Source organism: Planococcus citri, chromosome 4 (genome assembly GCF_950023065.1).
Source record: "Planococcus citri chromosome 4, ihPlaCitr1.1, whole genome shotgun sequence".
NCBI lineage: Eukaryota > Metazoa > Arthropoda > Insecta > Hemiptera > Pseudococcidae > Planococcus > Planococcus citri.
Window position 1 is genome coordinate 11503015 of NC_088680.1, and position 72089 is coordinate 11575103.

A 72089-nucleotide genomic window follows, 5' to 3' on the forward strand; every position below is an offset into this window, starting at 1 on the left:
CAAAGCACTCTATCTTTATCTATCTTCCAAACTGGAAACCAGCGAACCTAATTCTTTCAAGATCATAGACGAGATCGTGATTTCGTATACTTCTAGCGTGATCTGTGGCACAATGAGAGAGAATACAAAGAAATAATATGCTGTCCTACCACGAACTCTACTCCGTCCCTGAACTGGAAAGAATCGAGGCGAAGTTCGTTATCGATGCTGTAGGATGCGGTATAGTAGCAGCTGGATTGCTGGAATCTTTTCGAAACTGGAAGTAGTGGATTTTTTCAAAATACTCATTGGGTATTTTGATTACCTATTTAGTAAAATTGTTTATGTAGTTGCTTTAGCCATCTGATAATTGTGATGTTGCGTTCATTTTGATTTTAGGGTCATTCCATGTCAATTCGACCAAAAAAGTGCGATTTTGAAAGTCATGTTTTTCGATTTCGCGGAAATTTTTTTTTGCAACATCTACTCACCCAGTAAGTAAGATACCCGCAATCAGTTTTGTCCCAGCCCCCTCAGGGGGTGGGTGGAGGAGCTTCCATTATTTTCACATTGTCTCGAGGTACTCAACTTCAGCAGCGCATTCCTCCAAAACTATGATACTATGATCAAAACTGATTTCACAGTTCAATAGGGTATTAAATTTTGAACTTTTTAAGCATTTTGAAATTTTCAAAATTTGAAAGTTGAACTTTCAAATTGAAAGTTCAAAATTTAAAATCGTGCTGTAAGTGGGAGCTACCATTTAAAATTCTGAAAAATTTCCATAGATGAACCTTCTGATACTTTTTTGAAATATTCAATTTTCGAGATGAGATCTTCTAATGGAAGGGAAGCACCCCCCACCCCCAATTTTGGGGAAAACTTTCAAAAAAAAATCTGGGGCATGTGATATATCAAATTGTATGTTTTTGGTAACGGTGAACACGAATATGACGTTAGATTTTTGATTGAGCCCCATCCACGGCTCCCAGCACCTCCCCAAACGGGGTAAAAGTTCAAAATAGGGGTTTTTTCGTGCGACACATCAAATAATATGTTCTTGGTGACGCTGAACACGAATATGACGTAAGATTTTTGATTGGATCCATCCACGGCCCCCAGAACCTCCCCAAGAGGGGGTGACTTGAAAAAAATGGGTTTTCAATCGTGTGACACATGAAATAGTATGTTTTCGATATGGCTGAACACGAATATAGCCTTAGTTTTTTAAATTGACCTCACCCATGGCTCCGAGAACCTCCCCCAATTGGTAAAAGTCCAAAAAATTTGTTGGAGGCTGTGGATGGGGTCCAACCAAAAATCTGACGTCATATTCATGTTCAGCGTCACCAAAAACATAATATTATTTAATGTGTCGCACGAAAAAACTCTTATGTTAAACTTTTACCCCATTTGGGGAGGTGCTGGGAGCCATGGATGGGGCCCAATCAAAAATCTAACGTCATATTCGTGTTCACTGTTACCAAAAACATACAATTTGATATATCACATGCCCCAGATTTTTTTTTGAAAGTTTTGCCCAAAATTGGGGGTGGGGGTGCTTCCCTTCCATTAAAAGATCCCATCTCGAAAATTGAATATTTCAAAAAAGTATCAGACGGTTCATCTATGGAAATTTTTTCAGAATTTTAAATGGTAGCTCCCACTTACAGCACCATTTTAAATTTTGAACTTTCAATTTGAAAGTTCAACTTTCAAGTTTTGAAAATTTCAAAATGCTTAAAAAGTTCAAAATTCAATACCCTATTGAACTGTGAAATCAGTTTTGATCAAAGTATCATAGTTTTGGAGGAATGCGCTGCTGAAGTTGAGTACCTCGAGACAATGTGAAAATAATGGAAGCTCCTCCACCCAGCCCCCTCCACCCCCTGAGGGGGCTGGGACAAAACTGATTGCGGGTATCTCACTTACTGGGTGGGTAAATATTGTAAAAAAAAATTGAGCAAAATCGAAAGACATGACTCAAGAACGTTGGTCGAATTGACATGGAATGACCCTTAATAAGTCCAATCGGATTTCTATCAGTGTCCTCAAAATGTCAAAATTTTGGGTCCCATTCCCTTTCTGAGGCTCAGGATAGTTCAATTTTGATTTTGGCGTTGAACTAATTTCAGAATATGAAAATAACCCTTCTCAAAAACCAACATTTTGAGCCTCATATTTTTTTAAAATTTTATATGCGTCAATTCGAGGTCTTAAATTTGAATCTGAGATCATTCGAGTTTCAGATTGGGAATCAGCGTCCTCGAAAATTGTTGCCCCAGCCTCCTTTGGTCTCTGAGAGAGGCTCAATTTTGGTTTTGAGGATCAAACTAATTTCAGAATCAGAACCAGTGCTCTGAAAAACTTTAGGATTCCAAAATTGCATGGAATTAACGTCTACGAAAAGCTGGATTTTGATACCCACATATTTCATTTTTTTTTTTTTACCTCCAGCCATTTTCTGGTGCTTAGCGAATTATTGGAAAGAAGTGCTATTCATTTGTTATTATTTATCATTAAATTTTAAAACAGATATTCTTTTTTCTGTTCGCAGGTTTCGAAATATGTATGTGCATGTCTGAAGACTCGATTTGCCAGCTTGGGTAAGTGTATTTTTGAAAATTTCATTTTGCTATCTGAATTCATTTTATGAATGGAAAAAGTTCGCAATCTTATTCCAAAGAAGTATTTATATCGTTGAATTGAATCTCAACGTTTGAAAAATGCTACGATTAATAGAAAATCTCGTAAAATGCACCAGAACATTGTTTTCTTTTTTCCTCCCTCAAAGCATTGATCAGAACTGAGAGAAGGCATGGAGATAGGGGGGGAAGGGAGGGTTATATCTGTCAGATCTAAAAAAAAAAAAATGTCTAATTGGTAATCAGCACTTTTGAAAATATAGTATTCGATAAAGTACATCGCATGATTTCAACATTTTCCCCATCATTACTCCAGAGGCCCAAAATCAGGGAAGGGGTGACTGCTTATCCCTCTTCATTGAGAATGTCCATCTTGGAAGTAGAGCATTTTGAACCATCCTAAGAACAAAAAGTGACAGTTCTGGATCAAAATCATATTCGGTGAATACAGCAGCGTAGTATCGTTTCGCCTTCAAATCTCAATTATGCAACCAAATTGTGATATTTCGAAAGTGTTAATAGAATTGCATAACCAGTTCGCCGTAAAAACGCGAATTCGCATGATTTTGAGTATTCTAATCAACTTGAACTGAACTAAAAATTATTATCGAGTGTAGTATTTTGATTTCGATTGATTTGAAAAATAATAATTTCTCTTTGATTGGAGAGGGGGGGGGGTATTTTTACGCATTTGTGATTTTTTTTGATTCAAGGTTACCGAACTTTGATGGCTCATTTGTATTTCAAGACAGATTGAACCTGGAAAAAATTTGTTTGCAGCGATTCAAAAAGAATGAGTTATACTCGTAGTCAGTAGATTCAAATTCCATGATAATTAAAATTCAAAAAGTTGATAACTGAACTTTCACCGAAAAAGTTCAGCTGATTATTGTAATTTGAAAATTGAAAGCGATTTGAAAAAAATACGACGAAGATTTTTCAGCTCTCTTTTAATGATTTTATTTTCAAGACGCCATTTCCCTTTCGCGCCGACTTTTCATTTTACAGCAGAATTCTGATTTTTTTTGATAAATGTGTTCCTTGTACCTCCTAATACAACATCCCTTTGTCCCATTTTTTTTCTCCACCCCCAACATTGAAATTTGGGGCTGGGACAGCATATGTCCCAGCAGGCGTGATGAACTCATCTTGTTGGGACAGCGTATGTCCCACGCAGTGTTACCAGGTACATGGGACACATGGGACTCCCCTTCAAAGTGTTGCGTATTTTTACGCAAAAAGAACTAGTTTTCAATGAATAAAAACATCTTTATAGAAAACAAGACTAATTTTTTACTTTTGGCAGTTTCGGCACAGAAATTACCCAATTTGATTTGATAAAAAAATAAAAAAATTTAGGAATAAAAAATTAGTCTTATTTATTACTTTTGGCACAACTTTTTAGCACAAAAATTACCCAATCTGATCGGATAAAAAAAACAAAATCATTTCTTATGGTATTTTGCAGAATATACAACACGTAACCCTGTGTCACACTTCGTGCAGATATGCTACACTCTCTCCTCAAATTTACTTCTGATTCTCATCATCCAACTTTTTTTGTTTTGTAATTGTTTCTCAATTTGTTGATCAGTCATAGTATGGTGGTTCGTCTCTAATAATGAAGAAAAATCGTCAATGTTGAAAAAACAATCACGAAAACAATCAAAAATTCATGAAAATTTGAACCAAAATTTACTCACTTTTTTCAGGTCTCATTTGCAGCACGAATTTTTACCCAATCTCAAACATTTTTATACCAAAATGTTCCTCAACTCATCTATTTTCACCAAAAAAATTCGCGCCTTGAACGAACACTACGAACTATCAAAAAATTTTTTTTGAAAATCGCCTGATTTTTAGAGATTTCAAAAATGTACTGAAAAACACACTGTTTCGTGAAAATATGAAATCAGTGTTGCTTTTTAGCCGGACCAAAAGTTGTAATGGGTGGTATACGATCCCTAGTACCGCTGGGACACATTGCTGCATTTGTAGCATCACTCTATGTCCCACTACAACGAAATTCGTGTCCCGGGACATATGCTGTCCCAGCCGGCGCGAAAGGGTCAATACCCCGGGGGGGGCACAAACACCCCAAATTCTGAAAATGTTAAAAAAAATTGAAAAGAGAAGTAGCATATTGATGTTTGCTAATTCAAATGCGCCATGTTTAAATATTGGTTTTATTTTTCGGTTTAACCACCCTGGTTCCCCCCCTCTTTCTCTCCTCTAAAGTGTTCTAAACGTGGTCAAAGTACTAAAAAAATTGAAAATTACGTCGACGGTGCATCATCTGTTAGGTTTTGGAAGACTTTGACCATCATATTGAGTTAAAAATATCCATCAATGGTCATTTTTAGATTTTTGGAGAATTTTTGGAAATCCAAAGGTCTATTTCTCATTAGAAAAAAAAAAAAAAAAAACATCAAAAGTTGATCAAATTGACATACCTAAATGTAGAATGCTGAAATTTAGTTTGTACTTGTAGTCTATTTTCGAACTCCTGAGTCGATTAGTAATGGTTTTGAACCGTTCTGGAGCCTCCAGCTCACATTTTTCGAATTCTCCAGGTATCGAAAAAATGCTGCAAATTGTGTTAAAATGAAATTTGGTACCTGTAAATACACAATCGGATTATATTATCATTTTTGTGGCCTTTTCGATCGATGTGGGCTTCTAATTTAAAATTTGTTTTGTGCCTGTTCGAATCCAAAAAAATTTTTAGCGATTATTTTTGATAAATTTGTTGTTCGTGAACGATAAAAGTTGAAATTTGATTTGTAGCCTAATTTAGACCTCTGAAGTATATTGATGATGTTTTCGAATCGTTCTGGAGCATTCTGCAAATTTTGATGCATACTTTTAATTTTGTTTTTTTTTTAAATAATCGCTGGAGAAAATTGTGGACTTGAGCGTTTTTTTGTTGAAAACTGGAGTACTTGAGCATTCAAAAATCCGTTGGAGGGTCCAAAACGGTTCGAAACTATCACTAATCAACTTGGAAGATCAAAAATAAGGCACAAACCAAGCAAGCTTTAGAATTCTAATGTCAATTCAATCTTTTGATTTTTTTCACAAGAAAGCGCCCGAATTTGAATTATTAAACATTCGCCAAAAATGGAAAAATGAATTTCAATTTGATGTCGACGTAGACCTTGGAATTCTTCTTTCAAAAAAGACAGTGTAGATAAACGAAAGATGAAGAATGAATAAAAGTTAAGAATTGATTCGAAGCGAATCGAATCACGTAATCTTATAATACTCTGCTTATTCCTATCCTCATTTCCCTCTGTTCCCATCCTTCTCCTTCTCCCAATTCGATACATTGATTGATGTATTTTTGATTTTATTTAAATTAACATTATAATATCATAATTGATGAGCAAATTTATCAATTTTACAAACATTTATCTAAAATTTAATATAATTTCATAGCCTTCCTCGAGAGATAGACATGCATGAAAGTAACTTGGGTTAATTACTCGTAATTCGATCTTATTAGAAAAAAAGTTAATTTCACGAGAATTTTTCAATTTAGACTGATATCTGAGTACATTTTTAAATAATCAAGTTTCTACTTCCGAATGATGAAATCGAATTGATTTATAGAAAATCATTATTCAAATCAAATCTAATAAATTTTCTCTTCGAAGATGATTCGTTGATCATTTCAATTCAGTTCGTTGGTGTGTGGTGTGGTTCGTTTTGTGGTTTACCTTATTCTTCGCAGGTACATATCTATAAATTGCTTTTCTTATATAATTTATGAAAATGAGAAAAGTGCATACGTAATCGACTGATCCATTCATTTTAAAATTATTTAAATTTTACTCAATCATTGGGTTATAGGTTTAGAAAATTTTAATGCAAGGTTCTTGAATTTTTCACACTTTATGATTCAAAAGTTCAAAGTTCTGTGTTTTTAGCCTCTTTTTGAAAAAAAAAAAAAAGTTTATGTAAGACGTTTTTTGCTTGAAAATTGATTACAAAAATATGCACTTTGCATGATTTTTTCTTAGTTTCCGAAAATTCGACTCAATTTCTAACACAATTTCAGGAACTTGATTACATTTTTTCCAGATCTTCGATAGTCTGAAAAAAATTTAAAAAGTTATTAATTGGTTATTTCTCAAAGTTTTCAAAAATGTAACAAGATATCAGAAGATCATTTTTGAAAGTACATCAAAGGTTCATAACTTTAGCAATTTATTAATTTTTTTTTTCAAAGTTCTCAAAAAATTAGACTTCGATTTGATTCGATTTGTGAGAAATTGATCCTAGAATTTTTTTTCAAAGGTTTCAAAAAGTCTGATAAAATGTCTGACAATATTTCAAGAGCTCAATATAGGTCTTTTCAAAAAATAATTTTTTAAAGTTTCACATAATTTTATCAATTTATCGACTTTCTTCGAAGTTCTCAAAATCCACATTCAGCACTATCTGTAAATTTAATCAGCGTGACTAGATTGTCAAAAATTAATTGTTATTTTTTTCAAAGTTATTAAAAGTCGAATGAAATATTCTAAAATATAGGATTTTATGCCTATGCTTATACCCTTCAATCCTTCATTTTCCTCATCACCATTCATCAACTTTACTATTTTGTTCTCTTTTTATAGAAATGATTTTCGAAGCACGAATCTAATTCTAATATCCGATGATGTGGACGTAGGACGAAAACGAGCTAAAAAAATCAACTAAAGTACCTCCTATATGGTTGTCGTTTACAGAAAGAAAGCTCAAAAATACTTACTTTGAATGATCAAACCCAGCAATAGTTGAGTTATCTAACATTGTTTGGCAACGCCGAATCGAAAGTCGCAAAATTATCGATGATAAAACATTACAAAAATACCATCTACAGTCGTACAACTATCCATGAGGTTGTCAACGTGTGAAGTCGTTCATGGAATCAATCTTGCGATTCCTGTCAGCAGAAATACTCTAAACTCGTATTTTTCAACATTTACAGCGAAAGAGTATATCGAATGTTGTAGCACTGATCGGCTGGAATCTACTTTTGGTGTGTTATTGGCCATTCTGGTAGAATGTAAAAACACAAACAGAGAAATTGGATGAATTTTTAATGAATTTTGCTACATCTATAATTAATAATCAAAATACGCATACTCGTCATTTTTCGGTACCTATAGAGAAGAATATGAAATGCAAGATTTCTAAACACTAACAAAGAACGGTGTTACTCGTACGAAAGCAGATCAGAAATATTTAACCAACTATAAAAATGCAGCTTTGCCTACCCGACAATCCAGCAGAAAAAGATAGATACCTAGGAAATGTGCAAGCAAGGGTTATTCTTATTCTTCAGTTTTTTCCAATCTCTCATCATTTTCACCACTATTGTTCAGCTTCTCTCTAAAAAGATGAATGTTTCGAACGAATCGTCGACAACAATAATGAAAACCTACAGTCTATACTCGATGGGGCGCGAATAACGTGATTTGACATCGATAGTCCAAGCCGAGTTATTTCGCTTTTCCTTCTTTTGTCACCTTCAAATAATTCAATTTTTGCGAATCATGTTCAAATTCATACAGCAGTAAGTTGCAGATCAAGACGTGATAAATCGTACAAAAATGCTGGAAGAATTAAAAAAGGAGAAGACATGGAGGAGATATTTAGGAGGCATGTCAAAGGCATTACTAAGAATCACAGATATAATCTAAATTTTCGCCGGGATAATATATCTTACGGATGAATTCTTTAACCGCTGAATATGCTAAAGAAAATATTCAACTACTCAACGAATCAATCGTCTTTTCCTTTCGTCGATCCATTAAAATGAACTCGTATATAAGTTAGCTAATCAATTTTCGCTGGATCAATGACATCATTGTAGGAACAAAGAATCCAGGACCAACTGTTTAATGCAACGATCTATAGGTATATTATAGTATTCTGTGATGCACATCGAATTTATTCTCCAAGTTCTCCCTGTGGTAAGTTGATTATTTTTTTAACTTCGTCACTTATAGGTATGTTCTTATTTAAAACTCTCGTCATTTTTTAAACTACTTCCCTAAAATTTTTCTCCAAGTACTTAAAAAAAACAGGTTGCATCTTTCAAAAACCGTAAAAAAAGTTTTCCAATTTTGCAAAATGAAAATTTTTACAACAGTGTTGCTCCTCTTGTAGATCATATTTTTCAAAAACACCCTGAAAGCCATTTTTTTTTTCAATTTCTTAATATTTAGAGTGTTGACTGGTTTAAAATAATTGAGAAAATTTTGCACTTTTTTAAAAGTGAGATTCGATTATTTGTTTTGAAAAATATCCCTCAAAAATCTATAAAAATTAAGGATTTTTTGAAAATATGTATCACTATTTTTAAGACGTTGTCTTTCTTTTTGATTTAAGCTCATTTGAGTTTTCTATTATTTTGACATTTTTACAGTTTGGGTGAGTTTTTTAGAGCTTGAAAGATGGTGAAAAATATGAGGTTTTTTTGACGGCGAAGAAGGGGGCTGAAAGTACATTGAGATTTCCGAGAGGGGGCTTAGAATTGCGAAAAAATTCATGTTTTTGTAATTCTGACTCTCTCACTCTTCTAAAAGAAACAACAAAAATCAGGAATCTTTTCACCCGAGAAATTCGAAAAAATATATTTTTTTTTTTAATTCACGAAAATTTGCATTTTTTTGAAAAACTGCATGCTCTGCTCCCTTTGCTTCGGTCTACTCGTACATTATGACGAAAAATGTTGAATTTTTCTGAATGATAGAATTTTATTATGAAAAATGGATAGATTTTCAAAAAAAAAAAAAAGAACACGAAAATTTCACTTCTCAGATTTGTTTTTTTGTAAGTGATCGTATTTTTTTTTTTCTGTTTGAGAGGAAAGGGAGGTGGGTGGGAAGAAGAAGTAGTGTTTTTGATCAGGAAAATTAATTTCAGTTGGGTCGACAACCTGATAGGAGTGAAAATTTCACGACCCCTGGTCAATATTCTTTTCTTCACTCGCTTGAATTTCCTTTTGAAAAATGTTTAATAGAAAAATGGTGCCCATGAATAATGAATTTTCTGTGTTAGATGCTCTTCAGGGGAAGGAGGCTACAGTTCGTAATAAAAAGCAATAATTTACAAAAGAGAAAGTCAAAAATTTCGTTTTTTGAGATTCGATCTGAGAAGATATAACAATTTTTGAAGGGGGGGGGGGTTAAAAACAGGATTTGTAATGATTAAGTACATATTTTGTTTGGTTGATGGCGTGACTGAAAACAATGAAAATTTGAAGTTCTTTGGTACAAGATTTCTCTTTCCACAGCCATTTGAGTTTTCTATTTTTCTCAACTTCTTTTTTTCGGGGGGGGGGGAGGGAGAGGTGGAGGGTCGGGGAAAATACACTTGACGATTTTAGAGAGAGAAATTATTCGATAAAAAATAAAAACAAGGAGGTTGAAATTTAGTGTTAGGTTTGAGGTTTTCGAAAATAGAAAGTTGAGGAAAATTGAAAAAGTTTAGAATTATGTTCAAAAATCAGCAAAAATCGAGATTTTTTCATCATAAAAAATTGATTAAAAAATCACGTTCTAATTTCTTACAAATTTATCACTTTTTTCAAAAGCTATGTTTTGCCTTCTGCTTGAATCGTACTCATTTTTTTAAAAAAAATTTACTGAGAAATATTGATTTGTTCAAAGTGACAAATAAACACGTAAATATTTAATTTTTCGATCTATAATATTTTCTTCAGACATTTTCTCGTGAGAGGAGGAGGAGGTGTGATTTTTTTTAAGAGTAAATTTTTAAAAAAGAAGAAAAAAGCACTAATTTTTATTTTAAGGGTTTGGGGTGTGGCTTGGGTACGAAATTACGAATATATCGTAGACAATTTGAGTACCCCTGCTACCTTTTTCGATAAAATTTTTTCAATTTCTGGATCAGTTGAAGATTCAAGGATGTAGTAGGTAAATATTGCATCAGTGATTTTCTTGGGCACAAACTGTAGGATTTTGAAATACGAGCTTGATGGAAAATTTAGGCAGGTACTTAATTTTTTGAATGGGGAGGATGGTTTTTGAATGGAAATATTTCAAAACTTGTTGTTTCAAAATTTGTTATTCTTTTTAATTCTGAAAAGGTCCAGGAAAAAATAAACTTCTCGCGAGGAAGATATTTAAATTGACAGAAGAATGTTTAAACCAAACAGAGCTAAATCGAAAAAGCACGTGAAAATACATTTTCAGCCATAATTTCAGACAATCGAGTGCATTTTTCAATTTTTGGCGAATTTTTGAAAACGAAAATTTGGGTCAAAAATGTGAAATAATAGATTTTTAAAATTGACTTGGAATTTTGAAATTTGGCGTGTACTTTCTCTATTTTTAATCCATCCGGAATCAATTGGAAACGCTTTCGAAACATTTTGAGGAGTTCTGGAGCCTCCAGCGGATTTTTGAAAGTTGAAATTTCCACAAAATGTTACCTAATGAAGTTGCAGCGTGCTGAAATTCCCTCAACACTCCAGATTTCAACTTTTTGAGTCGACTGCATTATGATTTTAAGCTATGTTGGAGCCTCCAGCCGTATTTTGGAAATACTATATTTTCAAAGAATCTCCAAGATATAGCCGAAGACTCCAAAAACGACTTGAAAACTCATTAAATCGACTCAGCGTGTCGAAATATCAGAGTATTATGGTAATTTTCAACTTTTCACCTCCATTTTGATAAAATGTGGTGATAATTTCAACTTTCAAAAATCTGTTGGAGGCTCCAGAATTGATCAAAAATGGTTTGAAACCATTGCCAATCAATTCGAGTGGTTGAAAATAGAGCACGTACCAAATGTCAGCCTTTCTTAGATAAATTTGATGAAATGTTGATTTTTTTCCCACGTTTTTGGCTTGAATTTGGTTTCTAAAGTCACCAAAAGTTGAAAAACAAACTTCAATTAGAGAAATTTTGGTCGATGAGGCTCCTTCGATTAATCTTTATCCTGGGGGAAAAAAATTCGAAAAAATGACAAATTGATTTTTTTTCAAAATTGAACAAATGGGGTACCTAAGTTTGAATTATTCGATGAAAATATCAATTTCGGCGTTAGGAAACACGAGGGAGAAAGTATATTTTCTCGATTAAGGTAATTTAGAAATACTTGTAGCTAGCTATACATATATTTTCATTCGAAAACGGTCAAACCATTTTCTATTCAAATAATTAGACAATTCATTCTTCGTAAAATTCTTACCAAAGTTATGTTCTTATTTATTCCCAGAATATCAATCGTGTACGAAAGGAGACATGGAAGCGATAACTACAGAAGCAAAAAAAGAAGACATCCCAAATTTTCAAAAAAATTGACGTAATTCTACAGCCAAGAAGCTATCGTTCACTTTGTAACCTGACTCAGAAACCCCCTAAAATTGAGCGCCAATTACCCGTTGGAAAATGAAAATCTAAAGTACCCGCAAGAGTTTGGATTTGGGGTCATCTTTCAATTACAATTCCTAACATCAAAACCTATGTATTTCAGGATTCTCTTTGGATGAAATAAAAGCTATAGAATATCTAAAATCGACATTTTGTCGTCTAGTATTGCCGTCGAGTTATGAAGCAAAGCCAACAGAATTTTATATACCTAGAATCTCATCAAGCTGGTCCGGAAACGACTACAAATTTAATGATGCTCGAGATCTACCGTGATGATGATGAAAAGATTACTCAACCAGAACAACGAAGAATGAAAAATTCACGACCAAATAACTACCTATAGCCTTTGATGTGAGAACATTGGCTCGAACAATTCAGGTCTCCGAGTTCTGGACAGTTCGTATTGAACGAGAAAATTTCTTTTTGCTGTCATCTACAGCCAAACGTTTGGAATTAATGATTGGAGTTTCGAATGCCTTGATGACTCCCTGATTAAATAAATCCATATCTTGGAGCAATTTGCTTTTCCTTCTTTTGTCACGTTCGAATAGTTCAATTTTTATGAATCATGTTCAAATTCATTGAGAAGTTAATGCTGATCAAGATGTGATAAATCGTACAAAAATGCTCGAAGAATTAAAAAATGAGATATTTAAAAGACATGTCGAAGGCATTACTAAAACCCAGAGACATAATTTAAATCTGAACGAATGGAATAATATCTACAGATGAATCTTTCAATCGTCTATATATATGACCGAATCACCGTCTTTTCCTTTCGTCGATCCCTTAAAATGAAAAATTTAATGTATGAATAAATATTCCATTCCGGTTAGATTTATTAGCCATTCGTATAGTGTGAAAGCAACTTTAAAAGATACCAAGACTTTAATAAGAATTCTGATGCTTGGAATAAATTTCGATCATGGCATTTTCCATATCCTTCTGATCATCAACAGTCGATAGAATCCTGAAGCATATCGAATCTACAAATACTTCTGTAATTTCACCTTTGGTAAGTTGATTATTTTTGCAACTTCGTCGCTTTTAAGCTTTCATTTCAAAATCTCGTCATTTTTTAAACTACCTACCTAAAAAAATGTACAAGTACTTGAAAAAAAACACAAATTGTGTGCAGGCTGTGAAAGTGATAAGAAAAATTGCCATTTTTTCAGAAATTTCATCCAAAAAGTAGGCATTATATCTATTTTGGAAAAATAATAGAAGTTTTTTTATGGTCAGGGAGGAGGACTGAAAGTACATTGAGATTTCATACAGTGGGGGGGGGGGGATTGGAATTTTTAGAATTTCGAAAAGTTTTATATTTTTGAAATTTTGGCTGTCACTTTTCTATGAATAAGCAACATTAATAACCTTTTGAATTCGTGAAAATTTGCATTTTTTTTTGAAAAACTGCCTGTCTCGCTCTCTTTGCTTGGGCATATTTGAATTTTGGCGAGAAAATATTGAATTTTTCTAAAAATTGTATTATAAAAAATGGTTGGATTTTCAGGGAAAAAAACACGAAAATTTTGATTTTTCAGATTTGATAAGTTGTTATCGCGTTTCTCTTTTTTTTCTGTTTGAGGAGAAAGGGGAAGAGGTGGAAAGAAGATGTATGTTTTTGATTAAAAATATGTTCAGTTTGATTCCATTCGCTTGAATTTCCAAAATTTTCCTGCTTTGAAAAAATGTCCAATAAAAATCAAAGTGGTATAAATGATGGATTTTCTGAGTAGGATGCTCGTGTGGAGGGGAAGGAGTATACAGTTAAAAAAATAACGAATTTTCAAAAGAGAATTGAAAAATTAGTTTTTTGAGATTCGATATGTGGAGATCTCGTTTTTTTTTTTAGGAGGAGGTGGAGAGTAACAGCAGGATTTGTAATGAGTAATGAGCAAGGTTTATTTTGTTTGGTGGATGGTGTGGCTCAAAAAATGAAAAATTAAAGTTCCCTTGTTCAAGATTTCTCATTCTGGAGTCATTTTTTTCAACTTTTTTTTTGGGAGGGATGAGGGAGAGATATAGTTAACAATTCAGAGACAGAAATTATTTGATGAAAAAATTTTAAAAATAGAGATTGAAATTTAGTGTCGGATTTGAGGTTTTGGAAAATAGAAAGTTGAAATAAATTAAAGAAGTTTAGAATTGATTGAAATTTAGTGTCAGGTTTGAGGTTTTTGAACATAAAAAGGTGAAGAAAATTAAAGAAGTTTAGAATTTTGTTTTAAAAAAATATCAGCAAAAAATGGAGATTTTTCCATCGTAATTTATAAAAAATTGATCAAAAAATCACGTTCCAATTTCAATAGATAACTATTTGCCTTCTGCTTGACTCGTACTCATTTTTCAAAAAAAAATTTCAATTTGGAATTTTGATTTTTTTAAAGTGTAAAATAAACACGCAGGTATTTAATTTTCCTTCGGTAATCTTGTTCAGAAATTTTCTCGTGAGAGGAGGAGGAGGAGGAGGAGGAGGAAGAAAAGTGACATCTGGTTTTTTCGTTGGGAGCGGGGGGGGGGGTGTGTCAGTGTTAGTAAGAGTAAAAGAGAGAGACTTTTGAAGGGAATAAAATTTTAAAAAAAAATCAATTCTATATTAAGTATTTTTTGAGGATTATAAAAGAATTTAATTTTCTAGGAAATGGGGTGGGGGGGGAATTGGCCTTTTTCATGAAATATGGCTTTTATAATAATTATGTATTGCTTTTTTTATTTTTGATAAAATGTTTTAAATTTCTGGAACAGTTGGAAGTTCAAGGGTGGAGTAAGTGAATATTGCATCAGTGATATTTTTTGGGCCCAAAACTGTAGAATTTGGAATTACGAAGCGCTATGATTTTTTTTTTAAATTTAGGCGGGTACCTAACTTCATTTTTTGAATGGAGAAGGTGGTTTTTAAATACTTAAAACTATTTCAAGACTTCCTGTTTGAAAAGTTGTGACTTTTTTTCATTCTGAAAAGGTCCAGAAAAATTAAATTTCTTACAAGGAAGGTATATTTCTCAACTGGCAGAAGAATGTTTAAATAAGTAAAAAAGCTAAATCGAAAGAGCATGCAAAAAAAAATACATTACCAGTCATAATTTCAGGCAATCGAGTGCATATTTCGAGTTTTGCCGAATTTTTTTGAAAACAAAATTTGGGCCAAAAATGTGAAACAATAAATTTTTACAAAATTGACTTGGAATGTTGAAATTTGGCTTGTGCTTTATTTTCAATCCGTTCCGAATTGATTGGAAACGCTTTAAAACCATCTTGAGAAGTTCTGGAGCTTCCAGCGGATTTTTGAAAAATGAAATTTCCGCAAAATTTTACCTAATGAACTTGACGAGCTGAAATTCCCTCAATATAGTCTGATTTCAACTTGCTGAGTCGACTGCATTGTGATTTTAAGCTGTTTTAAGAGCCTAGAGCCATATTCTGCGAATTCTAGATTTTCAAAAAGTATATAAGTGGGTTACAAACGAACGTCCATCGCGTTTATGAATCCTAAAGTTGAATTTGATGGTTTCTATGGAACTTTTAGAAAATCTGTAATCTCCAAAATATAGCTGAAGACTCCAAAAACGACTTGAAAACTCATTAAATCGACTCAGGATGTTGAAAGTAGTGTATAATAGTAAATTTTAGCGTTTCAACTTCTGTTTGGAAAAATTTTATGAAAATTTCAAGTTTCAAAAATCTGCTGGAGGCTCCAGAATTGATCAAAAATGGTTTGAAACCATTGCCAATCAATTCGAGTGGTTGAAAATATATAGAGCACGTACCAAATATCAGCTTTTTTTAGATAAATTAGGTGGAATTTTGATTTTTTTCCCCCACATTTTTGGTTTTAATTCGGTTTTCAAAGCAACTAAAAACTGAAAAATGCACTTCATCTAGAGAAATTTTGGTTGATGAGGCTCGTTCGATTTAACTTTGTCTGAGTTGATTTTTTTTTTTCTAAACTAAACGAATTGAGTACTTACCTACCTATTAAGTTTGAATTATTCGATGAAAATATCAATTTCGGCGTTAGGAAACACGAGGGAGAAAGTATAGTATATTTTCTCGATTAAGGAAAAAATATCTACTCATGCTTACTTTTTCGTTTAGAAATACTTGTAGCTAGCTATATACATATATTTTCATTCGAAAACGTTCAAACCGTTTTCTTTTCAAATAATTGGAAAATTCATTCTTCATAAATACTTACCAAAGTTATGTTCTTATTTATTCCCAGAATATCAATCGTGTACAAACGGAGACATTGAAGCCATAACTACAGAAGCAAAAAAATAAGACATTCGTTACAGTAAATTCAGGATGGAGGAAGGAAAATGAACAACCATTCCCAAATTTTCAAAAAAATTAACGTCCCTCAGGGCCTCAATCACCTAAATTAATTCTAAAGCCAAGAAGTTATCGTTCACTTTGTAACCTGACTCAGAAACCCCCTAAAATTGAGCGCCAATTACCGGTTGAAACATGAAAATCTAAAGTACGCGCAAGATTTTGGTTTTTGGGTCATCTGGTTTTGTTTACCATCTACATTATTCGCATCGCTTCCAAGCAGTCAAAGAAAATTCCTGTTAGTATTGTTGCTACGATGTTTCCATATCTGCGAATAAGATCGAGATGGTCACGATCAACGGAGACCAAGTCATTTACGTGAAAGTTGTGTTGCTCAATCTTCAGCTTCTGATAAGTAAACCTGCAGCAGTGAAGAGAAGTACTGTACGGAAAGGCGAAAATAGTGTCAAAGAAAACAATGAAAACAATAACTTATTTATGAAGTGCTGTAATGGACGATTTTGAAACTACAATTATCGCACCTAAGGACGAATTATGTAGTTTTAATTGCATTGCCTTTTCTTCAACTACAGAATACAAAAATACGAACGTACAATAATTTCATAACTTTTGGTAATTTGAACGAATCCACAACTTTGCCCAAGTCCAAGATCATCCTTGACTGCCAACCTGAACAATGCCAAGGAACCCATTCAAATTACAATTCCTAACATCAAAGCCTATGTATTTCACAGCATGCATCTGTGATTCTGGCGAGTCAATTCGTTACAGTTAACATTGGAATAATTCACCAAACAGGCTCAGCAGTTCGAACGAGCATTTTATTCAATTATTTATCGCGCAATCTGCAGACGATGAAATAAAACCTACAGAATATCAGAACTTGAAATTTTATCGTCTAGTATCATGTACAACGCAGTGAACTATAAATGAGATATTCGTAATGCATGACGTTAAAAAATCACAGAATACGAAATCTCTGTGTATGGATTAACTTTAATAAATAGTCTGCTTCGAATCAAACAGTATACCAGAAACGGAGTTGATCCCCTTGGCAATTGCAGAGATATGTATCTCAACAGTACACATTGAATTGAGAAATGAAACAGTCTTCTATGATGATTTCTTCATTTTTTCGCAGTCGTTTTCTTTTTTTCATTTTGATCGAATCATGAAGCAACCAACGAAATTTTAGATCATCATCTAACTGGTCCAGAAAGGATTTATTTAGTTTGATTGCATCCAAAAATGATACTCCAGCTCTATCGCGATGATGCAAAAGATTTACTAAACTATTCAGAACAACGAAGAATGAAAAGTCCACGACTAAATAACTATAGCCTTTGATGTGTGAATATTGGCTCGAACAATTCAGGTCTCCAAGTTCTGGGCAGTTCGTATTAGAACGAGAAAATTTCGTTTCTATCATCTACAGCCAGAAGAATGGGATCAATAATTGGAGTTTCGAATGCCTTGATGACTCCCTGATTAAATAAAACGATGTCTTGGAGCAATTCTGGCGATAAAGAAAGCTGTTTTGATTAAATACAAATCTGATGAAACCGTAATATTGTTGTGGATCGAATTATTGAATATCTAAAGTCAACTGGTGACATGACTATTAATCAAAAGAAACCATATCTCATATCATATCTTCAATATTACTTATTGTTGTTCGACAAATATGCAACATTAGGTTACCTTTTGCCAAATATGTGGGATCCGCCCAGATGAAGAGATACTTATTAAATGAAGGGCTAATTGTGAAAGTCGCCTTAGTCAGCAGTGATTTTTGTACAAATCAATGAAAACGTTGTTGTCCTGCTTCAGTGATAATGTAAAAACTTCATGGTCAAGTATTAAAAAAACATCTTCAACTATTCCAGAATGCATTACAATACTCATTTTTCCCTTTAAAATTGATGAAATGTGAAAAAAAAAAATGTTTAAAGTTGTGTGAACAAAAAAATGACTAAGGCGACTTTCACAATTAGCCCTTCAAATGTTACCTACATATGGAAAAGAACGACAATCAACTAGGACGAAGGACAAATTCCGAAAATGATATGTTTTGTCCTCAACAACTACAGAGATTATTTAAAGCAACTTAATAGGTATGGAAAAAAATTTCAGAACAAACTAGTAGACAATAATTGAATACCCTTGTTACCCTTGTACATACTTTTTATTCAGCTCAATCATACTAAATTGAAAAGTTATTGGAAGAGTGTTTTTTTGTCTTAGTTACGTTTTAGACTCGATTAATTCAAACGATTTTCAAATGAGCTAAAGTACATATTATGTAGCTCATTTAAATTAGCGATTATAATCTCAGCAAGGCAATATCTACATAATATATGTATTATATTGACCTGCTGAGATTATAATACGTAGTTAGCTAATTTTAGTTTATTTTTTTTTTCAAATCTGTTGTTACCTATTGCCCTGTTTTCTCGTAAGCTAACTTTCTCGATGTATAATGATAAATTTTGAGATATTGGATTAACATTTTTGTTTTTATTTTTCTCAATGCTTAGTCTGGTAAACCAGGTTAAAAATTTATACCTATAAATGCACCTATTGCTATTCCAGAAACTTTGTTATTTGCAATTGCATGTGATCTAGAGTACTATGAAAGTATTGTGATAAAATGAACTTTCAAATTTTTTCATAAGTTGTCTACATTTTGTGTGTATTTTTTTTTCATAAATAAAATAAGACTGAAATTTTACCAGATATCGATTCATTTCTTCATTTCTTCATTTTTTTTTTTTTTTTTTTTTACAAAAGGTCAATTTATTAGATGATTTATCGTTGATACATTTTACGATTACTTAGGATGATTGCAAATGTGGTGTCGTACTTATGTCGGAGGAAATCCTGCAGATGAATTGAACGCTAGACTTTGAAAATGATAAGGGGTCATTCCATGTCAATTCAACCAAGAATTGGTAAGGAGGGGGGGGGGGGTGGATCGGAGATTTTGTTGAAATTTTTTTCTGTGGAAAGATCTCCCAAAGGGATGACCAATGACGCAAATCGCAGCCCTCGAGCCCTTTTTTAAAGGCTGCTATGGGGTGTCAAAGTTTTCAGTGAACTTAAAATATCATCAATTTCAGCAGTGGATTAGTTACTTGATAACCGCGATATCTACCAAATTGGATTTTTTTTCCAATATCATCATCATCATCGTCATAGTCGCAAGTGACTAGTGTGCCCCCAACAACAACCGCCACTCATCTCTGTCTTGAGCTAGTGTGGCCGCATTTGCAACTGAGCCAACTATTTTCCGGACTGTATCAGCCACCTTGTTGGAGATTTTTCTCTCCCTCGTGCCCGTGTATGTCCATCAAAAACAAAATCGTCTTTTTGCATCACTGATAAGACTCTGGGAAGCCCTGAATTGAAAAATTTGCATCCAAGTACGGTTGAAATGCACCACTGAAGATGCACGAAGCTGACCGATGTTCAATCAGAACTCAACGAACCCTTCCGAGCATATCCGAACCTTATCAGTGATGCGTAAAATCGTACTTTTTTGTATGGACATACTCGGATTTGGCATTAAGGTAAGAAAACTGGAGAAACTGGTGTCCTGATTAGTCTCTTCCTTGTTTTTTTGGCGATTTTTAAGTTAGTGGTGACTTTTCTCAACCGAGACACTGCTGCTTTTCCAAGAGCTATTCTTCTAATTTCCTTGGCTGATCCTTCATCAGCATCCACAAGCAAATCCAAATAAATAAATGAGTTCACTTTTTCAAATTCATTCAAGGCTTTGGATTCTGGTAAGTATCCAGCTCTATCAACTACCATGACCTTGGTTTTCCCCACATTTATGAGGAGTCCCATGTCCTCACTGACCATCATGACCCGCTTGATCAGTTCTGCCAGTTACTCTTCATGTGCGGCTATCAAGGTGGTATCATTAGCATAATGGAGATTGGAAATTCCTCTTCCTCCTATCTTGATGCCACCTTCCCAGTTCTCCAAGGCTTTTTGCATGATGTACTCACCATAGATGTTGAACAGCAGAGGTGAGAGTATGCAGCCCTGCCTTACTCCCAGTTCTGACTGAAACAGGTATGTCTCTTCTCTGCCTACTCTCACCATCATTTTGTTCTTGTCACACAGCGATTTGATCAGCTTATAGACACTGGACCTGCGGAATAAGACATCCAACTGCAGGCCAAGGGGAACTGAAACAGTAAAGAAAAATGGAGTAACGCCAATTTATCCCACTGGGTGCTTTTGGCTGCGCTGTACTTCAATCTGCAGGTAATGGGGAAAAGGGATGGTAGTGCTATTTTGTGTAGTGTCAATATCTCCCGCTGTATGCTCTTGGCTGTACTGTATTTTGCATGTATTTTGTTCAAGAATTCGACAACAGCGCAGCCAAGAGCACCCAGCGAGATGAATTGGCGTTACTCAGGATGTTTTGCCAAGATGGCTGCCAGTTGGTTGTCTTATATGCAGGTCTAGTGTCTATAGATCAGCTCAATTAGGTGCTCTGGAACTCCCATCTCGCATAATATCTCATATAGCTTTGTCCAATTGACACAGTCAAAGGCCTTTGCATGCATAGTAAACGAAACGTATAGTACCACAGGGATGTTGAATTCACCGAATTTTTTGATTATTTGTCTGATGTTCAAAATCTGCTCTCTTGTACCTCTTCCAGGCGGCATAGAACCTGCCTGTTCAGGTGGAATCTGCCTATGCAGTATGCCTTGATCCTGTTGTTGATTATTTGGAGCATCACTTTATTACTGGCATGTGGAATTAGGGCTATTGTGCAATGTTTAGCACATTTTTCATATCACCTTTCTTGTGTAACAGAATTAAGACTGATTTGCACCAATCTTCTGGCCATTCTCTTTTTGTGCCATATGTTGTTGCATATCTATCTCTGCTTTCTTACCCATGGACTGTAGTAATTCAGTCTCGATACTGTCACATCCAGGCGCTTTGCATTTTCTCAACGCCTTGATGGCATCTCTTACTTCGTCAAGTAACATTTCTGGCTCTTCTACACTGTCCACATCAATTTCTGGTACTTCATTGTTGTTTGGGTTCTGCGTTCTGCGGTTCACTCCAATATACCTTGCTACAATACAATCTCCAGGGGTTTTAAAAGGCTTTTTGGGATATCATAAAAATCAGTGTTGCCACTTTTTTTTACGAAAAATTAGCTCAAAAAGTTTCAAAATGTAATTTTTATAGCCTATTGTTCCCGACTCCCAAAAAATCTGAAAAAAATATATCTACTATAGACAACTTTTTATGCTAAACAACATACCAAAAAATTGGGATGGCATTATGTCGTAAAGTCGATTTAAAAAAAATGAAAGTTTGCGGAAAAAAATGTGATTTTTTTAATTTGAAATATGAAAAAAAGTTTTGACTGGTGAAGTTGACCCATTTGATCCCTACTTTTTACGCATCTGTTGAAAAGGTTGAAAAAACCCTTTCTCTCAATGAAATGAACTTATCACAAAAAAATCAAAATTTGAAAAAATTCAGTTTTCAATTCCAAGCATCAAAAAAAGTTTAAATTGATTCTTTTGTCTTATTTTGACCTCTTTCTGACGTATTTCATGAAAAATTTAATAAAAATCACACTCGTCATAGCAAAAAAACTAAAATTTGTTTATGTTTTGAATTTTTTAGGATTTTGATTTTTTGTGATTTGGTCGAATTGACGTGGAATGACACCGTTAGTGAATTACCATTAAGTGATTTCTTTAAAATGATTATCCAAGTTAATTTCCAAAGTCAAGTTTAAGAACGCAGACCAAAAAAAAAATGCCAAATTGCTTTGAAATTTTTCTAATCATCCGGATCTCTTATTTTTTTAGGATCCAAAAAAAAACTTAAACTGCACTAGGTACTTAATTCATAATTTTGAAGGGAAAATTTTCACATCAGCACGGATAAATTGGGATGAAATGAGGTCGGATGTCTCGGATGGAACGAAAAAACTTGTTAGAAAACTGAAATTTCTGAAAAATTTTCAAATTATCATAGCATAATTTTTATGAGCAAATTTATCATTTTATCTGAAACTTAATATAATTTTTTAGCCTTACTCGAGAGATAGACATGAGAGCAGTTGGGTTAATTAATTCGATCTTATTAAAAAAAAAGTTAATTTCATGAGGATTTTTCAATTTAGACTGATATCTGAGTAGATACACTTAGAAATAATCAAGTACGTACTTCCGAATGATGAAATCGAATTGATTAGAAAATCATTATTCAAATCAAATCTAATAAATTTCCTCTTCGAAGATGATTCGTTGATCATTTCAATTCACTTCGTTGGTGTGTGGTGTGGTTCGTTTTGGAGCTTTACTTTATTCTTCGCAGGTATCTATAAATTGGTCTTCTTATGTACCTATCGCAATTTATGAAAATGAGAAAGGTGTACACGTACCTAATCGATTGATCCATTCATTTTAAAATTATTAAAATTTTATTGGGTTATAAATTTATAAAATGTCAGTACAAAATTCTGAATTATTTAAATTTTCAAAGTTCTGTGTTTTTGGCCTTATATTTGCAAAAAAAAAGGGTTTAAAGTGGATACTTTTTTTGCTTGAAAATTGATTACAAAAATATGTCACTGATAGAAACTCTGCAGTTTTTTTTTCTAGTTTACAAAAGTCAAAAGTCTGACTGAATTTCTGACACGATTTCACGGACTGGATTGAATTTTTTCCATATCTCTGATAGTCTGAATAAAATTAAGAAAATGATTTCTCAAAGTGTCCAAAATTGCATGGTTATTTTTCGAAGTTTTCAAAAGTGTGACAAAAATAAAATATCAGAAGATCATTTTTGAAAGTAGAAGGTTCATAATTTTAGCAATTTATTAATTTTTTTTCAAAGTTCTCAAAAAGTTAGACTTTGACTTGATTCGATTTGTCAGAAATTGATCCTCGAATTTTATTCAAAGGTTTCCAAAGATCTGATGAAATGTCTGGCATGATTTCCTCAGCTCAACAAGACTTTTCAGTTTTCAGAAACCTGAGAAAACGTTAAAAAGGTTATATTTTTCATGGCTTGAAATTATTTTGACCATTTTTATTTATCAAGTTTATTACAAGTTCTCAAAAGCAACACTTGACGAGTAAAAGTTGACGCGATTCGATGTGTCTGAAATTGATCTTCGAATTTTTTTTCCAAAGGTTTCAAAAAGTCTGATAAAATGTCTGACAATATTTCAAGAGCTCGACAGGCATTTTCAAAAAAATCATTTTTGAATGTTTTACATAATTTTATCAATTTATCGACTTTTTTCGAAGTTCTCAAAAGCCACATTTAGCACTATCTGGAAATTTAATCTGGTGTTATTTTTTTCAAAGTTTTTGAAAGTCGGATGAAATATTCTAAAATATAGGATTTTATGTCTATGCTTATACCCTTCAATCCTTCATTTTCTTTATCATCAACTATCAACCTATTTTGTTCTCTTTTTATAGAAATGATTTTCGAAGCACGATGAATCTAATATCCGATGACGTAGGATGAAGATGAGGTAAAAAAAAAAACAACTAAAGTACCTCCTATATGGTTGTCGTTTACATCAATGGAAGCAGCAATATTATGTAGTTACTTCGATGATGACGATGGTCAAACCCAGCTATAGCTAAATTATCTAACATTTATTGGCGACGCAAAATCGAAACTTTCAAATTTATCGATGATAAAACATTACAAATATACCATCTACAGTCGCACAACTATAATGCATGAGGTTAGAAACATGTCAAGCCATTCAAGGAATTAAAATGATAACTTGGATTCCTGCCTGCAAAAATACTCTCAACTCGTATTTTTCAACATCTACAGCGAAGGAGTACAATGGATGTTCTATCATTGAGTAAAAAAAATCTTTACTGTGTCCATCGGTAGCCATCACAATAGCGAATAGGTACCCAAAATGCCAAAATCTTTAAATTGGAGACTCATTGACCTATACGGATTTTGCTACATCGATGTTCATCAAAATACGCAAATTCATCATTTTTCGATACATGGCGAAGATGAAGCACTAGATTTCTAAACACTAACGAGGACAATAATCTTAAGAAAGCAGCCGTCCTGAAATGTTTTACATCTATAAAAACGCAGCTTTACCTATACAATCCGCAGAAAAAGATGGATTCCTAGGAATGTGGAAGCCAATGATTATTCTTGTTTTCGAATTTGTTCCAATCCCTCATCATTTTCACCGTCATTTTCGAGCTTCTCGCAAAAGAAAAGAATGTTTCGAACGAATCGTCGATAGCAATGAACACCTACAGCCTATACTTGAATGCGGCGCGAATAACGTGATCTCCCATGAATAGTCCAGGCCGAGTTATTTTGCTTTTCCTTCTTTTGTCACGTTCGCGTTCAAATAATTCAATTTTTATGAATCATGTTCAAATTCATAGAGAAGTTAACGCTGATCAAGACGTGATAAATCGTACAAAAATGCCCGACGAATTAAAAAAGGAATTACCAAGAACTACAGATATGTACTATAATCTAAATTTTGATCGGTATAATACATACATGAACATATTAGGAATCCTGTGACCACCTATCTTAATGACGAAAATCTCCTACTCAATGAATCAATCGTCTGTTGCTTTCGTCGATCCATTAAAATGTACTCGTATATAATTTACTACGCTAATCAATTTCGGGTCGAACTCTGCAGCATCTGTATAGCAAGAAAGCAACATTTAATGAATCCCAAGAAGGTGCAGCCACTGTTTAAGCAACGATCTACAGATATATTATGGGTGAATTTGATAAGATTTCGATCCATTTCGAATATATATTTTCCGGTTCTCCTTGGTAAGTTGATCATTTTTTTTTTAAATTTGGTCGCTTTTACCTACATTGTTTTAATTTCAAAGTCTCGCTATTTTTTTAACTACCTACCTAAAAAATGTTTTTCAAGAGTTTGAAAAAAAAAACAGGTAGTGTCTTTCAAAAACCGAAAAAAAAGTTTTCCAATTTTGCAAAGTAAAAATTTTTTACAACATTGCTCCTCTTGTAACTAGATCGGATTTTTCAAAAACACCCTTGAAGCCATATTTTTAAATTTCTTGATATTTAGAGTGTTGACTAGGTTAAAGCAATCGAGAAAATATGTTGAAGATTTTAAAAATGAGATTCGATAATTTGTTTTGAAAAATGTCGCTCAAAAATCTATAAGAATTAAGGATTTTTTAAAAATATCTATTCTTAAGACGTTGTCTTTATTTTTGATTCGAGCTTATTTTGAGTTTCTTATTATTTTGAAATTTTTACAATTTGGGTAAGTTTTTGGAAGTTGAAAGATGTTAAAATATTTGAGAATTTTTTTTAACGGCGTGGGAGGGGGCTGAAAGTACATTGAGATTTCCAAAAGGGGGCTTACAATTGCGAAAAAATTCATGTTTCTGAAATTCTGGCTCTCTCGTTCTTCTAAAAAAAAAAACAACAACAACAAAAATCAGGAATGTTTTCATTCGAACAATTTTCGAAAAAATGGTCTTTTCAATTTATGAAAATTTGCATTTTTCTGAAAAACTGCATGCTCTGCTCTCTTTGCTTGGGTCTACTCGTACATTATGACCAAAAATGTTGAATTTTTCTGAATTATGAAATTTTATTATGATAAATGGACGGATTTTCAAAAAAAAAATAAAATAAAATAAAACGAAAATTTCACTTTTTATATTTGATTTTTTGAAGCATTCTTATTTCTTCTTTTTTCTGTTTGAGAAAAAAGGTGGAGGTTGGGAAGAAGAAGTATTGTTTTTGATCAGCAACATTTTCAGTTGGGTCGACATTCTGACAGGAAACGAAAATTTCAGAACGCCTGGTCAATATTCTTTTCTCCACTTGCTTGAATTTTCAACATTTTTCTGCTTTTAAAAAATGTTTACTAAAAAACAAAATGGTACGAATAATGAATTTTCTGAGTTAAATGCTGGAGGGGAAGGGGGAGGCTTCAGTTCGAAAAATAGAAAATTTCCAAAAGAGAAAGTCAAAAATTTCGTTTTTTGAGATTCGATCTGAGAAGATGCTTCGTTTTTTCAGGGAGAGAGGAGGGGGAGGATTTGTAATGAGTGAGTATTTTGTTTGGTAGATGGCGTGACTGAAAACAATGAAAATTTGAAGTTCTTTGGTACAAGATTTCTCTTTCCACAGTCATTTGAGTTTTCTATTTTTCTCAACTTCTTTTATTTGTGGTGGGGGGGGGGGTGGGGGTGAAGGGTTGAGGAAATGCACTTGGAAATTTGAGAGAAAGAGAAATTATTCGATAAAACATAAAAACATGGAGATTGAAATTCAGTGTCAGGTTTGAGGTTTTCGAAAATAGAAAGCTAAAGAAAATTCAAGAAGTTTAGAATTGATTGAAACTTTGTCAGGTTTGAGATTTTGGAAAATAAAAAATTGAGGAAAATTGAGAAAGTTTAGAATTTATGTTCAAAAATCAGCAAAAATCTAGATTTTTTCATCATAAAAAATTGATCAAAAAATCTCGTTCTAATTTCTTACAAATTTATCATTTTTTCAAAAACTATTTTCCTTCTGCTCGACTCGTACTCTTTTTTTAAAATTTTTTATTGGGAAACTTTGATTTTTTTCCAAGTGTCAAATGAACACGCAAATATTTAATTTTTTGTTCAAAAATCTTCTCATGAGAGGAGGTGGAATGAAGTTTGGAGGGGATCAAGGTTAGTAAAAGTGAAAGAGTTACCTTTTTTGAAGGATAAATTTCAAAAAAAAAAAAAAGGAAAAAACCAAGAATCGTTATACGAGTAGACAATTCAATTTGAGTACCCCTGCCACAATATTTCGTGTTCGCCTGTCACTAGGAGATGCAAATAATTATTTAAAAATTTAAAATGAAACCGACTTCTACTTTAAACATTTTTCATGTACGTACCAAACCGATCTCGATTGAAGTGTTTTTACCCAAAATGAAATGTTTTCAAGATTTCACTTTATTCGAGGAATTCAGAAAAATATCATTTTTTTAGGAAATGGGGAAGGGAAGAGGGGATTGGCCTTTTTGATAAAATATGACTTTTATAATATTGATTTTTTCACTTTTTGATAAATTTTTTTCTATTTGTGGATTAGGTAATTGAAAATTCAAGGATCTGTAAGATTTTGAATTACGAACGTGATGAAAGTTTTCCAAAAATTTAGGCAGGTACTTCATTGATTTTTTTTATTCTGAAAAGGTCAAGAACAAAAATCAACTTCTCACGAGGAAGATACCTCAATTGACAGAAAAATGTTTAAACCAGCCAACGCTAAATCAAAAGAGCACGCAAAAATATATTTTCAGCCATAATTTCAGACAACCTCGAGTGTATTTTTCGAGAATTTTTGAAAAGAAAATTTGGGCTAAAAATGATGAAATAATAAAATTCTACAAAATTGACTTGGAAAGCTGAAATTTGGCGTAACCCCCATTTTCAATCTCCCGAATCGAATGGAAAAGCTTTCGAAACGTTTTGAGAAGTTCTAGAGCTTTCAGTAGATTTTTGAAAGTTGAAATTTTTACCTTAAAATATTATTTAGGTAATGATTTTGCGGCGAGCTAAAATTCTTTCAATACTCTGATTTCAACTGGTTGAGTCGACTGCATTGTGATTTTAAGCTATTTTAGAGCCTCGAGCCATATTCTGAAAATTCCAGATTTTCAAAAAGGGTTCTGCAGTCGAATTTGATGATTTCCATGGAACTTTTAGTAAATTTGTAATCTCCAAAATGAATGCAGCTGAAGATTCCAAAAACGACTTGTTGAAAACTCATTAAATCGACTCAGCGTGCTGAAATTAGAGTACTCGTATAAGTAATGGTAAATTTCAACTTTTCACCTCCACTTTGGTAAAATCTTATGAAAATTTCAACTTTCAAAAATCTGCTGGAGGCTCCAGAATCGCTCAAAATGGGTTAAAACCGTTCCCAATCAATTTGGGTGGTTGAAAATAGAGCACGTACTTACCAAATTTCAGCCTTTTAGATGAATTTGATAAAATTTTGATTTTTTCCTCACACTATTGGCTCGAATTTGATTTTGAAAGTCACCAAAGACTGAAAAACGCACTTCATCTCGAGAAATTTTGGTCGATGATGCTCCTTCGATTAATCTTTATCCGGGAGGGGGGAGGAGAATTCGAAAAAAAATGAAAAATCGAGTTTTTTTTCTAAATTGAACGAATAAGTAGTATACACCTAAGTTTGAATTATTCAATGAGAATATCAATTTCGGAATTAGGAAATATAAGGTTGGAGATATATTTTCGATCTCGGTGAAGTAAAAAATGGCTACCCACGTTTATTTTTTCATTTGCTTACAAATAGCAGAGCTACGACTAGCTATATATATTTTTTCATTCGAAAATGGTCAAACCGTTTCCACTTTTAAATAATTAGAAAATTCATTCTTCATAAATGCTTACAAAAGTTAATGTGCTTATATGTATTTATTCGCAGAATATCAATCGTGTATAAAAGGAGACATGGATGAAGCGATAACTACAGAAACAAAAAAAAAAGCTACTCGTAACAGTAAATTCAAGATGGAGGAAAGGAAATGAATAATGTTTTCCAAAATTCCAAAAAAATTAACGTCCCTCAACCACCTAAATTAATTCTACAGTTAGGGCGAGATTTCACCTTAATCGCGTGTACACAAGCCGAAAAAAATGCAATCACTACAGAATAAAATAGAAGCTTTTTGTAATTGTTATTTCGGGAACACGAAGAGAAACTGTACAACCGTGGCCAAAAAACACATCGAAACCTAACGTACCCATCAACTAAATGAAGCTTTTTGTAATTGTTATTTCGAGAAAAGCCAAGAAAAACTGTACAGCCGTGACCATCAATGGCGATCAATCAATTAATAGGCTGTTATAACGAACATCGAGGACCATTCATGGAGAAACTAGGAAACCCTGAAGAAATGAATTTCCTCGGACTGCATTACCAAATAGACCATTGTATGGAGGTGAAACTACGCGATTGGGTTTATCTACCATATTTCAATGGACAATTTTGAACAGAAGATCTGATAGGTAGAATAAGTAATTGTTGATATTTGTTCATTACCTACCATCCTAAATGGATTTACAGCTAGGAAGTCATCGTTCATTTTTCAATATGGTTGAGAAAACCTTCAAATGAAGCACCGATTACCGTTGAAAAATTTAAAGTACTGCATCGAAGATTTTTCAAAGAATGTCTTCACTGATTTCCATCTACATTATTCGCATCGCTCTGCAGAGTCGAAGAAAATTTCTATTATTGATACGAGTATTGTTGTTGTTGTTACGATCTTTCCATATCTGCGCCTACTATCGAGATGATCACGGTAGCCACTGGATATCTAACAAGTTTCATGAGCACGATCGTTTTACTCTATCTCCAGCTTCCAATAAGTAAACCTACAGAATTAGCAGGTTGACAGAGACACTACGCTTCCAAATTTTTGAATGAAATATCCAAGAACTATAATATATTTAATTTACGAAATGCAGGGAAGACAATTTTTAAACCATTATTGCCAGAAAGGGACGAAATGGTTTTAATTTTATTGCTTTTTCTTCAACTAGAGACAAGATTCACGACCATACGAGTACAATAATCTCATCACGTAATTTGAACGAGTCCGCAACTTCGCCCAAGTGCAATGTCATCTTCGTCTGCCAGCCTGAACAATGCCAAGGAATCCAATCTCGTTCTCAATCCTAACATTGTAGCCTATATATTTCGGGATTCACACTGGACGAAATAACATCTACAGAAAAGCATAATTCGAAATTTTATCGCAAAGAATTAATTAAATGGTGTGCTTCGAATCGACAATTAAGTACCAGAAACTGAGTTGGCAACTACAGAAACATGTATCTGAAGATTACACAATGCATTTAGAAATGCAACAGTCTTCTATGATGAATCCTTCATTTTCTTGTACCCAGTCGTTTTCTTTTTTTCATTTTGATCGAATCATGAAGCAAAGCCAACTAAATTTTACATAGAACATCATCTGAACGATTTATGTATCAAGTTTGATTGCATCCAAATTTAATGATGCTCGAAAGAAGAATCGCAACGGAAGACGATTCAGCTATAGCCTTTGATATGCCTGTACTGGAATGAACGATTCATTATTTCATAGTATAGGTACGCCAAATTCTGCCAAGTTCGTAATGACTGAGAAAATTTCGCTTCGATGTCATCTACAGCCAAACGTATGGAATTAGTACTCGTGGTTGGAGTTTCAATTATCACTTGATGACTCCCTGATTAAATAAATCGATGTCTTGGAGCAATTCTGACGAAGAAGAATGCAGCTCTGATTACTAACCCAATGAGCCAGTAATGATTGTGGATCGAATTATTGAATATCTAAAGTCAATTGGTGGTTCGGATAATGATCAAAACAATCATATCTCATCATCAGCTTTCCACTCCCCCAATACAAAAATGTATATTCTTGTCTTGTAATCTTGTCTATCACTGAGCTGCGGTGAGCCAAGCCAAGATGTTGTAGTTATATTCTTCCGAAGGACTGCTGGGAATCCCAGATGAAGATGCGAAATTTAAATGTGACGCGAAGGAAAAAAGATCTTTTGCCCTCATCAACTACAGAGATTACGCAACGTACAATTCATGATAGGAAGTAACAGAAACATTTATAGATACGAATTCCCTTGTTACGTTCCTTATACTTTTTTGTTTTTATGCGGCTCACGGTGAATTGAAAAGCTACTGGAAGCGTGCTTTTTATTTCTCCGATGTGTTAGATTCAATTAATTCGAACGATTTCCAAATGAGTCACATATATAGTTACCTACATGCTGAGATTATAATCAATAATTTTTAGTTGATTTTTTCTTTTTTCTCCTTCAAATTTGTTGTTACCAAATACCTATTGTCCTGTTCTCTCGTAAGCTAGCTTTCTCTAGTATACCACCTATAGTGATACATTTTGAGAAGATATACCTATAGATTAAAATTTTTCATTTTTCTTGATGCCCAGTTTTGTAAACCAGGATAAAAATTGAGTAGGTATATCTATAAATACTGGATAATCAAGAAATTGCATGGTATTGTTGTTACAATGATCAACTAGAGTGTTATAAAAGTATTGTGATGCAATCAACTTTTAAATTTTTTTAATAATTTATTTTCATTTTCTACTGTTTTTCACAAATAAATAAGACTGAAATTTTACCAGTTATCAATTCATTTTTTTTTTTTACAAAAGGTCTATTATTAGAATCCTGCAGATGAATTTAAACGCTATCTTTATTTTGGAGACGTGTGAGAACTGGGAATTAATTATCTCTTCCTCTATTTTTTTTTTTGCATCCAAAAAAGGAAAAATTTTTACATCACGTACGAATGGGACTGAAACAAGGTCAGATGTCTCGGATGGGTCGATTTTGTTAAAAAAATTAATTCTAGATGAGATTCAGACAAAAAAAAAATCTTGATAGAAAAGTGAAATTTCTAAAAAATTTTGGTCATTGATGAAATTTTATTGTTTTTGAATCTGAAAATTTTTCCATTTTAGAAAAAAACTTAGAAATTTATGTGAGGAGCTAAAACTTAAAAATTTTGAAAATTTGTCGAAGTTTTATTTTGGGACTTGGAGGAGAAAGTCAAATGTGAGAATTTCATTTCAAATCAAAATTTGAGGAATTAATATCTAAATTTTCGAAATCATAAACTCCATAAAAATAAATTATGAAAGCAATTAAAAACTTTTTTGTTTATTTTTCATACAAGTCCGGTAGTGTTTATTGGTGTTTCATAATAAGGAAATCTTATTCAATGGAGAATTTTTAGCTGTACGTAGATTGTGCAGGTAAGTATATTTTTACACTTCAACTGAAATAATTCATAGAAGTTCCAAAATTAAGTTCTTGGAAATCGAGAGCTGCCCCCCCCCCCCGATTTTGAGCCTCTTTCTATCCAATTTTGTTGCGACGAGAAAATCAAAGTGTCGAACTTGTAAAAAAAAGTGTATAAAATTTTGTATCCAGGGGATAAAAATTTTCCTTTCAAAGTGTTGAAGTCGTCCTAAAAAAAGGGATATGATTTTGTATCGAGGTGATAAGAATCTAAGAAATTTCCAAGTAAGTAATGAAATTTTATACTAGCAAGTTTTCAGCAGTTGGACGTTTCGTTTTTTATCTGAATCTTTGAAAACTTCGAAAATCCACGTATTCGTTTTGAGGAATTCTCGACTTCCCAAATGAGTTACTTACTTATTTGCTCAAATCTCGTTTTTTTTTAAATCTGATTTTTCAGGCTTACTTCTCTCATGGAAATTGAAGTTTATTCGTCGAACTTCTTTCATGTGTTGAAAAGTTAATCACGCGATGAAAGTAATCAACTGTGGTTTAATGGCATACTTATATAATTACTCATATAGATAAGTAGGTACTGTATCATTTATTTTTTTTCGAGATAAAAACGTAGTTTTTTCGACCTTTTTTTAAATCACGAGGTGGAATTGAAATATGTAAAATGAGGCCAGTTTATCAATAAAGATAAGATTTTTAGAATTTTGACTAATAAGTGAAATAAATATTATGTATCAGTCGATAAGTTATCAAATTAAAAAGTAACCGTGTTATCAAAACAAGAATAAACCGAGCAAAAATACGAGGAAAAAAATCCCAAAATTAAAATGGACTATTGGAATGTCCCCCAAACCTCCCCTCCCCTCCCCTTCCCTTCCCTCCCAACAAAACAAGTTAGATAAGTATAAGTAAGCATGCTTTACTCGTATAGAATTTGAAACCAGACTTTGAGAATTAGGTACCTACCTGTGAAAAATTGTAATTCTGCTCAAAATTTTCTTTATGTAAAAACTCTAGAATCTCAAGTAAAACGATTTTTTTTTGAGAATTCTAAAAAAATCATTTTGTAAAATATTGTGGAGGTGGAGGGGGGTTGAAATATTATGTCACAATATAGAAAAAATTACGATTTGAAAGCATCGAAATATTGCGTTTTGAGAGCACTGATTCTGGTTCTTCAATCCATTTGACCTCAAAATGAAAATTGAGTCCCTCAAAGAGTCCCAGAGAAGAGCTTCAACCCCAAAATTTTGAAATGTGCGAGATAGGTATCAGGTTTTTGAGAACGATGAGAACTCGATTGACTCCTGAATTAAAATCGACCCCCACAAAAGAGGGCGGCTTGAGGAAACAACTTTGGATAATTATTACATGAAAATCAAGTTTTTGAAAACGCTGAGCTCTGATTTTGATTCTGAAATTAGTTTGTCTCTGAAATGAGAAGTGAGCCCCCTCCCCCCTTGCCCAAATCCTGGATATGAGCCTGACAGTGAGCCCAAAATTTTTAAAAATACAATATGGGTATCGAAATTCAAGTTTTTGAAGGTGGCGTTGATTCTGATTTTGGGACATGTTCAATCTAAAAATCAAAATAGAGGTTTCCAGAGAAGGGCTTGAGGGCCCAACATTTGAAAAAGTGCAATATAGGTATCTAAATGTAAGTTTTCGAGAGCGTTGATTTTTATTTTAGGACAGTTTTCACCCCAAACCCAAAATAGAAGCCTTTTAAGAAGAGCTTGGGGGGCCTGAAAATTCTAAAAAAAAAAAAATGCACGTGGATATCGAAATGTAGATTTTCGAGGTCATTGATTTTCATTTTGAGACGATGTTTCATCTCCAAATCAATACTGAGACCATTAAACTGGGGCTTGAGGGCCCGAAATTTTGAAAACTGTAATATGGGTAGGGCTAGGAGGGCCCAAAATTTACAAAAAAAAAAAATTGATACGAGCGTCGAATTAAACAAGTTTTAAGCTGCTGTAGTTCTGATTCTACATAAAATCTAACTGATCCTAAAATCAGGAGCTTAGTCTCAAGGTAGGTTATTTTGAGGGAGCTGACTTCGATTCTGAAACACATTTCACCTCCAAACAAAAATTTTAAGCCTTCCAAAAAAAAAAAAAAATGGGCGAAGGTCCAAATTTTTAAAATAGGCAAATACAGTTTTACGTATCGAAATTTATAAATTTTCAGGACCTTCTGAATTTCGATACCCATATCGCTCTTCTCGATATTATAATATGTACATCATTTTTTCATTTTTGCTCATTCTTTTCAATAAGAGTGAATATAGAATTTATATTGGAAATACCTACTCGAAGAAGATGCCAAGTGTGAAAAAATCCATTTGGTTAGCATTTCAAGTGAAGTGGTCATTTTATCCAAAACTTCAAATTATATTGTACTCACATAATTTTGAAAAAAAAAAACACATTTTCGTATTTCAACCTCATTTTGGACCTTTTTATCACTTCATTTTTCGGTTTTTTCATTTTCCTTGTTTTATTCTCAAAATATTTCGAATTCCTATTCAAATCTGATGTCAGAAAAATGGCTTATAAAAGCCAAAAAAATTTGAGTCCTGCTTTCTCCTCATTTCTCGTCTTTATTTTTACAAACGTAAAAAATAATTATCAAACCAGAACCGAGATTTCAGAGATTCGATCTTTTAGTTTTTTTTTTTTTTTTTTCAAAATGGGAGTATCTGGATCGAGCATCGAGGGGTCAAATAAGAAAAATTTGTATTTTTTTTGAAATTTTTTGAAAATTGGAAACCTGGAAAGTTGTATAGAATCCTTTTGGAAAATTTTCCTATTTTTATTCGTCCATTTTAAAAAATGTTTTGTCGATTTGAATATCTTCGTAGTGTGAGATCTCTCATTCGCCTACCAAACACTCGAAAAAAAAAAACAAAAATGCGCAAAAATCAATGCATGATTATTCAGACCAAAAAAAAAAACTTCGAAAAATTCTGTTTTTAACTATTTTATTTTTGGCAGATTGTCCATTTTCAGAAACGTGAAAATATTGAAAACTCATACTTGAGATCGTGATAATTTTACATAGAATACTCATCAAGAGTCGTATAAGAAATTTTTAAATCAAATGTATAGATACCCATTTAGTACCACTGCTTACCTATCTATTCGTATCAACAGATATCTAATGAGTAATGAAGGTCAGGAAAAAACCGATAAACTTTTCCAAATTGAAATTCCTTTCGTTAGTGAAATTCATTTTTTATCAACTGATCTGCGATAAAAATAATGAAATTAGACGTTCTTTCCTTATTTCATTTTGAAAGATATATTTTCTAATTATTTACGAATCGAATTTTCTAGTGCTTTTAAATTAATTTTTAATCTGATCAAGATATTCTCGTAAGAGTTTTATCTTAATGGGTTTTTTAATTAATGGTACTAAATACTCGATTAAGTAGGTACTCCGTTTGAAAGATTTCTGATTCATTTATCTGTAACTCTTCACATATGATTTTCTTTTGATCGTGTTTCCAGTTGGTGTTTCTTTCTACTTCAGGTAGATATTAATTTTTCATGATTAAGTACGTAATTTATTAATTTTCTTTTGTATACCTAAAACTTGCTGATGTTTCGATAAGTAGTTTACTAAATTTTTAAAGGGGCAAGAATTGAAATATTTGGATCGATCGTTTTCGATTCAAAAAATAAACTTGCTCGTTTTTTTTGCTCTTTGATGTCTCTCTGGGGGAAAAACTCAATCGAAGAAGAAGTTTTAGTTTTGAACGAAATAAACGAAAAAAACATCTTTTCCCCCGAATTTTTCAATATTCAAAATTTAAAAAAAAAATAATAATTTTTCGAAAAAACTATATCTAATCCTTGGTCAAAAATGTAGAATTGATCCGGCAGTGAATCAAATTGTAGTTTCCCTTCAAAATTAGATCAATTTTTGTACATCTAATTTTGTCGTCTCAAATTTAAATTTCCAAAAAATTTTCAAATTGAATTTTTTTTTGTATAATTTTTTGAATTTTTTTTCTTTCCATTCTTAGACTTTAATGAAATTTGTTGAAGTATTTTCATCAGTTTGCTAATCTCAATAATTGTTTCCCCCACGTTTAGATTCTAAAACACGAACTGCAGGTTTTAGTAAGCTCTCACGACGAATGATGAATAATCTACAAAATCAGCCAAAAGAAGCCCGGGGGCCAATTTGAATACATTCCTTAATGAAACCTGATATGAAGTACCTATATAGTTGGATTAGTTGCCCCCAGATGTTTATAGTCCCGAACTGGAATACTGATGAAAAAAATTCCTATGAACCTGAAAGAAGTCCTCGTTCGAGGTGATAATCGTTTATGAAGTATCCAGTGAAAAATTACAGATCATAGAAGAACATACTAAAATACGGTCCGAGCGTATTTTTTCCTAAAAAAGCTTTCTGATACGTAATTAAACGCTCCAAGGATCTTTAATCATGGACCACGTCGAAATTTGAAAAGAAACCCGAGCCTTTTGAATATCTAAAGAAAGAACATGAGCCAATGAAAGTGAGAATTTTCGTTAAAATTACCTATAGAAAAGAACAACTCCGTGCAAGTTATTGTTGAACCAGAGCAAGACGACGACGACGAGAGAACGAAAACAGCCGAACACGAATTGCAGTCGAAAAAGCAGAAGATGAACTAGAAAACGTGAAATCACATATGGCAAAAAAGTTGACCATTTTCCGCTGGCTTCTACGAGTATCTGTCTGCACGTGTTTACCTGGAATGGCAGAAACTAGAAGAAACGTCCATTCTTAACGTGCATAATGATGATTATTTCAACTATAGTAATGTACCGTCCCTACATAAATTACGATAAGGATAATATGTAGAGGATTACAGGTATTTCTTAAATTTTGAAGCGAGAATAATCAAAGTAATCTATAGTGCCTGCCTTTGAGCGGATATGCCTCAAGTTTTGTTCTCTACTCTTTACTCCAACGTCTGCAACTGATACATTCCATCTACATATATATTTTCATTAAAAATCTTCAGGTTGCATATGCATCTTTGAATCTTTCGTGCATTCCCAGGCATTTAAAGATGTACATCACGTCGATGACTGTATAAGGATAATATACGGCAGCATCATCTACAGAATACATTCAGATTTATCAAATTTAATACATAAATGGCTTCAACTCGTTGATAACTGTTGTACCCTGAAACCTTTGATCTCTTGGAACATAAGAAAGAAGCTCAGCTCAAGAAGTGATCAGTTCTACAGATTTTTTTTTCAATTATAATACGGGATGCTTTACATTTTAAAAAAAACCACGTTAGGTTTAATTATTATTCGTTTGATCGAATATGTGATTTACATTCACGATTAATATTTTTACGATTTCCTCCGATCATTGATGATTAATTGTTCCTTCAAGTTGGAAGAATTTCGGAATTAAAAAGCCATTGTACACACAGACGACCTATAGCAAATGATGACAGAAATCTCGTTATTGATGGAATTGAATTTGTAGAGCTGATTTTGTCCATTGTTTTTTGTTTCTTTGCCACAAATGAACAAAAATATGGAATCAAAATTTGTAACAGAATTACTCCTAAAGAAGCAGCATTCAGAAATTTGACACCGGACATGATTCGTTTTTACTTCCGCCGATGGCTTTGTGCGTCTGATAGTGAGAGGGTCAGACTGGATCCTAGATTACCATCTATAGTTCGTTGAAGTTAGTGGGTAAAATCTGCGAATTGAAATGTTTGAAAAAAAATATATTATATTCACAAGAACCAAAGATACCTACTATGTATTGTGTTTCTGATACATTCGCTCCGCATCAGTTTTTCATTGACTGGTAACAACAACTACAGTGAGTCCCAAGGAATCGTAGAGATCGTGAATGTCAGCACCTCAAATCAGAACTTCGGCTATAAATCAAAACAATCATCTTTTGGAATGAAGAAAAGACGTTCGGTATGTTTTTAAGGAGACAGAATCACTAGAAATTAAGAAACCTTGAGGCACTAATGTAGTATTTTGTATCGTAAATTTTTATTTTCATTGCTTGTATGGCTGTTTAATTGGCGTCGATCCATCTAAAGACTACAAAAATACATTACATACCTACGGTGACATATTGATCATTTGAATGCCCTCCGAAAATTCGAGGATTTTTACTATAAATTAAAAATTACGATAATTTATAGTAAAAAACCTCGGATTTTCGAAGTCCATTCAAATCTTCACTATTTTATAGTAAATACAAATTACAATAAAAATTTCTCTCAGTGTACTTAATATCTACTTATGTAATAGCCCGTGTTATTTTTTATTTCAAAATATATTTCTTCGTTATCTTTATTAACCTGAAAAATTGTATCTTTTCACTCAGGTACCTGTTAACCTGGATTTGTCACCATGCTGTGTACAGCTACAAGGATAGAGACAGGGCGATTTTAAGCTGTTATATTAATGGAGGTTAGATTTTTGAAGGAAGGAGAGTAAGACATGAAAGTTTTGAGATATTTCTGACCCGGTTTCAGGAAGGTTTAGTGAATTTCTGAGATTGGTATGATCTTGGCAGGTGAGCAAGATGTGGGAGATAGTGAGTTGAACTTGACATGTAGAGCATATTGGAGAAGTTTTTTTTTTTTTTTTTTTTTTGAAGAGATGAGAGCCGACGAGGAGTATAGGTTGTGTCAGCTTTCATAGAGGAGAAGGTACAAATCGCTCCTCGGGAGTAATAAGGTGACATCTCAAAAAAAATTGATTTTGATGTTTTTGAATTTTTGGGGCTTGTATGACCCCCATCAACCAAAAATAACACTTTGAGTTGGGTACATTATCTAGATCATGTAAAAAACCCAAATGGCCTAACTCAAAATCCCAACAACATTGCAAGTTGTTTGGAGTTATAAGGTGACATCTCAAAAAACTCCACCTTTTTTGAGCAAATCTCATACATACAAAGTGTTAAGAAACAGTTTTGATTGTTTTGAATGTTTGTCAGTTAGAAATAGTCACAATGAGTGCATTTTTTATTGGTTTGTACCAAATGGAAAAAATTTTTATATTGATCACTTTTCATATGATGAAATTTTAGTTTTTTGAGAAAAACTCAAAAACTAAGCACTCTAGAAAAAAACTAACGACATTATGTCGATTGGAAATTTAATTCTCTACAACTTTGTTGACATGAAATTGTTTTTGGACGCTTCCTTTCGCCTCCACATCAACTTGAAAGGTTCTAACTCAAAATGTTTTCCAAACATTGAAATATTTCCTCTTTAAGATTTTCCCGATTCGCGCAGTGGCAATTTGATTGGCACTTTTTTTTGCCATTCTTGGCAAAAGAGTGGTAAAGCTCAAATTGAAATGAAAACCAGACGAAAATGCCAGTGCTGATGGCAATTTTGAAAACTTGCTACAATACAGATTACACTCTGTTTATGCTAGTTTTGACAAAATTTTGCCAACGTTTACAACATTTTGCCAATAGTGACAAAACTTTGTCCGTTAAATTTCAAAAAATAATCTATTCGCAGAAGTGGGGAAGATAAGATGAGATTAGGCAGAGTCGAGCGCATGTTCCACTCTGCCTCGTTGGTTACTTCATACTTTGGTTCAGTTTTCAGTTGATGGTGAAGTAGTGAACACGTTGTACAGAAATTTGGTTATAATTGATGCGTGAAAATGTCGTCTGGAAGTCGAAGATGAATCGGTAAGTACCATATATCTGTATACATCTATCATGGGATAGGTACCATGACTTTTGTTTTATCTTGTTGTGGGTATCTGTAACTTCATGCACGTATGTATTTTGCGAATTGATTGCAAGTGATTCAGACGTTATGTTACAGTGATCGTTGAGGAAATCACATCATCTGGTATCATAACTTGGGTGTATTTATGCTCACCATGTACCAGCCAAGTCTTTAGATTATGCAGTTTCCATAATGATAGTCTAATGAAAACAATACTGTAACAACGTCTGAATCACTTGAAAACCAAATTACATAATATGCGTGTACCTACTTACAACAAGATAAAACAAAGCACATGGTACTAATGCTACAATGAATGTATACAGGTACATATAATTAGGTACAGATTGATTTTCGACTTCAGACATTAATTGCATCATTCCCTGCAACTTTGACCGTTAAAATAAACGATTTTCAAATTTCAAATGTGTTCTTTACAGGTACCTAAATCAATTGCCATAGGATTGCCACTGAGTGGCAAAATCATTGGCAAAATAATTGCCAATGAGATTGCCAGCAGTGGTAAAACAGAGGCAAAATAATTGCCAATTAAATTGTCACTAGTGGCAAAACGGTGGCAAAACATTTACCAATGAGATTGCCACCAGTGGCAATCTTATTGGCAAAATTTAATCTTTTGCCACATTGGCAAAGTTAAAATGCTGTCTTCTCATTGGTTGGAGCTTTGCCATTATATTGCCTTTTTTTTGCCATTAGTACACCTAGTGGCATTGGCAAAATATTTTGCCATTTGCGCGAATCGGGTTATTTCTCAAAGTGTTCTTATGCTAAATGAAGGTAGGATACCAGATCTTTAAAATGAGGTGCTATTCATTCCTCACAATTAATTATAAGTTGATAAAAATAATGAATCAAGTTTTAAAAAAAAAGAAAATCACTCTCCTGTAAAATTTCACTTTTTTGAGATGTCACCTTATTACCCCCGAGGTGCGAAATATGGACCCCCTCTAGCTTTTTGCAGGCTTGTTAACTGAAAAAAAAATTTCCGGTCAAGGTTACAGTTAAAAATTTAACAAGAAATTCAAAATTTCGGTTAAAGGTTATGGTTAAGGTTATTCATTTTTTCAAGTTACAGTTAAGGTTCAGGTTACGGTTATTGATGATCATTTTTTTCGGTTAATGGTTAAGGTTAAGGTTACAGTTTTTGATGACAATTTTTCCAGCTGAGCATAAAATTTCGGTTAATGGTTATTACAGTTAAATATTTGAAAATTTCCAAAAATTCTCTCTGAGTTTGAAATTTTGAAGTTTAAAAATTGAAAAACTGGTAACATTTGAATTCAAAATTTAATCATTTTTGCGAGAAACAATTCTTTATCATCTCTTATCATTAAAATATCATTTAAGATTGAGCTTTAATAGTTTAATGACTAATGAGTATGATGCAACTATAGTTTCAAATTTTTTGAACTTTCTATTCACGTTTTTTCATTTTATCTTTTGATAATTTTTTTGATTAAAATTTCAAATCACTTCAAATCACATTGAAAAAAACCACACATAAAAAAAATAAAAAAACAGCACTTTTCAATTTTTTAAAATTTTGTAACCAGGTTTTTCCTAAAAATTTTTCGGTCAAGGTTACGGTTATGGTTCATTTTGATCTCAGAAAACGGTTATGGCTACAGTTATGGTTAGTGATATTTCAAAAAAAAAAGGTTTTTTGGTTACGGATAATTTTTTCCGGGTAATTTACCGGTTAATTTGCGGTTACGGTTGATGGTTAAAAACCGGTTAACAAGCCTAGCTTTTTGGCTTTAAAGGGTAGAAAAAATTATCAATTTTTTTTTTTTCGAATATAGGTACAGTAAAAGCCGCTTATTATTATAACGGTTAATGTTATAAATCGCTTAATGTTATTAAAATGGTTCGGTCCCGATCTTTTATAACTCATTACATTAAAATTCCATCGGTTATTGTAATAAGAGCATCGGATAATGTTATAATTTTAAACTGATTTTAATGCATTTTTTCGCATTTTTATATAATTTTACAATGTTCTCAACACTTTTTCACTCAGTTTTTATCTAATTTTTCTGAAATTTTGGACTTTTTTTTATTAATATCATTTTTAATACATTTTTCATAACTTTTCAAAGTTTCAACCTATTTTTAGTACTTTTACTCACAATTATTGCAAAATTCTAGTTCAATGACTGTTCTATATTTAGTAAAAAATTGATCATGTACCTACAATTCAAAAGGCCAAAGACTCTAGTATATTGTGTAAAAAAAAATATTTTTTTGTTGAAAACTCACGGAGAAATTTGATAGCAAGTTTTCTAACTTACCCCGAATTCTGACTTCCCCCGTTGATTTAAAATTGTTGAAAACTATGAGTCGATTAAGTTTGATATTTTTTTGTTAATTCTCAAAATCGTCAAAAAAATGATTAAAAATATCGGCCGATTTCTACTCGATCAAAACTCAACCTCAAACTGAAAGTCGAGATGGTTTGTCGGGGAGGACTTCAGTAGCCAGTTGAAGAGCTGTGTTCTGAGTGTTAACTCTGTAGCTGATGAATAAGTAGGCAACCCATAATCACATCTTGAGTGAATCAGAGCTCTATAAATTCTAAGGAGAGATTGTGTGTCTGCTCCATATGTTGTACTGGATAATTTTCTCAAGAGGTTTATTTTATTGTTAGATGCTTTTTTTTAGAAAGTTTACAAATAATTTTTCTAGTTTAGTTTATCGTCAAAGCATAGACCAAGGTATACGATTTGGCTTTTACAAGGTATTTAGTGGCGTATCCTTCTGTACAAATGCTCTGATGATTTCAGTCTCTAACACGGCAAAAGTGAACTACATACTGTGATTTAAAAAGAAAACAAAATGCATAATATGTTACATACAATATAAATAAACTTAGGTTACTCGTTTCCCTTCCCAACGCGTTTCTATCTACCAGTAGCATTATCCTCAGCCTCAGCCCCATTGCTTAGATCATACTCAGCCTCTTTGCTGAGATCATACTCAGCCCCTTTACTGAGATCATCCTCAGTCCTATTGCTGGGATCATCCTCACGAATGATCTCAAGCCCTTGCTCATCTCCATTATGACCATTTTGCACATTCTGCTCAGGTTGAGCATCAACAGCCCTCACAGCAGCTTCAAATTTATTAACATTTCCCATGAAATCAGCTATACCAACTTCGTGAGAAACTATAGAGCTCGTATTAGCATTAGATGGGCCTCCTGTTAATTTTCGAAGATAGTTCAGCTGTTCTTCCGACACCTTGAAATCCAATAATAAGTCTTCGTAGACTCCTAAAAATTCTAATGATGGTAAACCAAATTCAGAAATTATTGTTGAGGTCACAGGGCATTTATAGGTACAACCGCCATTTTTGTAAGTCTCCAACATGACGAGAGTGTTGTCATCTTTACATAAAATGTTTTTTGTTTGAGTACAACTCTGTTGTGTGAGTTGGGTTATCAACATGATGGAGTGACTTCCGTTGTTGACGATTTTCCAGAGTAATTCTATTGGTAAATTCTTGCTACAGCCGAGTGCCTTGCAGAGTCCGCTTGGACGGATGTTTACTGTTTTTTGGTATCTGCCCGAGTATAATCTTAGGGGTTGGTTTGTCTGAAAACAAGAATTATGTGTTGGTAGTTTCATATTTGGTAGATACAGATTATATTGCATGAATTTTACGAGTAATACGTGTCAGAATGTCCATTTGGCCCCACTTACTTTTCTGCTAAAAAGTCGTATGAATTGGTCAACTCGGAGCAATCCCATGAATATTTCATTGTCTTTAACCGGAATGAAATTGAAGGGGAAGTGTGTTGTAAGTTGCAAAATCTTGGTTGGCATATCGAACATACTGACGAATTGGTAAACGTAGAGTTTCTGTTTGGGAAAGCTCAACGTATTAGAGTCAAGTCATCCGAACTACGTACATACTTATCACAGAAATTTACATACAATGCAAAAGTTGAATATGTACTTAGGTATTATTTTTACTTGGCCATGCAGCAATTCAAACTATACTTACGTCATACATGTAATTTGGATTGCTGATCCTGAAAACCGCAGGGGCAAAATCTAAGAGGATCTTGGTCAAATTCAGTGGAGACTGGCTCTGGAGAAGCATCTAAAAGGGAGATATGGGTCCTCAAGGAGAAGGACTTTTCGAAAAAAATCCTGGACGCTTCATTGCGATTTGGAAGTCACTCAGAACATTTTTTAGCTCTGGAGGTGCCTCCAGAAGGGAGGTGTGGGTTCTCAAAGAGGGAGAATTTTCGCAAAAAAAAAATATCATTTTGAAAAATTCCTCAAATTTTCATTTTGCACCCATGATAACTGGAAAGTTGATTTTTTCAAATCAAAAGCTTTTTCGACAGGTACTTGCTTTTTAAAATACAGCGAAGGTGCAATTTCGATTTTTAGTACCCCTAATTTGGGTAAAATCGTTATAAAATCAACTGAAATTTTTTTTTTTGATTTTTTTCTAAATCGTATTTTCCCCTTAAACTCAAAATTGGAGCAGATTTAATCCAAAATGGAGGAGAGAGAGTTTTACCCCAAAAGTCAAATTTTCGAAATTTGTAGACCCTCGGTCTGCAAAGAGGCTCAGGTTGCGCAGCCCCGCCCCCTTCCCTCTGTTTTCATTGTTTGTGTAAATTGAAAATTGGAGGCGTTGGAGCATTTAAAACAATCTACAGATTTAAAAATTTTGCATTTTTCAGTTTTTTAAAAATGCTGGGTATCTTTTTCAATTCTGAGTTCTGGCAAAATATGTGAAATCTGACCGTTCTTTCAGCTTTTAGAGTGACTCACAAAAAATATCTCTCTTCATGGTTCGCGTTTTGTCTGCCTTTAAAATTGAAAAAGTTGTGTAGTAATTGACACTTCCAAAGTGCACCAGCGCATTCTAGTTTGAGTTTGAGGAAATTATAACTGTAACTTGACTTGTAGAAGTTTGAATTTTCAAAAAAAAAAAAGGTCGTGTTCGTTGTGTCTGCTTTCAAACATTAAATGTGCTAGAGCACTTCGAAAATTTCAATCTATTGAACCTCCTTCAGTTTTAAAAATACCTAGGTCAAAATTGAACTGAATCTTCTTTATGCTTCTTTCAATCTACAGGGTGGCCCATCTAAGAGTGTGCTCATTTTTTTTATTTTTTTATTTTTTTTATCATTTTAATTTTGAGATCAATTTGGAGGCGAAATGGAGCGTTCTACGAGAAAAATATATCGACCAAAATTGTAGAGAATTGAATTTCCAACAACCTATAAGAGATTCATTTTTCTGCAAAATGCATATTTTTTCCGTTTTTTCTCAAAATAAGAAAGTTTTACGAATATCATCGTAAGATTTTTGTTTTTTGAGAAAAACGGAAAAAATATGCATTTTGGAGAAAAATGAATCTCTTATAGGTTGTTGGAAATTCAATTCTCTACAATTTTGGTCGATATATTTTTCTCGTAGAACGCTCCATTTCGCCTCCAAATTGATCTCAAAATTAAAATAATAAAAAAAAAATAAAAAAAATGAGCACACTCAAGATTTTTGTTTTTTGAGAAAAACGGAAAAAATATGCATTTTGGAGAAAAATGAATTTCTTATAGGTTGTTGGAAATTCAATTCTCTACAATTTTGGTCGATATATTTTTCTCGTAGAACGCTCCATTTTGCCTCCAAATTGATCTCAAAATTAAAATAATAAAAAAAAAATAATAAAAAAAATAAAAAAAAATGAGCACACTCTTAGATGGGCCACCCTGTATAATTAAATTTTTCTGTAAAATTCGAGGAATCAACCAAGTAGCCTGCAAGTTTGCCCCTTCAGTTTTCATGATAGACAACCAAAATCACATTAACGTATTGGTCTTGCTGTTCCACGTTGCAAATTTCTCGACTCCTGACCAATAATCGAACATCAGGTACTTACGTTTTCCTTGTAAAACGTGCCTAGACAACCAACACATCCATCTAAATTGGATTTGAATGCTTTCGAAGGCTCAGGTTCATACCACTGCTTGTACTGCAACATCATTAAATCTGGCGACACTATTTGGTGAATTGTGTACAATGTGCCCACATCTTCATTCACCGAACGACATACTTTGTAAACGCTCATGAATTGAACACCCTGCGTCAATTTCTCATGCTCAAAATATGGGACAAAAAATTACTATACAATGTTTTTTAGTGCTGATGCTGAATTCACTTACCCTTCCGACGTTGTCCTTGGATACCTGTGAAATTGCACAAGTTACATAGGTACCTACCTACCTTAATATTAAAATACTGTATTTATATCGAAACTTTTTTTCGAACGAATATTATTTTACCGGATATCCGACTTCGTAAAGTGCATCCCCAGTTGATTTTCCACAGCTCTCAGAATAAATTTCTCTTATCGAAGGTTTGGCAGGCTCGCGACACACGACCGACAACTCTTCATACTCTGGAAATTCCTGCATGAAAAACAGTTTCTTTTCTTCTGGAAGTTTAGACGAGGATTGTTCTTCTTTCCACTTATTTTCTATGGCTTTCACCCGATCGCTGCTGGCAGCACAGGCGATTTTGAATTCATCCTTGAGTCCATGTTCGTCTTCTACGTCACTGTAGGAATAACCAACCTCATTATCGTTGTGAGGAGATCTGAAAGGAGTCGCAGGTTTCCACAATAATGAGTCTGGTTTTCTTATTAAAGCTAGAGGAGAAATGGGGAGGTTTGCGTTGATGAAAACATCTGCGAACAAAAATTACAACTTTGTATTGTTAAGAAATTCATGGCTAGGTAGTTGAAGAACACGACTGATTTTTAATTAGGCACCTACCTTTTGAAACGGTTTCTTCGATAAGCACGAGAATCGATAAAATAATGAGAAAATTCATGATACGAGTAGAATGTAAATTTCTCGTTGACGATTCCTATCCTTGATAATGATAATGATCGGGTTTGTAGTAAAATCGCAGCGACTTTGACAATCGTACGAAGTTCGATACGATTACATATCAAAAATAAACTTACCAAGTGTTTTCAACAGGTATTAGAAAATAATCACTTGGTAGGTTTTAATGTGTGCATAGGTGCTTGGGCAGATTGCATTTCGTGTAAGTTATGACGTATACTCGTAGATGAATAACATGTTGTTCAGTTGTTCGCAGAACGTGGAATCAGTTCGCAATTTATTGCAGTTTGAAATTTTCAAAATTTAGAATTGGGGATTCATTCTCTACCCATTCTGTGGATTTAAAGGTTGGATGGTGATGGAAACGAAGACTCTAAGGAAAAGGGAAAGGGCTTACAAAATTTGATTCTTCAACTCCTTCGTCAAAATTTATAGTTAGAAAAATAACATTATTCACTGTCGATCCTCTCGATCTATACGAACTCTATATCCACTTGATACCACTGAACCGTAAATCGTGTTTTTAGAATGGTACTCAATCAATGACGTAGAGGACGCTAGTGATATGCTTTTTTTGGTCAAAGTTCCCAAAACGTGGTAATTTTTTTCCAAAATTTCTGAAATTTTTTTGCTTTTTTCCCAAAATTTCTGAATTTTTTTTTGCTTTTTTCCCAAAATTTCAAAAATGTGTTTTCACTGTAAAAATAGCTTCTTTCTTCTGCTAAAATTTTAAAAAGAGCTGGATTCTCTTTTTTTTCAGCCAAACTTCAAAATCTCCCAACAATTCTCTTTTTTCAGAGTTTTATTTTATTTGAATTTGAAAAAAAAATTGTCCAGTTCCTTCTCTCTAAAAATTTCGATCAAAAAAATTCAAAATTTCGAATCCTCCCCTCTCCCCTCTCAACCAAAAATTGAAACATTTTTGAAGGTATTGTCTGCCAAATGTCCGACTTTTGACCTACTTTTGCAAGCCCTCCTGTTTGGTGGATTACAATTTGAATTAAATATAGTCCAGGAAAAATAGCATTCCATTGGGAAAAATGGGGGAGAAAGCTGAATTTTGGTATACTGGTCCATTTTTTTGTGCTGAACACGAATCCGATGAGTCCCCGGTCGTCCCTGGTGTGCGTTCTCCCCTATTGTGGATCTAAGCCCCCCAAAACCAGTTTTTTGCAGTTTCCTCCCCCGCATTGCATTTTAGCGAGAAATAGGTGGTCGGATAAGAATCTACGTCAAATTTCCGATCTAGTGATATATCAACTTTCTTTCTACCCCCAAGGGGGGTGGAACCACAACCATTCAAAAAAGGGGGTTCCCCAAAAAATACATAAGGGCTGTAGGCGCCTAAGAGGGGTGAAATGGTCCCCAAAAGCGTTTAACATGAAAGGTGGGTACCATAGAGAAACCTCTGCGCAAAAAATTTCAGATCCACACCCCCTACCCTTTTTGCGGAGCCCCCCTTTTTGAAATTTCAGTAGCACTTTTCTCAGCCCCATTTCAACCGATTTTGAAAATTTTTCTGGAAGTTATGTATATCCTTGATAAGTATTCACACAAAAATTTTCAACCCCCTCCCCTCAAATTTACCCCTCAAAATGGCGTTTTTTTCATTTTTTTATGCCTATTAACAATCAAGATTGCGAGGTACAATTTTGTAAACACGTTTTTTGGATGTATTTTTGGCCCCCAAACATCATATACTATATTAGAAATTTTTGCTGTGGTGCGCCGTGGTGAAAACTTGGAATAATGTATCGTAGGGGGGTGGGGGGTGAAATGGGAATTTTGAAAAAAATAACTGTCAATGAGTAGGGTATCGTTTTCATATGATTCGATACCGCTGAGCACGAATATGACCTCAGATTTTCTGCTACACTCGCCTACCCCTCTCCAGAGCCCCTCAGCCCCCCTCAATTTTCACGATTTTCGAAATATAGTTATTTTGATGATGTTGGTGTCGTTTTCATATGATTCGATACCGCTGAGCACGAATATGACCTCAGATTTTCTGCTACACTCGCCTACCCCTCTCCAGAGCCCCTCAGCCCCCCTCAATTTTCACGATTTTCGAAATATAGTTATTTTAGGGGGTGTGGATCTGAAATTTTTTGCGCAGAGGTTTCTCTATGGTACCCACCTTTCATGTTAAACGCTTTTGGGGACCATTTCACCCCTCTTAGGCGCCTACAGCCCTTATGTATTTTTTGGGGAACCCCCTTTTTTGAATGGTTGTGGTTCCACCCCCCTTGGGGGTAGAAAGAAAGTTGATATATCACTAGATCGGAAATTTGACGTAGATTCTTATCCGACCACCTATTTCTCGCTAAAATGCAATGCGGGGGAGGAAACTGCAAAAAACTGGTTTTGGGGGGCTTAGATCCACAATAGGGGAGAACGCACACCAGGGACGACCGGGGACTCATCGGATTCGTGTTCAGCACAAAAAAATGGACCAGTATACCAAAATTCAGCTTTCTCCCCCATTTTTCCCAATGACCCTTTTTTTTCATCTAATTTTCCTGGACTAATAGTATTTTTGTCCTTTCAACGACAATTTTTCTAAAACTAAGAAACCCAGAAATCTTACCAAGTCGTCAGAACCGCTCGATAAACCACCATAAATCGATTTTAGGTGTTGAAGATCACTCGAATTTGATTTCAAAAATTCACCAAAAATCAAAAAATGAAATTCAGATTATTATTTTCTTGCAGGTTGAGCTGATGAATGTGTTGACAACCGATAATCACATTTTGAGCGACTTAGAGCTCTATAAATTCTAAGGACAGATTGTGTAATGTGTACTGCTCCATATTTTGTACTGGATAGTTTTCTCAAGAGGTTTATTCTATTGTTACATGCTTGTTTTAGAAAGGTTACAAATAATTTTTCCAGTTTATTTTTTTATCAAAGATTAGACAAAGGTATACGATTTGGTTTTTACAAGATAGTGGAGTATCTTTCAGTTAAATAATGCTCTGGCGATTGCAGCCTCTAACACGGCAAAAATAAACTACATGTGATTTAAAAAGAAAAAAAATGCAATGTTACAATGTAAATAAACTTAGGCTACTCATTTCCCTTCCCAACAAGTTTCTATCTACTAGTAGCATTATCCTCAGCCTCAGTCCCATTGCTGATATCATCCTCATGAATGATGTCAAGCCCTTGATCATCTCCATTATGATAATTTTGCACATTCTGCTCAAATTGAGCATCAACAGCCCTCACAGCAGCTTCAAATTTTTGAGCATCTCCCATGAAATCAGCTATACCAACTTCGTGAGAAACTATAGAACTCGTATTCGCATCAGATGGGCCTCCTGTTAATTTTCGAAGATACTTCAGCTGTTCTTCCGTCACCTTGAAATCCAAAGATAAGTCTCCATTGAGCTCAAAAAATTCTGATGTAGGTAAACCCAAGTCATAAATCAATCTTGAGGCCACAGGACATTTGTAGGTACAACCGCCATTTTTGTAAGTCTCCAACATGACGATAGTGTTTTTATCATAACATAAAATGAATTTTGTTTGGGTACAACTCTGTTGTGTGAGTTGGGTTATCAACATGATGGCGAGTTTTTCGTTGTAGACTATGATTTTCCAGAATAATTCGATTGGTATATTCTTGCTGCAGCTGAGTGACTTGCAGAGTCCGCTTGGGCGGATTTTTACTGTTGTTTGGTATCTGCCTGAGTATAATTTTAGGGGTTGGTTTGTCTAAGAACGAGAAAATTATGAGTTGATATTTTCATAATAGGTAAGTAGATAAGTGCAGATTATTGCGTGAATTTTAATACGCGTCCAATGTACATTTGTCGTAACTTACTTTTCTGCTAAAAAGTCGAATGAATTGGTCAACTCGGAGCAATCCCATGAATATTTCTCTGTCTTTAACCGGAATGAAATTGAAAGGGAAGTGTGTTGTAAGCTGCAAAATCCTGGTTGGCATATCGAACATACTGACGAATTGGTAAACGAAGAGTTTCTGTTCGGGAAAGCTCAAAGTATTGGAATCAAGTCATCCGAAGTAGGTACATACTTATCTCATAAGTTTTCATACAATGCATATGGGTGTTGTGAGACAGGAGTCGAATATTTTTCCTGACAATGCAGAAATTCAAACTACATACCTACATATACGCACGTGTAATTTGGGTTGCCGATCTTAAAAACTGAAGGGGTAAAGTGCTGGAAATTTATTTGAGTGGATCGCGAAAAAAAATCCAGGAGGATTTCGACCTGATTCAGAGTTAGTGGAAACCTTTATTATGGGTTGAAAGTCGCTCAGAAAATTTTTAGCTCCGGAAGTTGCGCATGGTGGGGAGATATAAGTCCTTAAAGAAAAGGAATTTTCGAAAAAATCGTGTTTTTTTTTCTATGCCACAGTTTCAAATAAAAATATTTTTTTGGCGTTAACATGGTTGCTTAATAGTATGTAAATTCGTGTTTTGAAAATTTTTTCTTCTCTAATATTCCGCATTAATTATGCTAAATTGTTGAAAGATATCATTCATGTATTGTAAAATTAAAGAAATATTTTGGAACACATAGGTGCAAATTTTTTGGTCATTGTTCGCCAATTACAAATAATCGAAAATGAATTGCCAACAACTTATCAATTTTACTATTTTTTTCAAGAATTGAAGTGATGATCCAAAACATTGGAATTGAATCTTCGGGAGCAGGACAGGGAGGAGGGAGAGAACTCCATGAACCCCCCTTCTCCAAAGAAACAAAATGGTTCGCATTTTCACTAAACACTAAAGATTCCATATAAAAGTAAAAATACGTTGTTGGTGTATTTCTCTGGGATTTCTTCAACATTTTTTAGAAGAGAGTCCAAAAATTTCAAAAGTTCCAATAACTACATTTTTGAAATTTTTGGACCCTCTTTCTATAAGTACTTTTGAAGAAAACCCAGAAATGGAATCTTCAGTGTTAAGTGAAAATGTGAACCATTTTGTTCCTTTTGAGAGGGTGGGAGAGAGGTAGGGGGTACTCCCTGAAACCGAAAAAATGTAAACTCGCAAAGTTCCTAATTTTTATTTCGTTCCTTTGAATTGATTTTGCTCCATAAGGAAGGCAGATATGCTCATTGCTCAAATAACCAAATTTTTGGAATTTTTGGACCGTCTTCTCAAAAAATGTTGAAGAAAATTCAGAAATATGCTGCAACGTATTTTTACATTTATGGGATCTTTAGTGTTTTTTCATATTGCTTCTAAAAGATTGTTGGGAAGCTGATCTTTTTTTTTTTAATTGAAAGCTCTCGACGAAGATTTGCTTCTAAAAATATAGCGAAAGTGCAATTTTCATATCAAGAAGCCCAAATCTTGGGGAAGACAATCCTAAAATTAACATTACGTATTTGTATATTTTTTCGGAAAAATTGTTTTTTTTTTTCAAATCATATTTTAACCTTAAATCCAAAATTTTGAACTGATTTAGTCCCAAAAAAGGCGAGATACGCCTCAAAAACCAATTTTTCCACAAATGTTTTGGACCCTTCATCATCACAATAGTTCCTACATATTTGAAAAATATGAAGTTCAAACACACCACATTCTAGTATATTGGAGCCTTAGTTTTTAGTTGCTCCATTTCACCCCTATTACAGCAAGGAAGCTGTTTTTTTTTGTTTTTTTCTTCCTAATCGAAAGCTGTTGACAAGGATTTGCTCCTAAAATATAACGAAGATCGAATTTCGATTTTATGAGCCCGTCTAACTTTAGGGATGAGAGTCCTAAAATAGCATGACCTTTTTTAAACGAAATAATTTATGTTTTTTTTTCCTAAATTGTATTTTAACCTCAAATCATAAATTTGAGCCATTTGGTCCTATTAAAGGGGAGATATGGCTCAAGATCAAAATTTTTGAAATTTTCACACCGTTTCCCAAAAATGTTGGAAAAAATTGAATCCAACCACAATGTATGTAGTATGTACCTAGTTTAGCACCTACATAATAATATATCGAATCTTCAGTAGGTACCTGGTGAAAATGTGAATATTTTTTCCCGATGTAGGGAGGGGGGATTCCATAAAAACAAAAAAGTACCAAAAAGTGTGATCTTGAAAAAATCGTCGAATTTTCGATTTGCACCTATCGATAACAAACTGGAAAGCTATTTTTTTTAAAAATAAAAATCTTTCGACGGGTACTTGCCTCCTAAAATGCAACAAAGGTGCAATTTTGATTTCAAGGACCCCAAATTCGGGCAAAACTTTTCTAAAATCAACACGAAATTTTTTTGGAAAAATGTTTTTTTTTTTCTAAATCTTATTTCTACCTGAAACCCAAAATTGGAACCGATTTTACGCAATAGAGGAAAGGGAGAGTTATTCCCTAAAAATCAAATTAAGCCTCCTTGAAAAATCAACACAAAGTGGCCTGCAATTTTACCCCTTCAGTTTTCATGATCGACAACCAAACTCACACTTACGTATTGGTCTTGCTGTTCCACATTGCAAAATTCTCCACTCCTGACCAATAATATTGAACATCAGGTACTTACGTTTTCTCGGTAATACGTGCCTAGACAACCGACACATCCATCTAAATTGGATTTGAATGCTTTCGAAGGCTCTGGTTCATACCACTGCCTGTACTGCAACATCATTAAATCTGGCGATACGATTTCATGAATTGTGTACAATGTGCCCACCTCTTTATCCGTCGAACGACATACTTTGTAAACGGTCATGAATTGAAAATCCTGCAATCAATTTCACATGCTCAAGATATGGTAGAAAAAATTACAAAAATCGTTTTTTTTTTAGTGCTGATATTGAATAACTTACCGTTCCGTCATTGTTCGTGGATACCTGTGAAATTACACGAGTTATTAACATTAAAACATCGTTATGATATAAAAAACTTGATCGATACATTTACATTGGAACAGCATCGAAACTTTTTTTCGAACAAATTCTATTTTACCGGATATCCGACTTCGTAAACTTCAGCCTCATTTGATTTTCCACAGTCAGCAGAGTAATTTTGTTTTATCGAAGGTTTGGCAGGCTCGCGACACACGACCGACAACTCTTCATTCTCTGGAAATTCCTGCATGAAAAACAGTTTCTTTTTGTCTTGCTCTCTATACGAGTATCGTTCTCTCCACGCTTTTTCCATAGCTTTCAACCGATCGCTGCTGGCAGCGCAGGCGATTTTGAACTCATCCTTGAGTCCATTGTCGCCTTCGATGTCATTGTAGGAATAACGAGCCTCATTATCGGTGTGAGGAGATCTAAAAGGAGTCGCAAGTTCCCATGAGAATGAGTGTGGTTTTCTTATTAAAGCTAGAGGAGCAATGGGAAGGTCTGCGTTGATGAAAACATCTGCGAACAAAAATTACAACTTTGTATTGCGATGAATTTCATATCGCTATAGGTAGTTGAAAATATGCCTACCTTTTGAAACAGTTTCTTCGATAAGCACGAGAATCGATACAGTGGCGAATAAATTTCGGAGAAAATTCATGATACAATGTAAATTTTACGTTGACGATTCCTATCCTTGATAATGATCGGTTTTGTTGTGAAATCGCAGCGACTTTGACAGTCCTACGAAGTATACGAATCAAAAATATACTCGCAAGTGTTTTCAATAGGTATTAGAAATCACTTGGTAGGTTTTGATGTTTACATAGGTGCTTAGGCAGCTTGCATTTCGCGTAAATTATGACGTATGTATAGATGAATACATGGGTACTAAGCTGTTACCTATCTTATTGTTCATAGAACGTGGAATCATGTCGTAAATTATCAAGGTTGAATTTTTTAAAAATTTCATACTGATTCTTAGAATGGGGGATTCATTCTCAAGTACCCATTCTGTAAACTTAAAGATTGGATGGTGATGGAATAGAGCCTGTAATAAGGGGGAGACAATCAACAGTTTTTTTGGTATGTGAAAAATATAATTTAGAAAAGGATGAATTCGGATTGTTTGTATACAGTATGACACAAAAGTAGTGTTCGGTGGCATTTATTTCTAAGTGGAAAGAGCTAGAGAGATGAATAAAGCGGCGTTGAGTAGGGAAAAATAAGGGCTTTCGAAAGCAACCTTGAAAATTTTAGTCCCATGCACAGGGTGTCCACAAATTGAAAAACCGGTTTGGTCAAAAAATTCAAACTGGTTTTTATTGGCGCAATGTATTCTACACACTAAGACGACAAAAACGTGATATGAATTTTTTGAAACCGGTTCGTTGATTTGCAACTGGTTAACAAAAAATATCCAAAAATTGTAGATAGAGAAAAAAGTTTGAAACAAAAGTTGTAGAGCGTGAAAAATTACACAATTCTGTCAAATCACATTTTGAAACCGGTTCATTGGTTCGCATTTAGAACCAGTTTTTGATAATCACCTAAAAATTGAAGATAGAGAAAGATGCTTGGAACAAAAGTTGTAGAGCGCGAAAAATTGAACCATTTTCTCTGATCGGATTTTGAAACCGGTTAATTAATTTGCAACCAGTTATCGAAATTACCTAAAAATTGGAGATGGAGAAAAAACCTTGAAACAAAAGTTGTAGAGCGTGAAAAATTGAACATTTCTGTCTAATCACATTTTGAAACCGGTTCATTGGTTCGCATTTAGCAACTGGTTTTTGACAGTCACCTAAAAATTGAAGATAGAGAAAAATGCTCGAGACAAAAGTTGTAGAGCGTGAAAAATTGAACCATTTTCGTTGATCGGATTTTGAAACCAGTTCATTAAATCGCAGCAAGCCATCAAAAGTTACCCGATTGTAAGTTAATTAGTCATTTTCAAAATTCGGTCAGCACAAATGGTTCAATTTTTCACTCTCTAGAACTTTTGTTTCAAGCTTTTTTCCTGATCTTCAATTTTTAGGTGATTGTTAATAACTGGTTGCTAAATGTAAACCAATGAACCGGTTTCAAAATGTGATTGAACAGAATTGTGTAATTTTTCATGTCCCAAAACTTTTGTTTGAAGCTTTTCTCTCGATCTCCAATTTTTAGGTAATTTTGATAACTGGTTGCAATTTAATGAACCGGTTTCAAAATCCGATCAGCGAAAATGGTTCAATTTTTCGCGCTCTACAACTTTTGTTTCAAGCATTTTTCTCTGTCTTCAATTTTTAGATGATTATCAAAAACTGGTTCTGAATGCGAACCAATGAACCGGTTTCAAAATGTGATTAAACAGAATTGTGTAATTTTTCACGCTCTACAACTTTTGTTTCAAACTTTTTTCTCTATCTACAATTTTTGGGTATTTTTTGTCAACCGGTTGCAAATCAACGAACCGGTTTCAAAAATTCATATCACGTTTTTGTCGTCTTAGTGTGTAAAATACATTGCGCCAATAAAAACCGGTTTGAATTTTTTGACCAAACCGGTTTTTCAATTTGTGGACACCCTGTGCATGGGACTGAAATTTTCAAGGTTGCTTTTGAAAGCCCTTATTTTTCCCTACTCAACGCCGCTTCATTCATCTCTCTAGCTCTTTCCACTTAGAAATAAATGCCACCGAACACTACTTTTGTGTCATACTGTAGAGTGGAAGATTTCAGATGCTTCTTGATATATGGATAGGAGTGGTTCTGAGGGCTCCAGTAGCCAGTTGAAGATCTGTGTTGTGAATAGTGTTCAGTATTTTATGAGTATTGATTTTGTATCTGATGAATAACTTGGCAACCCCTAATCACATTTTGAGCGAATTAGAGCTCAATAAATTCTGATGGGAGATGCTGGATAGTTTTCTCAAGAGGTTTATTCTATTGTTACATGCTTCTTTTAGAAAGTTTACAAATAACTTATTTCTAGTTTAGTTTGTTGCCAAAGCATAGACCAAAGTAATGGTGTATCCTTCAGTTAATAAATAATGCTCTGGTGATTGCAGCCTCTAATATGGCCAAAGTGAACTACTGTGATTTAAATGAAAAAAAATTACGTAGTAAACAAACTTAAGCTACTAATTTCCCTTCCCGATAAATTTCTATCTACTAGTAGCATTATCCTCAGCCTCAGCCCCATTGCTGATGATCTCATGTTTTTGATCATCTCCATTATGATCATTTTGCACATTCCGCATAAGTCCAGCATCAACAGCCGTCACAGCAGCTTCGAATTTTTGGGCATCCCCCATGAAATCAGCTATACCAACTTCGTGGGAAACTATAGAGCTCGTATTAGCATCAGATGGACCTCCTGTTAATTTTCGAATATTCTTCAGCTGCTCTTCCGACACCTTGAAATCCAAAGATAAGACGTTTTTGTCGGACTCCAAAAAGTCTAATGCTGATAAACCCAACTCAGAAATTATTGTTATGGTCAAAGGGCATTTGTAGGTACAACCGCCATTTTTGTAAGTCTCTAACATGACGAGAGTGCTGTCATCTTGACATAAAATGTTTTTTGTTTGGGTACAACTCTGTTGTGTGAGTTGGGTTATCAACATGACTACGTAATTTTCGGAGCTGACGATAATTTTCCAGAATAATTCGATTGGTAAATTCTTGCTGCAGCTGAGTGATTTGCAGAATCAGCTTGGACGGATTTTTACTGTTGTTTGGTATCTGCCCGAATATAGTGTTAGGGGTTGGTTTGTCTGAAAACAAGAATTATGTGTTGGTATTTTCATATTAGGTGGATACAGATTATTATTGCATGCATTTTAATACGTGTCCAATGTCCATTTTGCCTCACTTACTTTTCTGCTAAAAAGTTGAATGAATTGGTCCACTCGGAGCAATCCCATGAATATTTCTTTGTCTGTAACCGGAATGAAATTGAAGGAGAAGTGTGTGGTAAGTTGCCAAAGCTTGGTTGGCATATCGAACATGCTGACGAATTGGTAAACGAAGGGTTTCTGTTTGGGAAAGCTCAAAGTATTAGACTTACCTAAGAAGTTTACATATCATGCATATTATGGGTGTTGTGAGACAAGAGTTGAGTATTTTTACTTACAACGCAACGCAGCAATTCAAACTATATGCGTGTGTAGTTTGGATTTCCAATCATAAAAACTGCAGGGGCAAAATATAAAAAAATCGTGATCAAATTCATTAGAGAACAGCTTTTTCGCGAGTTGTGTAAGTCACTCAGAAATTTTTTTAGTTCTAGAGTTGCCTTCAGAATGGGGATATGGATTCTCAAAGAAAGAGATTTTTCAATAAAATAGTGTTTTTTTGCTGGCCCAGTTCCAAATGAATAGTATTTTAGATTCTGAGTTGATCTTCTGTCATTTCCATCAAGATAGTGCCATAATACAAGAAAGATGTTAAGAGAAACACGACAGGAACAATTTGAAAGATTTGTGGAGAACATGGAGAGCGATACTTATAAACTAAAACCAAAAGTGTACAAAATAATCAAAAGAATATTGGAAGATGAGGTACACAGAGCAAACATCACCCCAGCAGACTGCGACAAAATGGTTGAATACTACTCAAACCTATGGAGCAGGGCTGTAAGGTAATTTATGTTGGTAAATTACGGCGGTATTTTACCATATTTTACCAAAAAGCCAAATTGAACACTTTTTTTCTCATCTTTCCTTCATAAATTTCTATTTCCATGGAAATTTATGATTTGAAAGTTAACAAAAATTTTCCCCATAAATTTCCAAAAAATGTCCATGGAAAATTTCCTATAATCTCTAATACCTAACACCTAAAACAGATGAAAATTTACTTCAGAGGCAGGTCAGAAGTTCAGAACTTTGAAGTCAAACTGCAAATAACTCTTCATATCCAAAATAATAAAATACCGTAAATACCGTAAATACCGTAAAATACCGCATTTTACCGTATTTCACCACTGTATTTTACCAGCGAATAAATTACGGTAATTTAACAGCCCTGCCATGGAGTGATCCGGGCAATGAAGTCGAAGCAACAAACCATAAGGAGATCAAGTATGAGCCATTTTCATGGGAGGAGCTAGATGGAGCCATGAAAAGCTCCAGAAATGGAAAAGCCCCAGGCAGTGATAAGTTATCAACAGACTTATTCAAGAACGCCACAAGAACTGTTAAGAAGAGACTGCTTGCTTTCTACAATACCACACTTAAACACTTCCACACAGCAATAGTAATACTAATACCCATTTTCAAAGAAGGAGACTGAAATGACCTAGGAATCTACAGTGGAGTGAGCCTGCTAAATGCTACTTACAAAATACCTGCAAAGATGCTAGCAAGAAGAATTGAGAGCCATGCGGAGCCATTAATATTGGAATGCTAGAATGGATTTCAAAAGGGAAGATCATGCATTGATGGAGTATATGCAACAAAGCTGCTGATGGAGAAGAGATGAGAGTATAACCTAGAAACACACATGTGTTTTGTCGATCTGGAGAAGGTGTATGATCATAGTACAAAGGAAGATGTTCAAAATCCTGAGGAGAAGAGGACTAAGACAGGGATGCCCAATGTAATGTAGCCTATTCAACATATACTATGATGACATGATTTGAACTGTGCATGACAAGAGTCGTCCCTAGCAGAAATAATGAAGAACTACAACAAGTGGTATAGGTGCTGAATTTTTAACATTGTCTCTTATAGAAGGAGCTAGTTTTTGATACATTTTTCAATAAAATCTTTAAAAGTGTTCCATCTTTGAGAGAAAATGATCTGAATTTCTGTTTTCCTCGTGAAATTACCTTCAAAATGATGTATTGTAATCGTAATGTAATGGGCTCTGAATGTTTCTTTGATCATAGATGTGATGAAAAAATGGTGATAAAAGTCTAATAGTATCACAAATCACCAGTGATAATTCACAATTTCATATCACATAACAAACAAATCAAAAAAGTAAGTAAGTATATATTCTAGTAGTAAATTTCACAAGGAATACAAAACTTCTACTCAAATTAGCTGAAAACACTATTCTTCAGCATTTTATTAAAAATCAGACAAAATCTGTAATCTTACACAAGAAGCAATGTTATATCAGTGACAGCACACTAGCGCACCACACCTATGCACAGTCCGAATTGAAGAATGGTTGAAAATCAAGCCAAAAGGATAGACATCAATGACACCCATGTCAATACCCTGCTATTTGCTGATGATCAGGTGGTCTTTGCTGACAACCAAGATGACTTGCAGAGAGTGATGCACAGCCTTCAGAAAGTAGCTGATAAAATACAGAATGAGAATCTCGTTGTCAAAAACAAAAGTGATGGCCTTTGAGGGGAAAGAGCCAACACACAGTAAAATTGTTGTAAATGGACTGCCAGTGGAGCAAGTTAAAAGCTTTAAATATCTTGGATGTGAGCTATCATATGAAGGAGAAATCAACGCACAACTTGAGATCAATAAATTCCTTACAGTAAGCAGAGCAATAAACCGAGTCATTCCTCCAAGAAAAGTCAGAGCTGAAACTCGAATAAGAATCTACAATAGGCTGGTAAGACCAATGCTGCTGTATGGGAGTGAAACATGGGCGAGGAGAAAGGATATAAAAAGCAGAGCAACTTCAGCAGAAATCAGATTCATGAGAGAAATGGCAGGATATAACACACAGGATAGGAAAAGGAATGAAGACATCCTGAAGGAGCTAGGAGCAGATCCAATCATTGGACGGGTGAAAGATTACAGAAATAGATGGCAAAGACACGTTGATAGAATGCCTGCCGAACGGTCCCCTCAAAAAGTCAAAGAATACACTCCAACTGGTAGGAGGAGCAGAGGAAAACCAAAGAAAAAACTTGATGATACGTCAGAGAGCAATTCTTCTAGTTTCCCAGACAGGCTGATGATGATGATGATGATAATGATGCAGTTTTTTGACTACTTTGAGGTACCTAGCTATCTCAATTCAATCATTTCTGTAGGTAAGAAAAATGATGGAAAAGGTGTTTGAAACCACAGAAAGGGAAGTGGAATATAATGTGGAAAACCTCTACATATTTGTACATTCAACTTTTGAGACTTTTCTAATCTTGAGGATTTTTTGAATTTTGGCCTCTACTTCTTCATTTTGGACCACTGTGCGACGCGACAGATTCCTCATAAAGTCAAATCTTCAGTATCTGGTGAAAATGTGATTCATTTCCTGGGGGGGGGGGCATAAAAGCCAAAAAAGTACCAAAAAGTATCATCTTGAAAAAATCCCTGAATTTTTGATTTGCATCTATGATAACTGGTTAACATAAAAATCTTTCGACGAGTGCTTGCCTCTTAAAATACAGAAAAGGTGCAATTTTGATTTCAAGTATCCCAAATCAGGGCAAAATTGTTCTAAAATCAACACGAAATTTTTTTGGAAACATTTTTTTTTTCTAAATTGTATTTTTACCCGAAACCCAAAATTGGAACCGATTTGATCCAATACTTGAAGGAAAGCGAGACTTATGCCCCTCAAAAATCAACTTATGCCTCCTTGAAAAATCAACACAACATGACCTGCAATTTTACCCCTTCAGTTTTCATCATCGGCAACCAAACTCACACCAACGTGTTGGTCTTGCAGTTCCACGTTGCAAAATTTCTGACCCCCGAGTAATTGAACATCTTGTACTTACGTTTTCTTTGTTTGATGTGCTCAGGCAACCATCACATCCACCTATATGAGATTTGAATGCTTTCGAAGGATCTGGTTCATACCACCGCCTGTACTGCAACATCATTAAATCTGGTGACACTATTTCATGAATTGTGTATAATGTGCCCATGTCTTCATTCTTCGAATGACATACTTTGTAAACGTCCATGAATTGATGATCCTGCGTCAATTTCTCATGCTCAAAATATGACAGAAAAAATTACGATTATTGCTTTTTTTAGTGCTGATGCTGAATCACTTACCATTCCGACGAGGTACTTGGATACCTGTGAAATTGCACAAGTTACGTAATTAAAACGCTGTTTTTATATCGAAAATTTATCATCGAAACTTTTTTTCGAACGAATATTATTTTACCGGGTATCCGACTTCGAAAAGTACGTCATCGTATGATTTTCCACATCTACGAACGTTATATTCTCTTATCGAAGGTTTGGCAGGCTCGCGACACACCACCGACAACTCTTCATGCTCTGGAAATTCGTGCATGAAGAAAAGCTTCTCTTCTTCTGGCATTCTAGACGAGTCTCGTCCTCTCCACTGATTTTCTATAGCTTTCGCCCGATCGCTGCTGGCAGCGCAGGCGATTTTGAATTCATCCTTGGGTCCATGTTCGCCTGCTACGTCATTGTAGAAATAACCAGCCTCATTATCGTTGTGAGGAGATCTGAAAGGAGTTGCAAGTTCCCACGAGAATGAGTCCGGTTTTCTTATTAGAGCTAGAGGAGCAACGGGAAGGTTTGCGTTGATGAAAACATCTGTGAACAAAAATTACAACTTGGCATTGTGAAGAAATTCCATAGCTAGGTACATAGTTGAAGAACAGTACTGAGTTTTGATTAGGCACCTACTTTTTGAAACGGTTTCTTCGATTAGCGCGAGAATCGATAAAATAATGAGAAAATTCATGATAGAATGTAAATTTCACGTTGACGATTCCTATCCTTGATAATGCTCGGTTTTGTAGTAAAATCGCAGCGACTTTGACAATCCTACGAAGCATATGAATCAGAGATGAACTTATACAAATGTTTTCAATAGGTATAGAAAATCACTTGGTAGGTTTCAATGTTTACATAGGTGCTGAGGCAGCTTGAATTTCGTGTAAATTATTACATGTAGATGAATACACGGGTAGTAAGCTGATACCTATCTTATTGTTCGCAGAACGTGGAATCAATTTGCAAATTATTACAGATTGAATTTTTCAAAATTTCATACTCATTGCTAGAATGTGGGATTCATTCCCAAACATCCACATCTGTGAACTTGGAAGGTTGGATGCTGATTGAAAGGATAACTCACAATCAGAGGAAAGGGAAGAGGGCTTACAAAATTTGCTTCTTGAACTCCTTCACAACATACACACAGGAAAACTTATCGTCAGAAAATATGTATGTATTATTCACAGTCAATCCTGTCGATCTATACGAACTCTATATCCACTTGATACCACTGAACCAGAGATCGTTCTTTTAGAATGGTACTCACTCGATGACGTAGAGGACGCTAGTGTTAATCTATAAGCACGGTATTATGCGCCTGTCACTCGTACATTTATAACTTATGCATATTATTATTAGGTACCTAAATTTATCTGATATAGTAGTTATCCGGATGTTGATTGGCCGATAGCCTTGGAATTTGTGGATTTATCACGATTAACTTAGGAAATTGTTTCCGGAGGTGGTGGCATTTTTGTGGGCGCGTGTAGTGTATGTGAGTATTGTGAGTGTGTGTGGATCTGTGGAATAAGCTGAGACTATAAGCTTAGATGGACCGATGGAGGAGAAGATATGCATTAAGATATACACTACGCAGGTACTTTACGTAAAATGATGACGATGATGTGAAAAGTATGAAGATGGTGATAATTTGGCGTTACGAGGTGGTTGGGCAATGGGCAATACAACGATGAGTCGTTTTTGGAATGCAGTTTAGGTTTTGTTCGCAGTTTAACTGGACTTATTAAGAAATAAACTAATTGGGATTAGGAACCCGTGTAAAAAAAACCAGATGTATACCACGTAGTTAACTAGGATGTATTACTATGTTAAATACTATGTAGTATACAAGTCATCAATTGAAACACGTAAACCACTGGTATACCATGCAAATTACAACTGGTTTGGAAATGCAAGTCTAGCCCTTTATATTGTTTTAAAAGGCTTGAAATGCACATTGCGTGTACAGAATAGCAAGAGTTAATGTTGAAATGCTACCTAAAAAAATTTTTAAAATAAAAAAATTTGTGACCTGGGTGGGGAAAGAACCTGGGACCTCCACACCTCCGCTTATTTCCGCTCTGCACTGACAACTAGGCTACTGTGTTCGGTGATGGGATTGGTGTTATATGGGTTTATATGTTTGGTAAATTTGGACTTAGTCAAATTTTGGAGATGTGATGATTTTATTTTTATTTATTTTCTTTCATTTTTTGCAAAAATATTTTATAGGGTGATATTTTACAGATGATACCAGATTGCACACTTTGTTTTACTGACTTTTTTATGAGGACATATGTGATGAAGTGCACATTTTTTCACTGAAAATGGGTATAGTTTGTAGTTTATATAGGGTAGGAAATTAGGAATACAATTACATGAATCTAGTATATCCTACTTGAAGTTTTGAAAAAATATCATCTGAAAATCAGAAAAACACCTGAAAAACCTTGATAAAAAATTTGTTCATGATAAATATTTGATATTATATCTTACTAGTCCCCAAGAAATATTTATTTTTCTGAATGGATGACATTATTTTGTAATTGTAATGTTTTTTGAAGATTTCTACAAAGTAATGTTACGTTTTTGAGTGCTTTTTCTAATTTTTTCCCCAATAAAATACCATATAAATTATAGAACTGAATTTTAGAACGCATGTGCTTAAAAAACTTCAAACTTGATGAAAAAAGTTTAAAAAAATTGTGAATAACGTATAAAGTTTGGACATGAATAATTCTATCCTTCAGCGAATCAAACAATGCTTTGCTTGGTATAAGCAATGGTAAAATTTACCTCCTTACATTTACCAGTGGTATTACAACATGCGTTTCACTTTTTAGATAGTAAAACATTATCAAAATATAGTAAACATGTGGTAAATTTTACATCTTTCATTTACCATTGGTTTACCATGTAGTTAAATTTACTAAATGGTAAACCAGTAGTAAACTTTTGCATTTACATTTTCAGGAAATTATATACCAGTAGTAAATTTTACTTTTTACATTTACTAGTGGTATACCACAATTTGATGGTATATCAAGAGTAAATCAGTGATATACCACCTACTTTGTGGTAAACTTGTAGTAAATATCTCGTTTTTTCTACACGGGAAGAGTTATTTGTATTATTTTTGAGGCATTTTAACGATTTTTATGGTGAGAATTTTGAAAAGAAAATCAATAAGTAGTAAAAATTATGTCAAAGTCTCAAAAATTACTGTAAATTTTTGACAAGTTACTGGTATTCTTGGTAAATTACTAGTTACTAGTAACTTCTTGTAAATTACCTACTTACCAATCATTGTTGTGGAAGTAATTTTTTGGTAAATCACCGGTAATTTTTTGGTAAATATTACTGGTAATTTTTTGGTAAATCACTGGTAATTTTTTGGTAAATTACTGGTAATTTTTTGGTAAATTACTGGTAATTTTTTGGTAAATTACTGATAATTTTCTGGTAAATTACTGATAATTTTCTGGTGAATTCCTGGTAATTTTCTGGTAAATTCCTGGTAATTTTTTGGTAAATTACTTGTAATTTTTGCTAAATTCCTCATTATGGTTTGAGTACTGGTAATTTTGGGTACAATAGGGGTAATATTGTATTCATGATTTGGAACGTTCCTGAGAATATGAACTGGACCAGTGGATCTCCATTTCTTCACAAAGAACAAGCTTTTGAATTTTTAAAAATTTTCCAAAATTCAAAAAATGGGGTCAGCTTTGGAAATCTGGTGCCAGTGTTGCATTTTTGCATGATTTCTAGTTCAAAATATCTCTCTTGCCAAAAAACGCCAGTGGATTTGAATGAGAATTTATGAGTCTCACCCCCTTCCCCGCCCACCTTTGGCTCCAAATATATGTAATCTTTAGCTTCGTCTCTCGCACAATTGTTGAAAAAAAATCCAAGTGACCAAAATTTTGAAAATTTGTGACGAATGGGATTTGGAGACAAGCTTTTGGCCTTTTCATTATAAATTTTTTCATTACTGAAAAAATCTGAAAATCTGGGTCTGGCAGGGACTGTAGAATGGCTCAAATCAAAATCATCACCAATTGGTTTGAGAGGTAAAAAATCGGGTAAAAACCAAATTTTGATTTTCGAATTCAGTCTTATTTTTTTAAATTAAAAAATAGCCAACATAAGTATGTATTTGAATTTTTGAAAATTGACAGAAATCAAAAAATTGAATCCAGTGTCTAAAATTTGACCGGCTGGTGTATTTTTGTATTTTATTTTTTTTTTTTCAAATTTCATGATTTTGCTACATGTATCTTTTCAAACCACAGCTGTTTCTTGATGGGTCAATTGCGTACCTATTGATTCCAAAAATAAAAATTCAAGAGGTCAAAATCATTAAAATTGATCAAGGAAAGGAGGGTTGAGGCTGCGATGTTTGACAATCTTGCTTATCCTGCTTCTTGCTCATGTGTTTTGCTGTCTTGCTTTTTTTGGTCATATTTTCCAAAGTGTGGTAAATTTTTTCTAAAACTTCTGAAAAGTTTTTGCTTTTTTCCCTTCAATTGCAAAAACCTGTTTTTACTGTCAAAATTTCTAAAAAAAAGTCTCATTCTTCTGACAAAATTTTAAAAAATGCTGGATGCTCTTTTTCCTAGTTTTTCAATAAAACTTCAAAATTTTCAAACAATATTTTTCTTCTTCTTTCAGAATTTTTTTTTTTTTTAAATTTCGCGCCCAATTCTCTCTACAAAAGTTGATTTAAAATCATTCAAAATGTTGAATCCCCCCCCCCCGTTCTCCACCCTACCCCCAGTAATTGAAACATTTTTGAAAAAATTATACACACGACAAATGTCTAACTTTTGCCCAACTTTTGCACGTTCTCTTGCTTTGTAGAATACAATAAATTTATATGTATTTTTGGCCTGTCAATGACAATTTTTCCAAAACTCAGAAACTCAGAAATCTGGTCAAGTCCTCAGAACCGCTCGAAACTACCAGCAATCGATCTGAGGTGTTGAAAATGAGACCTGAAATGAATTTAATTTTTAGCTGCCTCAATTTTGTCTGATACCTATTGATTTTTTTGCATGGAAAATCTGTCGAATTAAAATTTTCAAAAATTCACCAAAAATCAAAAAATCAAATTCAGCTCATTTTTTAAACAAATTTTCTGCAGGTTGAGACTTCTTTATCGTCTGAAAGTTACTTGGATCAGTTGAAAATTTCATTATTTTCACCCTTTCTCCCCCCCCCCAAGGACATATTTGCTTCTTCGTGCAGAAATAAAAAAAAAATAAATAACCAAAATTTCATGAAAATCATTGGAAAGGTCTTGCAAACGTGCTGAATTTGAATTTATTCACTTTATTTTGATCTAAAATCAAAGGAGCTCTTGGAGGCGGGAAGGGGGTGTAAAATGCGACGGAGGTTGCATAATATTTTTAAAAAACTTCAATTTTTTTACCCAAAATTTGAGAAAAAACTTCATGCGAAGGGGGGGGGAGGAGGAGGTGATGAGAAAAATTTAAAAATTCAGTGAAAAACTGGCGAGTTTTTTAAAATCAAAATCCCCGACAACGTTTTTGAAGGGGGAAGAGGGTTTAATTGGATTGGATTTTGTGGGAATTTGAATTATATAATGCGTACCTACCAACGCATCAATTTTTGTTCTTGAAGAAAAAATTATTCCAATTCTTAATGGACTTTTACAGATTTTTTCATTTTGTCCAATTTTATTTATTTTCGTTTCATCGATTTCTAAACAATTTTGCTTGAATTATTATGGAAAGATTTTTTTCCCTATAATTTTGATTTTTGACAACGCTCGAAATTCTTTTTATTTTTCAATTCTGTACTTACGATTCTTCATTTCAAGACTATTTTACCCTAAACAGTGAAAGTGGACGAAGTACTAATTTTTAACATTGTGAGGCATTAAACCTCTTCATCCGTCTTATCCTTTCAAGATTTTCTTACCCCAAACAGCGAAAATTTCAAATTCACTGCATTATCACATCATTTTACCCCCGCAGAATTCAATCTATATCATTCAAGACTTTCTCATCACACTGTACAGGATAGAAGACGATATTTAAGTAGACCTAGGTATCTCCCGAATATAGTACACAGAAATACATATTATAATACATGTAAATAAACACACCTTCATCGTTCTCTCTCTACCACATCACACAACAACCCAGAACCCAGTCCCATACACAAACGCAAACAAAAAAATACAGAAACTCTATTCGACGTGACTTTTTCACAAGAATCTGGCTTTAGGTCGGCTGAGACAGAGGGCAGGCTGCTAACTAGATCGAACTCGTAGTACATGCCTCGAAAACTCACTTCAAGAAGTACCTACTACCAAGTACCAATTCTCACCACATTTGAACATGAAATAGTAAGTATAAGTATATACGATTTACACGCATAGTATAAGATGGATGCTCTCTCTACCTATAATTTCACTTCACACACAGATAGTTACTCGTACATAGATATTCGAATACAACCAGCTTATTCGGCTGCTAGTAATAAATAATGGCATTACGTGAGCTTGTCATTGACGCCGGCAAACTATACCTATTCTTCGGTGCAACCTTTTAATCAGACCGATACAACTACCAATCTGTATGGTTACTCATTCGGATGCTGGGTTTGCTTTTTATGTGATCCTGATCCGAGTCCACTACACAAACATATAGCGTTGTTTTGTAAATTACTAGGCCATAATAGTACGTACCTACGAGTACCTTTTCTTATACTTACCTATGCTAGGTGTATAAAAATGTAGTATATAGTATACTACTACGCGTTTACTAATCAATAATCACATGTATATAGAACAGGTACTGGACTCGAGCTACAGACTCCTACACGCGCCTCCATAATACACTACACATAGACATACATCATCATGTAGGACACAATACAAGTTGTTGGTACGTAGACTTACTATACGCACATATAATATTATGTATGGTCTCTGCTCCCCTCTGCAAGCCCCCTCGTGGTCGCTCCCACATACCCTGTATAGGTAAGGTACCCAAGAAGAACAGAACATACGTAATGACAGCTCGGTCGCAATTATCTGGTACACTCGTAAATCGTGACTAATAAAGTCAGCCTCCACATATCTCTTCGCCAGTATTCACAGTCTATACTTATTCGGCTCTTTGTTGAAAGTTTACGAGTTTTTTCGCGCCATACGAGTAACTACGCTGCTGCTATACACAGACCAAAGTACGACTATACGAGTCCAAGCTATCCAAAGACGAAGGAATGACGATGGCGATGGCGTAAATTACCCACGTCGTTATAATAATAGTTCGTAGTATAAGTAAAAGATTTCTATAGTTAATTTTGGCAAAATAAAAAAAATGTACAGATTGGATAAGAGGTATATAGAAACATTTTGATTACCGCACATCGTCGTGTTGTCAAGTTTACCACACCTTTTGGCGTGAATTTTATTGGTAGCCGGGCTATTACGAATAAAACGATTAGTTTATGACGATGATGGTGAAGCTGGCTGGCGAGAGATGAGATTCACCGCAGCTGGGATGGTGCTTATGTGGTCTATACGTATACTGATTTGATGATGGTGACGATGTGACGACGTATGTATTTGGTAGGTAGGGTACAATTTGAGTTTACGACTTACGGCATTGCCTGCAGTATTGAGCTGAATAATTATTTTTCGTGATTTATGGGAAAATTGGATGTAAATTTGGAAAATTCGTCAGAATTGTTTATCCATGATGTTCTCCCTTTATCGGACTGCCTCCCTGGACCATAGTTCTGGATCATTCCACGTCAATTGAACCAAGAAGTGGTAGGGGGGTTCGGCGATTTTTTTGAAATTTTTCCTGTGGAAAGACCTTTTGAAGGGATGACCAATGGCGCAAATCGCAGCCCTCTAGCCCATTTTTAAAGGCAGTCAGGGGGTGTCAAAGTTTTCAGTGAACATGAAATATCATCCATTTCAGCAATGGATTACTCAATAACCGCGATACCTACCAAAATGGAACATTTTCCAATAGTTAGGGGTTTTGATGGACTTTTTGGTGATATCATAAAAATCGGTGTTGCCACTTTTTTTCGTACGAAAAATTAGCTCGAAAAGTTTCAAAACGTAGTTTTCATGTCCTTCCGCCTTTCAAAAATTCGGAAAAAAATATATTATGGACAACTTTTCGTGCTGAACAACATTATTAAAAAATTGGGATGACATTATATCGTTAAGTCGATTTAAAAAATTCTACAACAACCTAGAAGAAGTGATGAGATGCTCAAAAAACAATGATGTTGTGTTTTTGATGGGAGACTTCAATGCCAAAGTTGGGAAGGATCATGGCAGCCAAGTCGCAGGGAGATACACGCTTGGAGAGCAGAATGAAAGAGGTGAAATGCTCGTAGAGTTTGCTGAAAGACACGATCTAGTAATATGCAATACCTGGTTCAAGCAGCATGAAAGAAGATTATACACATGGGTCAGTCCTGGAGATCGAGTCAGAAACCAGATAGACTATATACTTGTAAAAAGAAGATTCAGGAACACAGTGAAGAACTGTCACACATATCCTGGTGCTGACTGCAACTCTGACCACAAACTACTGGCTGCAAAATGCCAGCTAGTCTTGAAAAGCCAGAAGAAGAGCAAAGAACGATACCAACAACTTGACATTGCAAAAATCAAATCAAAAGAAGTTCAAAAGAAATTCTAAGAAGAACTGGAAAAGCAAAAGGAAGACAGGTTGGAAGAAGAACAAGGTATTGAGGAAAAGTGGCAAACATGGAAGCGAAAGGTTAAAACAGCAGCAGAAAAGTCTATTCCATTCAAAGGAAGAAGAAAACACAAACCATGGATGACTCAAGAGATACTGGATCTGATGGAAGAACGAAGACAAGCAAACAGACCAAGTAATGAATACACAGTGATAAATAATCAGATCATGGGAATGTGCAGAATGGCCAAAAACAAGTGGTATGAGGAGAAGTGTCAAGAAATAGAAGAGCTGGAGAAAAGGCACAACTCTAGAGAAATGCATACCAAAGTGAAGCAGATGATGGCCACCCACAAGAAAAGGAGAAGTGGAATAGCATATATGCGAGGAAAGGACGGAAAGTACTGTGTTACCAATCAAGAAACTGAAGAGGTCTGGATCAGCTACATACAAGAACTGTATGGAGATGATACACGTCCGGCTCAAATTGCAGTTTCATCCACAGAAGAGGCACCACGAATTGAAATGTGGGAGCTGAGGAATGCTGTGAAGCGAGCCATAAACCACAAAGCAGTGGGAGAAGATCTCATACCAGCAGACTTGATCAAACATTCAACACCAGAGTATGAAAAGGAGCTGCTGAAGATAATAAACAAAATATACGATGAAGGCACTCTGCCTAAGGACTTCAAAGCAGTAAATTTTGTACCAATACCAAAAAAGAACAACTCGCAAAAATGCTCCGAATATAGAACCATCGCACTGATGAGCCACACACTGAAGCTACTACTCTCCATCATAAATGCCAGAATTGAGAAGAAGATAGATGAAAATCTAAGCGAAACACAATATGGCTTTGTAGCAAAAAAAGGGACGAGAGATGCAATTGCCCTGCTGAAAGTGATCATTCAAAGAGCACTGAATGCAAATAGGGAAATCATTGCTTGCTTCGTCGATTATGAAAAAGCATTTGATCGTGTCAACCATGAGAAGATGTTGGAGATCCTGGAAAAATACAATATCGATAACAAAGACCTGCAAATAATCAAGAACCTGTACTGGGAGCAAAGCGCTAACATCAAGATTGGAACTGAGTACTCGGAGAACGGATGTGGAATAAAGAGAGGTGTGAGGCAAGGATGCCCCCTCTCACCCAGGTTGTTCAACGTGTATGCAGAAGAAATAATGAGAGAAGCGCGAATCGAACGAATGGGATTCAAGATCAACGGCAAGAGAATATGCAGACGACAAAGTGATCCTTGCTGAGACAGAGGCGCAGATGCAGAAAATGATCAACCAAATCAACAGTGCTGGATTAAAATATGGAATGAAAATAAATGCAGGCAAGACCAAGGTGATGAGATTTACGAAAGGAGATGATAAAGAGGTCAAAATCAACATCGGATCACAAGAAATTGAAAATGTAAAGCAATTCAGGTACCTTGGAGCACTGATAAACAACGATGGTAGAGATCATAAAGAAATCAAATCACGGATTGGAATGGCAAAGACCGCTTTCAACAACCTCGCCAATGTGCTGGGAAATCAAACGATGAGTATTGATCTGAGGAAGAGAATTATGCGATGCTACGTATGGACCGTTCTGAAGTATTCCTGCGAAACATGGACCATGAGTGCAGAATGCGAGAAGAAAGTATCCGCTTTTGAGATGTGGTGCTATCGAAGGCTACTACAGATCTCATGGAAGGACTTCATTACCAACAAGGAAGTACTAGCAAGAATAGGAGAGGAGCGGAAAATCGTAGTTGAAGACA

General features: G+C 34.2%; 2 protein-coding genes and 3 long non-coding RNA genes across 7 annotated transcripts; 3 read left to right on the forward strand and 2 right to left on the reverse strand.

Annotated features, from left to right (window-relative positions):
• The first annotated feature begins 6265 nt into the window (after window positions 1-6265).
• On the forward strand, window positions 6266-19051 carry LOC135843596 (uncharacterized). 2 transcript variants are annotated; one of them, XR_010558352.1, is made up of 5 exons: window positions 6266-6357; window positions 7247-8587; window positions 11865-12050; window positions 12123-13034; window positions 16245-19051. It is a non-coding gene; the product is annotated as an uncharacterized LOC135843596 (long non-coding RNA). The 2 variants fall into 2 exon arrangements; XR_010558351.1 differs by having other exon boundaries at window positions 11865-13034.
• A 3559-nt stretch (window positions 19052-22610) lies between these two features.
• LOC135844005 (uncharacterized) lies at window positions 22611-31555 on the forward strand. The gene is made up of 3 exons (XR_010558430.1): window positions 22611-22681; window positions 23797-25162; window positions 28811-31555. It is a non-coding gene; the product is annotated as an uncharacterized LOC135844005 (long non-coding RNA).
• A 4014-nt stretch (window positions 31556-35569) lies between these two features.
• Window positions 35570-38553, forward strand: LOC135843439 (uncharacterized). Of its 2 annotated transcripts, none has more exons than XR_010558319.1 (2): window positions 35570-35755; window positions 36297-38553. It is a non-coding gene; the product is annotated as an uncharacterized LOC135843439 (long non-coding RNA). The 2 variants fall into 2 exon arrangements; XR_010558318.1 differs by having other exon boundaries at window positions 35570-35730.
• A 4311-nt stretch (window positions 38554-42864) lies between these two features.
• On the reverse strand, window positions 42865-46911 carry LOC135843634 (uncharacterized). Its single transcript, XM_065361582.1, has 6 exons — window positions 46764-46911; window positions 46272-46675; window positions 46152-46175; window positions 45869-46069; window positions 43666-43824; window positions 42865-43557 (listed from the first exon to the last, which is right to left on the reverse strand). Exons 1-6 carry the CDS (start codon window positions 46819-46821, stop codon window positions 42865-42867), a joined length of 1539 nt encoding a protein of 512 aa, XP_065217654.1. The 5' UTR covers window positions 46822-46911.
• Window positions 46912-49717: 2806 nt separating this feature from the next.
• Window positions 49718-53690, reverse strand: LOC135844808 (uncharacterized). Its single transcript, XM_065363163.1, has 3 exons — window positions 53355-53690; window positions 50666-50824; window positions 49718-50556 (listed from the first exon to the last, which is right to left on the reverse strand). Exons 1-3 carry the CDS (start codon window positions 53541-53543, stop codon window positions 49933-49935), a joined length of 972 nt encoding a protein of 323 aa, XP_065219235.1. The 5' UTR covers window positions 53544-53690; the 3' UTR covers window positions 49718-49932.
• Window positions 53691-72089: the final 18399 nt, after the last annotated feature.

Excerpts from the sequence above, each read along its gene's own strand:
- LOC135843634 (XM_065361582.1), bottom strand. The coding sequence starts at position 46,821 with ATGAATTTTCTCATTATTTTATCGATTCTCGTGCTTATCGAAGAAACC. Across the intron at positions 46,676-46,763 it reads CGAAGAAACCGTTTCAAAAG|ATGTTTTCATCAACGCAAAC; the intron begins GTAGGTGCCTAA and ends TTTTGTTCGCAG. Across the intron at positions 43,825-45,868 it reads GCACGTTTTACAAGGAAAAC|AAACTCTACGTTTACCAATT; the intron begins GTAAGTACCTGA and ends TTTCCCAAACAG.
- LOC135844808 (XM_065363163.1), bottom strand. The coding sequence starts at position 53,543 with ATGACCGTTTACAAAGTATGTCGTTCGACGGATAAAGAGGTGGGCACA. Across the intron at positions 50,825-53,354 it reads GCACGTATTACCGAGAAAAC|AAACTCTTCGTTTACCAATT; the intron begins GTAAGTACCTGA and ends TTTCCCGAACAG. Across the intron at positions 50,557-50,665 it reads TTCGACTTTTTAGCAGAAAA|ACAAACCAACCCCTAAAATT; the intron begins GTAAGTTACGAC and ends TCTCGTTCTTAG.